A 72,089-nucleotide genomic window follows, 5' to 3' on the forward strand; every position below is an offset into this window, starting at 1 on the left:
ATGGATCTAAGCTGCCTCTTTACTTTAGAAATATTTCCAGATTGTATGTTGTAAAGCATAAATAAGTTTTATTTCTTCCATTAATTCAACACCAGAGAGAATCCTCTGTGTTAGACAGAGTCAATGGAACCAACAACAAATCTCCAAAGTCAAAATATCAAATCCTCTGTTCTACAAACTCTTCATGTTCAACATCTTCTTTTCTTTTTATGAATACCACAAATTCCTTAATCTGACCATTTCTCAAATGCTCTAGCCAACGCCACATTGGGATGACAGATGACAATTCCCTGTTCCTTTATCCTTCCTTCTTGATTTTTTTATTCCTACGGATCCTCAGGCTGCCTTTCGCTCTCTTCTAACAGTTACTGTTATGGTGATCTCTGCCTTACCCAGCAAGTTGCTCCTTAATATACCCAGTCTGTCTAGCTCATAACCCTGTTCACGACACAGCACTGACAGTTTCTACTTCTGATCCTGTAGGAAGAGCAGGGGGAGAGCTTGTGGAGCATACAGTATTTGTAAAGTCTACAGTAGTGTACAGTAATATCCTAGGCCTTCACATTAATTCACCACTCACTCACTGACTCACCCAGAGCAACTTTTCAGTCCTGAAAATTCCACTCATGGTAAGTTCTCTATACTGGAGTACCACGTTTTATCATTTATAACATATTTTTCTTGCATCATTTGTGTGTTTGATATGTTTAGATATATACTATTTTATGAAAATTGCCTAAAATATCTGCTAGAGTAATGTGCTGCATAGGCTTACAATTTAGGAGCAATAGGCTATACTATATAGCTTAGGTGTGTGGTGTAGTAGGCTGTTGCATCTAGGTTTGTGTAAGTGTGCTCGATGATGTCTACACAATGATGAAACCGAATGCATTTCTCAGAAAGTGTCACCATCTTTAAGCAATGTATGACTGCATTTATCCTGGATTCCATGGTCTCTCTCATTTTCTCTTGTTCTTACTTCTTCCACTTCCCTCCTTCTTGGGCTCTCATCTCTCAGTGTTAGCCTCACCCTCAACTAAGCCCTCCATAAGGCGAGCCCCAACAGATCAACACTAACAATAACTTCATCCCTAACAACTCCACCATCTTCTTCATAGTTCAAGTAAAAGTTCTGGAATGGAGTCTCAGTAAGCTAAGCTGAATCACATGCCTGTCAAAAACCATCACTGTAGCTGAGGGTAGAGAACATGCTAATGCCTGGGCAAGTGCAATTCTCAGGGGACTGGGTAGACAGATAGTTGATAAACTATGACTTGACTCCCCAAAGGCAAATCAAAGAAGTGCTAGTAAATGAAGGGAAGTAAATGCTGATGTTTTTAAAATCAATTGCTCACCAATGCTACTGCTGCCTAAAAAGCCACTGGACTAGAAATGAGGCTATCTGGGTCTCTTTTTCTCTGTATTACCAAGTTATTTTGACTTTGTAAAGCTTATCAATCTTTCTTGGCTTTATTTTCCTCACCTAATTGGTGAAGGAACAAGTTTAAAGCTCTAAGTTTCCTCTAATCAGCAAAGTTCAAAGATTTCTATTATATGTCTTGTCAACCCAACTGGGATGCAACTACAAAAATGTGATTTTTTAAAATTCTGATCAAAAGAGAGAACCTAAAATGGACCTGGGAGTCACAGAGCCAGAAAAGTAGAAAGTTATAGAGATAAATTAGTAAGAAGAATAACGGTAAGAAGTGGCATCATGTTTATACCCAGCTGATGAGTGCTAAGCAAAAACTAGGGACATTATGTAGCAGTATAAAAAAAAAGCTAGAGGACATCATGGAAAAGATAGGTTTGTTGAGAAAAACTTCTGGCAGAAAGTCATGTTTAGGCTGAGTCTTAAAGGAAAAGTTGGGGGCTGCCATGTAAGTGGATATGGAAAGACATTTTTGGCAAAGGAAATGGCATGAGCCATGAGGTGTGGAGGTGTATAGGATGACCAGAATTAGATGCCTGTGGGATTGAGGGGCTGGGAAGAGACTGGGCTGGAAAGGCAGGCTAAGAGAAAACTATAGAAGGCCTAACATGTCATGTTGGGAAGCTCAGGCTATATTCTGTAATGGTGGATGAGAAGGCGGGAGAGAGGAAAGACAGCAGGTAACAGGCAAAGAGGTCATGTCAATTACTTGGCATAGAGTGTCCAATATAATATTCACCACTGTCCTGTTGAAATATTTACTATCCTCATTTTGCATATGAGAAAACTGAGGCTGGGATAGAATTGATTAATATGCCTCATCACTGGTATCCTAGAAGTGTGTTGTTGGAATTAGAGCTCTTACCAGACCATCAGCTGAATTCAAAGTGAGTATTTTTTCTAGCCTGCCCTTTATCAATAGCACCTTGCATCTCAGAGGAGTCCTGAAGGGTTTGAATGTAGCTCTCTGTAAACAGGAATATGAATGTGATTGGCTGAAACGTCAGCCCTCTTCTTAGTGTCCCCATAACCCTCCAATGTTTCTAGCAGTTAACTATGGCATTCTTTTCCAATCAGACTAGTAGGAACTATTTTTAACTCATGATAATGTGATGTTTGTGAAACTTGGTTAGTAACTAAGAGAGGAACCCTTGGTGATTTTACAACGTGTCTAACTGCTTACTTCTGCAAACAAGTCACTGAGTGAGGTTTCTGGAAAGAAGGCAGCTGTCTCAGAGAACAAGTATAAGTCCAAATATAGAAATATATTTAAATCAACTAACTTTTGTAATTGAACCAATGGACATAGGCCACCATGTAAGCTTGCTACAAAACATTATTAGAGAAAAAATTTCCCAACTCTTTGTCAAGCTTACAATAGCTTAGATTGTCTAAGAATTAGGAGATTTAAATTTAGACTTAAGAATTAAGGATAAAAATTCTGTCATAGCCCTGAACATAGTATTGACTGACTATCGGTTTCGAAAATTAACCTAACAACTCATTTCTTCTTTTCCTTTGATTAAAAATTAAAATTAGGAGAAAAAATTAAAGGCAACTCATTTTTCCTTGCATAATTTCATCTTGTCACCTTCATTATGCACTGCCAGGCTGTGGAAATACACAGGTTCAGGAAAAATAATGAGTTTCCATCTTTACCATTTCAAAAGGCACAGTGAACAGAGCCTGTCTGAAGTCATTCTTTTAAAAGAGAGCCCTCCACTTAAGGTGGTGATTCTGTTTTTCTCAAAAGAATTGTAATTATCACCACAGTAAAACTTGATGTCCTAGCTCCAACTATGTCATTTTGAAATTGCTGTTCAATTTGAAACATTTTATAAAACCACTGCAAAGTTTGCAATATAGTGAAAGTATAAGAACCTATAAAGAATTATGTAATCGCTATGTCTTGTATACGAAGTGTTGGTTTTGGATTGCTAACAAATGTTCAAACTCCCTTAGGAGAAAAAAAGAAAAAGAAAAACAAATTGTGAGGCCAAGAGGATGAGTGGATTGAGTGTCAGCATTTATGTTCAAGCAACATGGATTGGCTCCAGCCTGAGGTTAACTTAGAATTAAAATGGAACTGGTGGTCTTGCCTTGGCAGACAAGAGGTTATAACAAATCTATGACCACATACATACAGACACCACGGTCGCCAGCCTAACCACACACATGTGGCACACTCAAAGAGCTTCAGTGAGGCAGTCACCAACGAAACTGGGATTCTTTTTTTCCCCTTTCTAGAAGACAGAGAAAACATAATCTCTTCACACAGCAGTTAAAGGAACCTACATCATAGCTAGCAGATTAGATGGTCTTCTACCCAGAATTTAAATTAACATTATTAATAGCTGGAGAGAGTCCATACTTCAGTAGAAAGTAAACTAGCTTCCACCAACTAGTCACTTATTGCCTACCAAAGCAAAAGTGAGTTAAAAAATGCACTATTTTCCTAGATGTTTACAATGAAAACCTCTCCACTTTTCTGGAATCTAATAAATGAGAATCTGTTTTGGGAAGTCAGACTCATTGGCCACACTTCAAGTAATCAAGATTTAAGACTCCACTAATTAAAGACTCAAAGAGGCAAGCCACATGTCGACATTGGTGGATTGCTGAGCATCCCCCAGAAGACAGGAAGAGAAGAAGGAAAGCACATTCTGAATGAGAGGCCATGGTGAGGGGTGGACACAAAACCCATCATGATGGGCTGCCCACATATTCACATGGTAGTTCTCAGTTTATAGTGGGCTTGAGAATCAGTCCTTGAATCCACTGAACAAACATCTGTAACGTGGAGAAGAAAAGGGGCTCCAGGTACACCACAGTAAGTTACACAAACTCCAGCTCATTTGATCTAATAGGCATCAAGATAATTTGAGCATGGGGGCTTCTGAATTATACTCTCTGACTTATGCACAAGCTTTCAGCATTTTGTTATGGTATGATTTTGTGAATATCACTTAACCAGTCAGTCTGTGACCTGTGTTTCCTCGTTTATAAAATGGAGTTAATAATAGAGCCCAGATCATGAAGCTGTTTTAAAGACTAAATAATATATATGAAGCTGTGAAAAAGAGATTGACACTTTAAAGTGGTCAAAAATATCATAATCATCATCACCATCATCATCATTGATATCAACAAAATAAACTATTAATCTAAGTTTTTCCTCTTGTTCACACCCTTTCTCTATTACAAAGTCCTAGAACAGATATTCTTGTTCAACTTCCAGTTGATCCTTTTGTTTTGCTCTGTACTTCTCCTACACCAGTGGAAGTTAGGCCAGTCTTCTCCTACCGTGACAATTTTCTGGACCAAGAAGTTTGTACACTTGAGTTCCTAAGTCAATTTTTAAGCCTGGGGGCTGCCTGCCAGGAGCTTCCTTCTACTTCCTGTAGCCTGAACTCTAAGAGTCTGGGCTTTGCCTTGTTAAACTGTGGTATAAGCTGGAATTCCTCAGGCCTGGAAGCTATACTGGGACCAAGACATTTGTGGCTTACACTGGCTCGGGTATCTGACCAGCTTTGCTACCACTAAGAAAATGTGTGTGTCTATTTACAAACAGTCAAGGGTGGGTGGGTCTTGTACAAGTACAAACTCCAAGTACAAACAAGTACAAACTCTAAATTCATGATTTAGGGAAAAAATACTATATACATTCTGCTGGGGGTGGAGCCAAGGATAATCAGGAAGCCATTACCTATGTAAATTTTTCCAGAATAACCTTATCTTAAAATCATAAACACAACCTCTAATAGAGTAGGTACACAAACAAAATGTTCATTATCTTTTGCTTTTTTCTAGGACAATTGTTATGAAAAACAATCTCATAAACACAAATATCTACATTGATGTATATACTAATTTATTTATGTCTACCACTAATCTATTTTTCTCTTTAGTTAAAATTTTTTCTACTAATTTTCTTAGTTCAAAGGCAACTTAGACATTATTCCAGACCCTTCTACTCAAAGTGTCCACTGACCAGTAGTACCAACTTCATAAGCCTACGTTAGACCTATGGAATCAGAATCCACATTTTTAACAAGCTCTCTAACTCTGATGCACTTTAAAGTTTGAAAAACAAGGGAGGCCAGCAACTCTCATACGTCAAAAAGCTACATAATCACCTGCAACATTTGTTGAAACAGACTTCTGGATCATATCCCTAGAGATTCAGATTTAGCAGATCTGGGGAGAGGCCCAGACTCTGCATTCCTAACAGATGCCGTCCATCTAGGAACTACACCCCAGTAGTGAGGACCCATACTAAACTGCACAGTACGAGGGGAGGCCCCAAAATACCTAAATTTATATATAAAATATTGTGTATTTATTCTTACATGTTTAAACTTCAGTCACATTCAAAGTATTCTCCATTTGGTGCCATACACCTATCCAAACTTTTTTCCACTGCTCGAAACAATTTTTGAACTCACTGGTTTTGATGCCTTTTAGTATTTTTGATGCTTTTTTGATTTTTCTACATTCTTTTAAAAATATTTTATTGATTACACTATTACAATTATCCCATTATTTTCCCCCCTGTATTTCCCTTCATCCTGTGCCTCCCCTCCCACCATCATTTCCCCACTTTAGTTCATGTCCATGAGTCAAACGAATAAGTTCTTTGGCTTCTCCATTTCCCACACTATTCCTATTCTTAACCTCCCCCTGTCTATTTTGTACCTACTGTTTATGCTTCTTAGTCCCTGTATCTTTTCCCCCATTATCCCCACTTCCCCTCCCTGATGATAACCCCCCATGTGATCTCTATTTCTGTGAATCTGTTCCTGTTTTTGTTGTTTGCTTAGTTTGTTTTGTTTAGGTTTGGTTGTTGATAGTTGTGAGTTTGTTGTCATTTTACTGCTCATATTTTTGATATTCTTCTTTTTCTTAGGTAAGTTCCTTTAACATTTCATACAATCAGGGCTTGGTGATGATGAACTCCTTTAACTTGACTTCATTTGGGAAGCACTTTATCTGCCCTTCCATTCTAAATGATAGCTTTGCTGGACAGAGTAATCTTGAATGGGAGTCCTTGCCTTTCATGATTTTGAGTACTTCTTTCCTGTCACTTCTTGCTTATAAGTTTTCTTTTGAGAAATCAGCTGATAATCTTATGAAAACTCCTTTGTGGGTACCTCTCTCCTTTTCTCTTGCTGCTTTTAAGATTCTCTCTTCTTATCTTTAATCTTGGGTAATGAAATTATGAAGTGCCATGGTCTGAGCTTCCTTGGGTCGAAATTCTTTGAGACTCTCTGAGCTTCCTGAACTTCCTGGAAGTCTATTTCCTTGCAAGATTGGAGAGGTTCTCCTTCATTATGTTTTCTAATAAGTTTTCAATTTCTTGCTCTTCCTCTTCTCCTTTTGGCACCCCTATGATTCAAATGTTGGAACATTCAAAGTTGTCCTAGAGGTTCCTAAGCCTCTTCTCATTTTTTTGAATTCTTCTTTCATCATTCTGTTCTTTTTGAATGTTTATTTCTTCTTTCTGCCCCAAACTGTTGATATGAGTCCCAGTTTTCTTCCCTTCACTGTTGGTTTTGTCTATACATTCCTTTACTTCACTTTTCATAGCCTTCACTTTTTTTCTCTATTTTGTGACCATACTCAACCATTTCTGTGAGCATCCTGATTACCAGTGTTTTGAACTCTGCATGTGATAGGTTGGCTATCTCTTTGTCACTTAGTTGTATTTTGTTTTGGAACTTTGAATTGTTCTTTTGTTTGGGCCATTTTTTTTGTCTCCACATGCCTGTTACATAAAAGGGGTGGATCCTTAGGTATTCATCAGGAAAAGGCAACCCAAATTGCTGCATTATGGCACTGTATGTGGGGGAGGGGTCTGAGAGGGAACAATGCCCCTTGCTCACTCAAGTCTAGATTTCAGTGACTTGTCCTGCTACCCAAAGAAAATTGGGCCCTTCTGGTGATTCCCAGGTGGGTGGGTTTGTGTATATTCTAGGACCCTGTGGCTCTCTCCAGTGAACTTGCCTGTGAGGATGGAACTTTCTCCCACTGCTGCAACTCCCACAAGTTTTTTCAATGAGAGGTTTTGAGGCTTTATTTTCCCATGCTGGAACCCTGGGTTGTGTGGTATATCTTGCTCCCCAGTTGTTCCTCCTGGTTTATCTGCATGCAAATGTGGGACCACCTACTCCATCACAGCCCCCTTGACTGCCCTGTTTCTCCAGTAGCCACCTTGCCAAGAGTCCTCTCAACCTTTTCTGCTTGTTTCCAGCCCTCATACTAGTCTGGATGAATGTTTCTTCTTTAACTCCTTGGTTGTTGGATTTCCATACAGTTCTATTTTCTGGGAATTCTGGTTATTTTTGTCTTTAAACTTGTTGTTGTCCTTTGGTTGTGCAAGGAGGCACAGCGTATCTACCTATGCCTTTATCTTGGCCAGAAGTCTTGGTGCATTTTTGTTTCACCTCTCCTACATTGTCAAATGTTTCCCTATGAGGACTTCTTTTCATCTGGGGGAACAAACAACAAAAAAACATCATTTCGAGTGAGATCAGGTAAAGAGGGAGGTCTAGGCACAAAAGTCATGCCATTTTTGGTCAAACACTGCTGAAAACTCAGCACAGTATGGTCAGGTGTGCTCAGAAATCACCCATTGTGAATTGGATAAACACATTGAAAAGAGTGTTCAAAACAATTTCAGTGAAGCTGAACGCAGACTCTCACAGCAATGTCAGTTGGCACACTGATGCAGATGGGTTCCTAGAAAACTCATCTAGCAGGATAAGCTTGTACTACAAGGTGCCCACCCTCCAAAAGATAATTCCTTAGTTTTGGGGGGCTCCCTCCTTGTATCTTATCAATTATGTCAAAATCAAGACCAGACCCCAGTTTCTGAGTTTCCTTCCCAGAGCCCTTTGCGATATGTAATATTTCATTCCACTAAATTCTGTCCTTTTTTCTCCTTTTACATAAATTCCACATTTTCTTCTCCTATGTATAACCTGAAGTATTCTCTTCCATTTATAACAGACAAATCTGTTTCCTTAACCCATTTCAAACCTCTCCCACATCTGACTTTTTAAAATCTTGGCAGAGGACATGTTGCTCAAATAACATTTATTGAATTAACACTTTTCTCCTTACTCCTTTCTCTCTTGTAAGTTCCCCTGTTTTAGCCTCCTTGCTCTGGACAGTGATTGCCTTCCTCAGAATCTGCTCTATTCTCTATTTCTAGCATCCATCCTCCAATCTCTTCCTATCTTTTCTTCCTAGTTTATCTTCTCTTTTTGCACCAGCCACAGTAATAGCTATTTTTCCTGTGCTCTATGTCCAAGCTACCCAGTCCCTCAGTAAATATGAAGTGGTGAGTGGAAGGGAGGAAAAAAGAACCTCACTTCAAGGAAAGTGGTTAAGAAATCTGAGGAAAGTAAACAGAAGTGAAAGCTGAGACATTAAATCACTTTCCTTTTGCACCTTCATTAATACTGGCCATGGAATACTGACACGCATGGTTCAGAATCAGAGAGAGAAAAAGTCAAAATTGAATATAGCCCCACCTATAACATATTCGATATGTCCTCTATTAACTATTTAGAAAGAGTTTAGTTTAAGTTAAACCAAAATAAGGCAGAATTTAAAAATCCTTTGTTGTATGAGATATGTTGGGTGTAGCTCCAAAACTGCCTGAGAAGCTCTAATTGGTTAAGCAAGTGCCACCTTTCTCCCCCAGAGTTCTGGGTTGACACCTCTAAAAATATTTGGACCCCCTTCTCCACCAAAAAAACCACATATGAGTTGAGTTGCCATATTTAACATATAAAAATACAAGACAACCAGTAGAATTTGAACTTCAGATAAATAATGAATAAGTTTTGCTATAAAGTATTAATACAGATGTATTGTGAGTCTTTGGAGTACACTTGTACTAGAAAATGGTTTTTTACTTGAAATTCAAATGTCATGTATTTTTCTAGCTTGTAATTTTAGAAAATTCAAAGCCATGCCACATTTTACCCAAGACAAAAACAGGCAAGTCATGGAGTAGAAGAAGATATTTGAAACAAACACATCTGGCAAAGCATTGATATCTAGCACATATAAAAATCAATAGGATTTTTTAATTTATATCAATCCAAATCAATAGGAAAAAGAAAACAATTTTTTCGATGAGAAAATGATTGGCATGAGCATTTCTCAAAAGATGATATCTAAGTGATCAGGTCAAAAGGTGTTTATTTCGCTGTTCATCAGGGACACAAAAATTAAAACCCCTATAAGATTCCATGTACACCAACAGGATGGACCAAACATATCTAGTGTTGGTGAGATACTGGAGCAAGTAGAACCTTCTTGAAAGAGTATAAATCTGTGCAACTGTTAGAAAGAGTATAAATCTATGCAACTGTTAGAAAGCCACCTGGCAGTATGATTAAAACTGAACACATGCATATCATATGACCCAGCCATTCTACCCCAAGCAGATACGTGTACATTCGTTCATCAAAGACATGTTCACAAATATTCATAAATTATTCATCATAATAGTAAAATTCAAAATAATATCTACCAGGAAAAAATAGGTAAATAAATCTAAAAATATTTAAGCAGTAGACATTATTTAGCATTGAGAATGAACAATTAAAATTAATATGTTACAATATGGATCAGTACAAATGACTGGCTTACACACAGAAAGGCACATACTCTGTAATTCATACATCTGAAGTTTCAAAAACAGGAAAAACTGGCCTTTAGTGCTACAATCAAAATAATGGCTATCCTTGGAGATGGTGACTGGGTGGGGCCATGGGAACTTTGGGGCTGGCCACGTGCTGTTTTTCTTATTTTATTTGAGTGCTAGTTTGTAACTGCCTTGTGAAAGTTATGGGGTTGCATACTTATGATCTGTATCTTTTGCCAAATATAATATTCCTCAATAAGATTTACATTAAAACCTTGGTAGAATAAAAGAAGTCACCACTGAAAAGACTGCTAACCTCTGATCCAAATCATGTTTATGTAAAAGACATCAGTAGCTTTACCATCATAACCCTCATTGCAATAATCAAATGCCCCCATTACATGAGGATGTGCCAGGGCTAAGCTAGATTCGAGATATTTTGTTTATACCACCTCGTTTGACCTTTTTAGTCCTCACAAGAATTCTATTAGATAGTTTTTACTCTTCTGCTATTATAGATGAAGAAGCAGAGGTGGCAGGAGCATAAATAGCTTGTCCAGGGAAACACAGTTTTTAACAGGCAGAGCCAAGTTTTGAAACCAGGATCCGATTCCGAAGCAGGTGCCCTTTTCTCTGCAGGACTAAATCTACAGGTAGAAACAAGAAATTCCCAAAAGGGAGAAGTTAAAATTTCTTCTTTACCTCTGACTTTCTGGGTCCTGAAATAGCACAAAAGCCAAGTGTTCATCAAAACATTCATCTGAATTCTGGATTCATTTTAATTACCTAGAGTTAACTGATAATTTTTACAATCAATTCTCAGTTGAACAAAGGAGAAAAAGTAAATTCCCTTTTAGTGTCCCAGTTATCTCCATAACCAAGTATTTAAGAAAAACAAAAGACTTTAAGCAACAAATCTTCCCATATAGTCCCAGCAAACACACCCACTTCACAAGGTTGTGTTCACACTTCCATAATACAAGTTCTTCTCGTCACTATGTATTAAAATTTAGAATGAGTATGCAAGAATCAGATGGAGAACTTGTTTGAACAGATTTCAGGCCCCGTGCCAAAATAGTTCGTTTCAGCACATGTGAGGTGAGCCTGAGAATTTGCATTCCTAACAAGCCCCCATGTAATACCCCATACTTGGAGTAGGACTGCTTCATGCCAGGAGACACAATGTGGAAGAGATGTCCACAGCTGCTTTGTTTGGAGATTGACTCCTCTTTGTTGCTAATACTTATAGCCACTACCTCAAACTAGGTCCATGTGACAGAGAACTGGCCTCCCATCCCTCATACCCAACCCCTGTCTTTGTCATCATTAGTGTCACTGTCATCTATTCTGTCACAAAGAGATTACCGGCCATGAGGCTTCCCCAGAGCCTTAGCTCTGCCTGTCTTTTGTTCTCCTCTGAATCACAGGGCCTCCAAAATATGCATTTCTCCATGGGATGGGCATGTTTGCTGCATTTTGGGTTGCACTGTACCAGAGTTAAAAAAAAAATAATAGCTTTTAATTTACAAAAATTTCAGAGCTGTAAGAACTAAAGCCATGTTTTAGAATTGCTTTAATTTTGTTTTACTTTTTTCCTAATCTGGGTATCTTGAGAAGAGAACAAACTCACTACACTGTGTTTCAGGTAAAGGATTTTGTAGGGTCTTGAAGCAATCCTCAACACTTTTCCTCTCCACTTCAGAAAGCTCAGTTCCAACACAGTACAGGTCTCTCTCCAATAGTTTTGAAGTGTTCTTTGTAAAGCACCAGCCTTGTTTATGAATGTATGTAATCAGCTTCCTTATGTCAAGTAGTCAATCACATCAAAACCTAGAAAGCTTTGGGCTACAGTAAGCAACACTTCACCTCTGCTTTAATATCCCATAGTCAGTTAGAAATTCAGGGTACTATACGGGGAGAGAAAATGAGGAATCCCTGGACCCTTTATCTTGTTCCTAGTTGGCTGTGCCACTCTTGGGAAGGCCACTTAACTTCCCTTCTTTTTCGATTGTAAAACATAGACTATTTTAAGTGATCCCCAAGGTCCTTCCTTCTCCAAGAGTCTGCGAACCCATGAACCTCCAGGCAAGAACCAAAGAAAACACCCTCCTTTCCAACTTATTCTTGGCACAAGTGGTGATTTTACTTTAGGGAAATAGACCATCATGATGCATGGGTCATAAAGAGATGTCCAGCAAATCATAGGAGAGGGTGGAAAAATCCAAGCTGAAGAAATCAGGTACAATATACCACTGGAGGAGAGAGCATTGTGTTTCTTTTTCTTCCTCTGAAGTCAAAAAAGCAATAAAACCAAAATCCAACAACATCAGCAAGGAATCACTTAGTCTGTTTTCAGATTCTGTTGCTACAGTAGCAAAAGAAAGTAGCCGGCTTCTTCCCAGGGGCTCCTGGGTAGGGAGCATCCATCAAATCACAGAGACACACCCGCTATTCAAACTCAATTTGGCTAAAATGACTTTTTTATGAGAACTCATGAGAAAATGGTTGACTTCCAGCCCTTATGTTATCAGACTTGTTTGACATTGAATTACATGGGCCTGGACTATAAATCTTGACTTCAGCCTCACATGCAAGGCATTTGATGTGTCTGGGAACCTGCTGTAAGAAAGAAATTAGCTGTAAAACAAAGTAAAATGCCTGTTCCCATGGGAAGACTCAGCAGGACTGCTAATAGATCATGTGTTCATTTGGAAGACACTTGTTCTTTGGTCAAACAGCAACTAATATTTTTGCTCTCTACTGCCTTGAACAGGAAATATGGTGCTAAGGGCCGATAGACAGGGCAAGGCATCATATTAATTACACGGTCAGTAAACATTTGCTCGCCCGTGTTTCCTACAGTCTGAATGTTTCCTGGTTGAAGATATGTGATGCTGCTGGCCTCTGTTAACTTTTTTACTCTTGTTTAAATGTTGGGAAAGATGGAGTTCATTTTCAGGGACCCCCAGAATGAAAGGAGGATGGGGACTCAGGGACCTAGGACTGTTGAGAGCAGCCCTTGTACCACAACGGCCACAGCCCACTGCCCTCACAGACACAGCACATCTGGGAACTGGAAGGGAGTGACTCTTACATATGGTGATTTGATTGCATTTGGAAATTCTCTTTCCACTTTGGAAATTCTCTTTCCACTTTGGCAAATGAACATGAAACAGAGGTTCACGTTTATTCTAAAGAAGAGAAAAAGCAAAGCATCCTAAGAAAGATAGATAAGTGGGTATTATGTCAAGTTAGCTACCATCAAAACCCTTCCACTTGGAAATCTCTTCTCTGGGGTAACTGAAAAGGATGGACAAAAACCACAACCCACTTAAAGCTGCTCTTTAAAGTTATTCTCAAAATGTGACCTTGAAACATGCAGCCTGAGCATGCCCTGAGAACATGTTAGAAATGCAGGATCTGAGGCCCCACCACACACCTGTTGGGGTGGGCCAGCAATGTGAGTTGTAACAAATTCTTCAGGTGATTCTGATGCCTACTAAAGTCTGAGGATTTAAACTGCCATGGAACTTGCCATAAAAGGATTCTCATATACCTTCTGCACAGATGTCATCCAGGCCCAAAACCCAAGCCCTGTGATGTGACCTACAAAGCCCTGATGATTTAGTCCAACCTGTAAGCTCCGGTCACAAATGCCACCTACACATACTTCTGTAGGCCTGGTTTATGCCCTCTTAGAGGATTTTGCCAGGAACCTTCTCATGCCTGGCTCCCTAGCTCATTCAATTTCCTGTTCAAATGTCACACTTTTTATAAATAAAGTAGTCCCCTACCACAGGCATCCCTTTAAGGACCTGCCAACATCCCTTTAAGTATATTGTCCTTGTAGCGACTTTCCAAAACAGGAGATGACTATGTCTATGAGTTTGTTTCTAAGTTTATGGCCCATTCTCCCTAAATAAAATGTAAAGCTCAATTAGAACAGACACTAGTTTCTTTGTACCCGCTATTCCGATACATGTCCCCTACATTTCTAAAAAGTCTAGTATTCATGTCCTTTCCTCTCACCCCTTCTCAAACCTATTCTCATTTGTCAGTTATGCCTGAGTAAAGCTGGGGGGTAGCAAGAAAACCTATTCTTATTCATGCTAAGTTATAAATCAGGGCAGATAAAGAGATATAATATTTATATTAAGAAAAATAAAAAAACAATTTAAATTTAAAGCATCATTCAATAAGTACTGTGTAGTCTTTCAGATGCTGGGGAGGGTCAAATGAGGCCCCTGAAATAGCAGTCCTTGGACATCCAAAAGAGGGTCTGTAATGTTTTCTAGTGGTTTAGATGTAGACTCTTAATGGAAAACTTTTTTTCTCCACCATAAGCAGAAGACTACTTTTTCTTTAAGAAATTCTATCTGTTATGAACTCATAAGAAAGTCAAAATGAAAATTGGGTGGCTAAACTAACTTACTCTATATCTAAGTGTGGTATACGGTTTTATATTTTTCTATCTCTGTATCTTTTTTGCATTTTTATTTCTTTCATTAATAGTTGACATACAATACTATTTATTTCAGGTATACAATACAGTGACTAGACATTTACATACCTTACAAAGTGATCACCCCAGTAAGTCTAATACCTATCCAACATCCTACACACTTATTACAATATTACTGAAATAATATATGTATTTTATATGCCCATGACTGTTTTTATATCTGGAAATGTGTACTTCTCAATCCTTTTCTCCTTTACCACTCAACCCTCAAACCCCCTCCTGAAAAGATATATGCACCCCCATGTTCATTGCAACATTATTTACAATGCTTAAGATATGAAAGTAATCTCTCTCTATATTTTATCTTCATATTTCTTTCAAAGCTCAACCTAAGCAGAAACATGAATGTGAAGAGATGTGCATCAAAACAAGCCTCATGGGACCCTGAAGATCCAGATGTTTGTGCACAAATGAAGCAGGTTATTTTATTGGTCTTTCAACAAAACATGCTTCAGTGGCATTACTTTTGTTTCTATGAGGGCTTAAATGCTTCCAAGAGGCATTAGAGTAACTCACTGCCTGCAGAGATGGAAGAATAACACAGATGACAGTGCATTTAGAAAGAGGCAGACAATGCCCGCTATTGCTTCATTACTCTGTCATCAGAGATATCAGTGCTAGGTTGGGCGCTGAGCATCAGCCCATGTAGCCTGATATGAGTTCATGGCGCTGGAATTCAAAACACTGACCAGCTGTGGGAACCCAGTGAGAAGCCTGTCACACTGAATGGTATCCAGATTAGAGCTGTGAGAATTTGGGAAAACCTTCTTGCTAAGTAAGTTTACTTCTTCATCTTCTTTCTTTTTTAAGTTTGCAGTGTCTGCAAGAATCCTGAACCCATAGTCACACAGATGAACAATAAAAAAGGCATCTAAAATATTTTTGAGGCAATCAGGGAAGTTTTAATACTGACTGGATCTTTGATGACCTTTTAATTATATTTTTAAGTATAATGTTTGCATTAGTTTTATGTAGCAAAATATTCATAATTCTTCAGAGATGTGTACTGAGGAATGTAGGGGTAAAATGAAATGACATCTGGAATTTGCTTTAAAATAATTTAGAGTGAAAACGGAGAGAGGGAAAGAGAAAGATTAAACAAGTATCACAAGCCCTCAGTAATTATTGAATCTGGGTTGGCTTAAGAAGCATCAATAACATACCCTCTCTCCTTGTAAAAGTATGTTTGAAAATAAACACAATAAGAGTTTATTATAACATGGGGAAAATAAATTATTCCATACCAAAAGGAAAGTTATTCCTTAACTAGTATAAAATATCTTTTTAGTTTAGGATTTTCTCAAGGCCTGGTCACTGTCAAATAAATTATCTACAAAAAGATGAGAAATTCATGCTTTCAGGTTCTCAGGTCTTAAGGACATCCTTTTGTGATGTGTACATTAGTGGAAGAAGACAGCAGCTTAAGTAAATTGACCAGAAACTGGAATGGCACATTGCTTTATTTGGTACTTAACTGTTAATGACTGTTCTTAGCAGTGGCCATGATGAGAAGAGACCAAGAAGGAGAACTGGTAGTCTCAGGTTCCATGGGATTTTTTTCTCATAAGTCCCTGTGTGACTTTCAGTTAACATCTCTGTATTTTCTATGTTTTTGTTTCCTCACCTACAATATAAAATGGTTGCATGACATGAGAGCTAAAGTGTAAATTTATTTTTCAGGACTTAAAGTATAAATTCCAAATAACTTTAGCAAATCTGCTTCAGTAATATGAGAGATACAAAAGATCAAGTTCTGGATATGAATTGGCAAATCAGTAGACAGCAAATTTATTAAGCTTTTATTGAATTCCCAACACAGGAAACCCAAGTGTAGCAACATTTGCTCTTAAGAAAATCAAATTGGCAAATGAAATAATATTTTAAAAAACATTAAAAAATAGTCTTAGCCACAGAACAATTATATTAAAAGGAAAAATTGCCTGCTCAAATATTTTGTGCATTTGTTTTTCCTAACACAGGAAAGAATGAATACAAAGGACCCTTACTTATGCATCAAGAAAGTTCTAAAATAATTTTTATTTCCTTCACAATTATTGAAGCCATGTACTTCCAACAAAATTAAATTGTTTGAAGTGAGAGGGTTGGGAGGGCAGAGCTGGATTTACAAGACCACCCAAACCATTCATTTGCTTATGTTCTTCTCTGGAAAGTTTAGCAAACGTTGGTGTTACAAATACATGACTGATTTCAGAAAGATACCCTACCTTGAGGCAGAATTTGAGGTACAAAGCTAAAGTCCATTTAATTCTGGGGCTTTGCTTTCTGCAACTTGGTGTCTTCAGATTTCTTTCACTTCTGGCTGTTTTATTGGAAATTTGAGGTCAATAAACCACACATCATCAAGCAGGCAGAGCGCTCTAGATTTCACTGAGACAGTTACTGGTAAATCTTATTATGCAAATAATCTTTTTTAAAAAGCTAGTTGATTATCTTACCCTAAGCTTTATTATTATAAAAATACTTAGGCCTCCTAGGGTCTCAAGTCTCAGTAAATATGTTTCATTTTAGATTAACCTTTGCAATTCAAATCTTGCTATTCCTTTTTCATTAAAACCATCCTATTCATTTTTAAGAACCAGCTACAAAATATTTGGAAATGGTGGCTAAACAAGGTCAGAAAAAGACATATTCCTCTGAGAAATATTGAGAAAAGGAAGGAGAATTTTACTCACTTCAGTGGGCTCTCCTAACTTAGCCGTCATTAATATCTTGGCAAACATAAAAAACACAAAATAACGATACCTATATTTGGCACATATCATTTGCAATGTTGTTGTCAGAAAAATTATCACTTTTTCTTAAAATAATTTCTAAAAAATTTTTCAAATTCTATATTTCCACTTTCTGATCTTCTGAGACAAGTTCTTTTCTCCAGTAAAAAATATATCTCCAATTTTATAATGAACATTACTGAGATTCATTATCCATGCTATTATTTTAAGGTGCTCATTTGAGAATGGGTACAATTCTGTCACAGGTGGACACAGGTAACCAGTTCTTGATGATTGGGACAAAGAATTGAACCAAACACACAGAGTTTATAGCAGATAACATGGGAGCAGGCCAGCTCCAAGCACAGATTGACCTCATGGGCTAGAGGGATTCTATTCTTATAGGGTGGATCCTTCCCAGCTAGTTGTGGTGGGCTTTCATTGCACAGGTACAAGTAGTTGTATTACTTTAAAGCTACTGTGCATGTAGTCTCCCATGATTTTCATTGATAGGCCACCAGAGAAGGGGTCGCACAATATTACTGAATGGAACCCCCTTCCCTTAGAGTCCCTCTGTACTAGGTTCACCTGGCCCACCACCAGGGAATTATAGCTCTCCACATCAGAGATTGGTGAAAAGGAAAGGAATTATTTATTCAAAATGTATACAGACGCAAGAGTAATGACTTAATGTCTTCATTAAAATTCCAGTCTTTTAAAACACCCACCCACACATACACACAGTCCTTCCTTCCTTGCCTTTGCCCAGTCTGGGATACCATATCTCAGGAAAAGAACTAAAAGTCCATGGCTTAGGTAGCCCCCAGTTCTTCCCCGTAATGCTTGCTCTGCTGGCAGGCCTCACTCAGTTCCCAGCACCATCAGCTATGTCACTGGTATCTCCAGTTCTTAATCCAAAACCACATGGCACCTCCTCATGGCCCACCGGCAAGAGTCCTTTCACCCCTTTCTTTCCCATAGTATCTCTCCTGCATTCTTCTGAACTGTTAAGAGAGAGCTCTGCATCACTGCTACATCTTGCTTTCTGGCTTCCTAGGCTGAGTAACAAAACCATGTATTTCTCCTTGTCATGGCTACTGTACCTGGATTTAAATCCCGGAGCCAATCTCCCTCTGAGCCCCATTTCTGACGTCTCCCACAATCAACTACATTTGCCAGCATTCCCATACTTTCCCAGCTTTTATGGGATGCTATAATAACTCTGGGCAGGCATGGCCCTGTGGTGTGGAGCCAATCAACTCCAAGCTCTTACACAGGCTCTGTAACCAGGGAGAGTTGCTTCCCAGGTAGATCCTGGGTGGAAGTCATTCCCATCTCCCTGGCTCAAAACATGGCCACAGCTATTTAACACATCTATGAAACCAGTTAAAGGTTATAGGTATGTTAAATGACCATTCTAGAGGTTATCTGCAAAACTGTTGCTATGCAAAACAACTCTCAGTGGCCCTGCTCTATGTGTCCCATCCCCCAGTCCAGACTTGTAGGGGTGAGGACCTCTAATATTTTTAATATTTCCTGGATACCCTGAGTTCTGGACCCCATTACAAATTCTTCTTTTGGGACCCCCTGGCTGCAACCTCTTAGAAATGTCCCCTTTCAATTCCACGAAGTTTCCATAATTATGCATAATCCCATCTCATTTCTGTTTTGAGGCATTCAAAAGAGTGTTTGAGCTTCAGAAAAATTTTTTGTGCCACTTGATAGAAGGTATTTGTTGATTCTCAGCAGTTTTACCATCAACTGTAAAATAAAGAAATAGGGCTAGCTTGCTGAGTTATCTAGATCAGAGGTCCTCAATATTGAGGCTTTGTCCAAATCACTGAGAGGACTTGTTAGAACACAATTCCATCACCAGAATTTCTGATTTCAAATTTCTGGGTTGGAACCTTAAAAACCAAGTTTCTAACAAGTTCCTGGATGATGCTCATACTGATACTGCTGGTCTGGAGACCACACTTTGAGAACCACTAAGGTAATATATGTGGGCAAAATGTTTAGATAATTACTCCACTCTGTAACTGTGGAGTAACTATAATTACTCCACTCTGTTCTATAGAACATGAAGCCATCTAAACATTTCGGAAACCAAGAGCTTAGTGTAGATCATCCTTGGTATAAACAGAATTACCATAAGTTTGAGCTCATGCAGAAAACTACACAACACTGAAGAAAGAAATCAAGGAAGACACAAACAAATGGAAACATATACCGTGTTCATAGATTGGAAGAATTAACATCATGAAAATGTCCATACTACCCAAAGCAATTTACAGATTCAATCCAATACCTATTAACGTACCAATGGCATATTTCACAGACATAGAACAAGCACTTCAAAGATTTATATGGAACCATAAACAACCCCGAATAGTAGCTGCTATGTTGAGAAAGAAGAACAAAGTAGGAGGGATCACAATACCTGATATCAAACTGTATTAGAAGGCCACTGTAATCAAAACAGCCTGGTACTGGCATAAAAACAGGTACATAGACCAATGGAGCAGAACAGAGAGCCCAGAAATAAAACCAACTCTCTATAGTCAATTAATATTCAACAAAGGGGGCAGTAACATAAAATGGGGTAAAGATAGCCTCTTCAACAAATGGTGTTGGGAGAACTGGACAGCTACATGCAAAAAAATGAAACTCAAGCACCAACTTACACCATACACCAAAATAAATTCAAGGTGAATAAAAGACTTAAATATAAGCTGTGACACCATTAAAGTCCTAGAGGAGAACATTGGCAGGAAAATCTCAGATATTTCACGCTGCAACATTTTTACTGATACATCCCCTAGAGCAAGGGACATAAAGGAAAGAATAAACAAATGGGATCTCATCAAAATAAAAAGCTTCTGCACAGCTAAAGAAAACAGTATCAAGATAAAAAGACAACCAACTGTATGGGAAAACATATTTGCCAATGATACCTCAGACAAAGGTTTAATCTCCAAAATATATAAAGAACTTACATGATATCACTCTAAGAAGACAACTAACCCAATTAAAAAATGGGGAAAGGACTTGAACAGACACTTCTGCAAGGAGGACATACAGAGGATCCAGAGACACATGAAGAGATGCTCAATATCGCTTCCTATCAGAGAGATGCAAATTAAAACCACAATGAAATACCACTTTACACCAGTGAGAATGGCTATCATAAACAAAGCAATGAACAAAAGTGCTGGAGAGAGTGTGGGGAAAAGGGGACTCTGGTCAACTGTTGGTGGGATTGTAGACTGGTACAACTATTATGGAAAACAAAACTATTATGGAATTTTCTCAGAAAACTAAAATTGGACCTGCCCTTTGACCCAGCAATTCCACTGCTAGGATTGTATCCTAAGAACCCTAAAACACCAATCCCAAAGAACATATGCACCCCAATGTTCATAGCAGCACAATTTACAATAGCCAAGAGTTGGAAGAAAACTAGGTGCCCATCAGTGAATGAATGGATCAAAAAACTATGGTACATATACCCAATGGAATTCTATGCAGCAGAGAGAAAGAAGGAGCTCCTACCTTTTGCAACAGCATGGATGGAACTGGAAAGCATTATGCTGAGTGAAATAAGCCAGGTGTTGAAGGACAACTACCATATGATCTCACCTTTAACAGGAAGCTAAACAACACAACAAACAAGCAAGCAAAATATAACCAAAGACACTGAAATAGAGAACAGGCTAAAAGTGGCCAGAAGGGAGGGAATTTCAGGGGAAATAGGGGAGGAATTTAGAGGAACATATATAAAGGATACATGGACAACAACTGAGAGGGGTGGAAATGGGAGGGAGGGGGGAGCACAGGGGGTGGGATGGGATGGGAGTAATAGACAGAATACTGTACTTGAAAAATAATTAAATAAATTTTAAAAAATTAAGTGAAAAAAATAAGTTTGAGCTCAGCTACAGCAGAGTACATCTACTCAAAATTAGGGCAGGTATTGCTTATCAGTCTAAGGAAGCTCATTTGTTCACTATGTAATCCTGGCCATGCAAAGCAAAAACAACAAGAATTTTTGTGGCAGGGTGAAGGGGGATAGTAGTGTATTTGGTTTGCCCCCTCACCACAACTGTCATTGACTGAAAAGGCATCTTTAAAGGTCGGTAGTTTGAGTGTGATCTAAAGTCCCACCGATGTGACCCAAGGAAGTGAGGTTCACAACCTCAGCTACAGCTGTTGACCTCTGTGGATGATCAATTCTGTCTCTATTACCTCTGGGTCCTGGACATTCTTGCTGTCCCAGGCCTCTACTTTCGTCACTGGACCTTTTAGTTGTCCCTCATACTGAGGTGATGATGACATCAAGCATAAAGAAGTCTTTCAATAGTGATTTCCTGTATCTCACTTATCCCAGCTCAGAAAAATCTCACCATTCAAATGAACTGGCGTCACAGAGTGGGTGGAAGAAGGGAGGAATTGGGGAGGGGATCAAGGATGGGGGAGGGGAATCCTTTCAAAAGCTCTCCCTGTGGGAAGAGGAGACAGGAGCAGGAAGAGGAGGAGTCCAAAGGTGGCTATTTTTAAATTGAAAAGCAAAGCCCTTTGGTCCCCTCCACTTTCTCTCAAGCCCCTGTGTTGAACAACTTTGCTGAAGGAATGAATTGCCTGGGCAGTTCACTCTGTCTGCATTTTCTCTGTACTCAAATCGGCCAATGCCATGCTGAGAAATGACCTTTCCTTCAAAATCTGCTACCTCCTTTCACAAAGCTATCTCCATGACAATCAGTGTCACCTCTCAAATGATGTTACTCAGGAGGGAAGAGGAAGGAAAACTCACAATGGTCTGGCGTGGAAGCTGAGTTTGACACACAGGGAACTCTAGACCGTGGGGGAAGGAACAGCATCACCACTGTTTTTGGTCCCGTGATGAAGAAGGAGCAAGTTCACTGAGGAGGTAGATAGCGTTTTAGCAGCTCTCATCCCTGGAGATGGCGGAAGGGAATCCCAATAATGACTGTGCCAAGTGAATTGAAGGAAAGAGAAAATTAGCCCTGGTGCTAATACAGAAATGTCTGGGACAGGACAAAGGCAACTCTCAATTTACCCTCTGGCCTACTTACTCTTGCATAAAAGGGGCGTTATCTGTACCAGGAAAGAGAACTGATGCCTGTGTTAACACTTGTTGCCTCTGTTTTATTTTTAGGCTCTTCCATCATAGAAAGGAGAGCAGGGCCAGTTGGACTTCAGGAGTCAGACCACACTTGGTTTTCTCAGGTTTCCCTGCACACAAAGGGCCTGAATAATTTTCCATCAAGACCTGGCCAGTAGGTACAACCAGGTCTCAGGGTGGCTGCTGAACTTGAATATACAAGCATTGTTTTCTGTCCCCAGTGGGGTCTATATCATCACCCCACTTGATTTTTCCCATCTAGTTTGTGTGGGTTTTTTTTTTCCTGTGGAGGCAATGCTTAAGTAGAAGGGGGAAAAAGAAATGCAATAAAGATGATGTGGACAATCTAAAAAAAATAAATAGTTCTAAGACCCAAGACCTACATAGTCTCTACATAGTGAAAATGTTGATACAATGATAGAATATTAGCACAGGCTTCTGGAGACAAAGCACCTGTGTTTTCTTCATTTTTGTGGAGGAAATGCGGCTGTCACCTGCAACACCTGGGAAGCCTGGGAGTGCCCACAGCTATCAGTCTGCTCAGCTTCATGAAGAGGCCTCCCATTGTGCTGGCCAAGGGGAAGTCCACCAGATGATCCTGAATTCTAGGGAGGGTGGCATAGCCAGAGACACCCAAGCACACTGGTTCCCAAATTTCCCAGTCAGTCCCAGACCCCCTTCAACATTATTTGCAAGGGGTGAACCATTTAACATTTTCTTCACAATTATTTGCTTAAATGAAGTCACAGAAAAATAAAATAAAGTCTTCTGGACCTACATGGAGGTAGAAACATGGAAACTGAGATATGTGAGAAGCTCCAATAGGACATAATAACAACCAACCCTGGACTTGGAGCCTGAGGCCTGCTTTATTCCCCTTTAAAGGGAAATTCACAAGAGTTAGCAGATGGCAATGTGTTAGCAGGGAATGGAGACTGACTACCTAATCAGAACAAATAAAATACATTGAAAAGGAATATTGCCACAGGATCCAAAGTTATTTAACTACGTGTTGGCATCATGAATAATATCAAGAAATACTTAAGGCAGTGTTTGTCAATGTTTTTTTTTCAGCCATGTTCCACTGAGAAAGTGAGCCATATGTCACAACATACACATATACACTCTCCCCCACTCTATCTTTATAAATACCCTTACCAAAATAGAAAGAGTAATGTGCTTTGATACTTTTTGTTCCATTTAATTTTTTAATAGTTTTTGTGACCTACAGGTGTGTTAGCAGCCAGAGTTTTAAAAACTCTGCTTTAAACTTTGGGAAATAGCAGTTATACTTGTTTCCCTAACCCATTCACTGTAGAAATCTCCGCAATCTTTAGTTACCCCGCAACTGCTTGTTCAGTACACTCAATCGACTCTATTAAAATATTCTTCGTCAGCTTCCGTTCTTTCCTGCCAAAAATCATAATCTCTTCTCCTGAGCCAAATTCTTCAATGCTCTTAGCTGTGAGACAATATTAGATGTGCCTAATGTTTTATTGCAAAAGATGCACCACAAATGCAAAATAACTGACTAATCTTGACATAGCTGGACATCTGAAAATTTAAATATTTATTTTCTCATGATTTGGTTCTCACAAATAAAAAGAATACTGTAACCAGAGTAAATTCTTTACTTCTGTTTTTGATGGACACGGAAGAATAGCGATTTCCCCTTTCCTGCCAGGACACCTTAAAGTGCTTACTAGTGAAAGCTTGTCAGTGATGATAAGTGGCATGATTCAACAGCAATGCACACAGCAGACAGATTGGGTTGGAAGGGGCCATTTTTGCAAAGCCATTACTCTGAGCACTGAGCAACATGTGGAGAAATCACACCATTCATCATTGTACCATTGGCCTTGCTAACAGGACTGAAACTAAAGCATATCCTGAAAAGCAGTGACTTTCTTCTGACATAAAATCCTGGGATTAGATCATATCAGTTGTAGTTTTATTACTGAGAGAACAATGTGAGGGAGTTTTATCCAGGGATTCTGGTTATCTGTTTTGTAGAACAATAAATGTAGTGGAATCTTATTTTTAGATTCCTTTGATCATACGCCATTGTTCTTAATTCAAAACTTCAGCCATAAAAGTATGTTATATAAAGGGGAAGACAATGAAATTCATTACAGTCCTGTGTTTTATCTCCAAAATAACTTCAATAACAATAACATACATTTTGAAATTTAACTATGTGCCATGGGCTGTGCTAAATTCTTGCATTTAACTTATTTGATCCCAACGTTAACCTTAAGAGGAGTTGTAATTATCATCACCAGGTTGGAAGAGGAAATCGAGCATCAGGGATATGAAGTGAATTTCCAAAGGTCATGCAACTCATTGTCACAGCCACAGCTGGACTTAAATCCAATGCTTTCAAACTATTTCTGTATTCTGATTCTCCCAAAAGTGACTGAACAAAGACCATTATAATTAGCACAGAAGAATTAACACAGCTCTCATATGAGGACTCAACAAGATGGTAAAATGTTTTAATAAGCACGAACGTATAATGATTAAGTGAAACAGTTTTGTATAAAAACCTCCATTCTCTGTATGTCATCACAGGACCCTCCTCTAGCTTTTGCCCTCACTCTCCACCCCTCCACAAAGAGACATGAACAGGGAAGCTTTTCAATGTTTTAGGAAAGTGGTTCTCAAAGGGTGTTCCTAAGGTGAATAGCATAAATGTCACCTACAAAACATGTTAGAAATGCAAATTTTTATAGGCCACTTGTTTTGATGTAGGCTTGATAATTCTTTAGGTGTGGTAAGGTTCATAGACCAGGAGATCATTGTCATTGTAAAAATACTTTAGTATCCTCGTGGACCCTAAAAAGGGGGGTAGGCCAAGTCATTGGGGTACTAGGGTCAATTAAGAAACAGAGTGAATGCCCTGGCTGGTGAAGCTCAGTGGACTGAGCGAGGGCCTGCGAACCACACGATTGCAGTTTGATTCCCAGTCAGGGCACATGCCTGGGTTGCAGGCCAGTTCCCAGCAGGGGACTCACAAGAGGCAACCATACATTGATATTTCTCTCCTTCTCTCCTTCCCTTCCCCTCTAAAAGATAAATAAATAAAAATTAAAAATAAAAAAATTAAAAAAAGAAACAGAGTGAGATGGGATCAGGAACCTTTATTGTGGTTGCTAAGGGAAGGGACAATAGAGACGGGAAGTACAGGTTTAGGATTAGTTTAAATAATTTCAGCCCTTTCTGGGGCACAAGAACTGTTCCTACTTCTCTTGTACCTGTCCCTGGATGATTAGGGAAGATATATACTAACTAGCCCAGAGTGTGGGTTCTTAATAAATAAAGTGATGTGGTTTGGGTTGTGGATTGAGTCATTTGCATATGTGCTCAAAGTTGAGCTAGCTCTAGAAACTGGCTAGCACCAGAGGAAAAAATTCCTCCAGAGTCAGCAAAATCCCAGATATCAAAGCATCAAAATATAGAAAATATAAGACATGGTTACTACAGCACTCTAGACTTAACGATGCAAAAAACTCTGAGCATTAGGCCAGCAGTCTCTCTTTTCACAAGCCCTCAAAGTGACTCTGGTGCACATTATAGGGTAAGATCCAGAGTTTTAGGAATTACATGCCTATGTTCTACACAGTACAAGGATCAATGAGTATGCAGTCCAGACCTGTATTTTTCTTTATTTCAAAACTTAGCCATTTTAAGTATGGATATTAAATATATGTCTATACACTGTTTGAAGAAACTACCTTAGAAGACATTAAATATACATGAAGACTTCAAATAATACCGTCTACTTTCTTATGACCCTGAAGCAGCTGTGAGTCTAAACTATAATAAAGGCAACCATTTTCAATAATAAATAGCAGAGATACTACAACAACTCTTTTAAAACTTGATGCTTAATCTTTAGAATGATCTGAGAGATAGTTTGGGGGACAAGGGCATTAGATAACCTCTAGAGTTTCATTCTAGAAAACTCCTTATAATGTATTTTTCTGGAATTTTTCATAAACTTCTGAAGACCCACCTTCTATATTTGGTCAACAAGAAAAACTGTGGGTAGTTATAGTATACTGGGAAGATTAAAGAACACAACTTTTTACTCCCAAAACTTTTAAGCCTGTTTCTTGAAAATAGATTGATGCTGAAGAAGGGAAGAGACTGAAGCTTCGTGACCCAGACTCAGCTGTGCTTTTATTAGTCCTATGACCCCAGCAAATGAATAAGCTTCTGTTTTGCTCATCTGTGGTGCCAAGGTGCTGGCTGAGAGGATATTTCAAATCCATTGTGAGTGCCATCTGTATTTTAGAGGCAGAGAGAAACTTCTCAGGAAAAATCCATGAAGATTAAAAAAAAACTTTTTCTCCCACCTTCTAAATCATTCTAGCTGGGATAGTAATCAAATTAACAGGCAGATTAACAGGAGAAAATAAAACATTTTAATGCATGCACACAGGAAATTCACAACAGCATGACATTCCAATGACGGTGAGACAACATTAAGAATATATGACATTTTGGACAAAGGAGAAAAAGTCCAAGATTTCAAAAGTGAGAATGGGAGATTCACAGGCAGTGAAGAGAGTACATGGCAGGTACGTTTTTACTAAGCAACTGAGAAACCATGAGACCCTGAAGTAATCTAACGAATAGGCCCTCTCTGACACCCTCCCTTCCACTATACTCAATTCGAATCTGACTAAATTGAACATTCTAAGATTCCTTCTTGAAACAGGTTTTTCCATCTTAATTTCTTGGGCAGGAAAGAAGGGAGGAGGAGAGGCAAAAGTTCTTTCTGAGACTTTTGTTTCTTAATAACCAACTTAAATCAATATTCAAAAAGGCAAAAATTTAGGTCTCATTCAGATACCTTGAAGGCAATCATGCTTTAACCATAGTCAAAACAGAATAAACTTGCTGCCTACTCTGAGCTCCAAAAATCTTCATTGCAATTACTTCTTCAGATACCCTGGTGTACATGTCTCTCTATAATAGGAGTTCTCAACCTTGGCTACACATCCGAATCATCTGAGGAGATTTTAAGATGTCAGTGTCTGGAACCAACACCCAGGTATTGTTCTTAAGCGTGTGTCTCTTCTATGACCTCTGTGCATCTCAGGCTCTTTTACTCTCTAAAATGTATGCAAATATTCTCCATTCTGGCAGTGGTAAAATGAAGAATGGTAAAGAAGAATTTTCAGGTTGACCCTCCCCTGAAAAAGAATTTTATGATGTGTAGCAATAACAAATATAAAATATTTCTTGTACTAAAATATTCTATCTTCACCCAGATGCAGTTGTCTTTGGTGTCAATCTAAATTGATTCAAGTCCTTTCTCCACAAGTTAAACTAGCCATTATCTGGAGATGACTCCAATAATACTTTTTTTTGTTTGTTTTCAATGAAACACCAGTACTCAGGGGTGGGAAGAGCATTCTGTACTAATTTTAATGTTGTTTTTGATGGTGATAAGGATGGTTCTTGCCCAACACATATACACCCATCAAAAAGGCTAAAATAAAACCACAGTCAAAATTAGGGTTTGGCAAGGATATGGAAGAACAGGATCTCTCATACTCTGCTGGTTGACCCATAAATGGTATGCCAACTTTGGAAAACTATTTGGCAGTATTTGTGAAAGATGAATACACACATGCACACCTGAAAAACTAGCAATTATAACTATAAGATTCATGTATATATCTACCACAGCCTTGTCAGGAATATTCATAGCAGCATTGTTCATAATAACCAAAACTAAGAATAACCAAACTTTCCATGGAAACAGTAAATGAACTGTGGTTAACTTATACATTGAAATACTATAGAGCAATTAGAATGAATGACTTTCAAATCATAGATACAACATGAGTGTACTTCACAAACATGTTAAGTAAATGCAACCAGACACAAAAGACTATAACCTAAAGGTTCCATTTGTATCAACTTAAAAAAAAAAAAAAGGTAACATTAGTCTAGAAGTCAGGATAGCCATTATCTTTGGTGAGAGGGGGATGATAATGTCTTGAGAGGAACATAAAGAAGATCAGGGATCCTGGTAATGATTTTAATCAGAGTGTTGGCTGCATGGGTGTTTAATTTTTGAAAATTTATCAAGCTATATATTTAGGCTGTGTGTCCTTTTCTGTATATAAATTACATTTTAACAAAAAGTTTGTATTTTTAAAAATTGCTTTCTAATATGAGAATGCATCTAATCAGCGTAATCTACTATAGATTCCCTTTTGGTAACTTCAAGTCCATCTAATCTAAGGCTGATGAAAAAGCTGCTATGGAAGACACTACAAAGAAGTAGAGAAATCCTAATCATATTTCTTCCTTTTCTCCAAATTAACTGCACCAAAACAAAAGATTGCTGCCCTTGATACTGAGATATTCACAGCTCATCCACAATATTGTCAGCCAAATTTATGAAAATAGCAGCTTTGATACTGCATTAAGGGTTGTAGAAAATTTTCCTTATAATGTAATGAGTGACTCTATCTTGCAAAGATCCCTTAGTAGGGCATTTCCCATTCAGCATAGCATACTAGTGTGTTACCACCTTCAAAACAGACCAGGAAACAACATCCCAGGCCAGAGTGATATAGTGGAAAAGAAAGCAAACCTGGACCTAATGGAAGCAGCCAGTGTGTCAATGAACACTTTCCATATTTGGCAGCCTTTGAATGTCCCAGCAATTCCATGAATTTGGGGAATGGTTATTTTTCCCATTTCTCAGTTGAGCAAATTAGACCATGGATTTGGCCAGTTACACAGCTGAAGAATGGCATAACTTGGTCCAATGCCCATGCAGTGACCTTCCTTCCAATCCTCTTTCTCTTGTCAGACCTTCTCTGGTGAGCCAAAGTAAAAATAATATCAACTTTGTTGGGGTCACTCTTGAACAAAAGAGATGATTTTTTTACAATATCTCTATGACTAAATGTGGTTCACCTGTCCAAGTCACACTTTTATGTTTTCATTTTAGCACTGAAGAGCTGGGTACCTGGAATTATATCTTCCCTGTCAACTTAAGCAAGGACTTGCCTTTGCCCATGGCATACATGAATTCAGGACCAGTCATTGAGAAAGAGTTCCAATAATTTGGAATATAAACTTCCTGCATAAGAACTGCTCCAAAACCCATCAACTTAAAGTCAACATACCAGAGTCTATTAAAATGATCTACAATGGATGCATTCTATAGAAAGAAGAGAGACCACCAAACAGAAGGTAATGATATCCATGGGAGGAAATATTCAGTTACATCACTGAAATATTAAAGAAGTGGTTCCTCTCCCAACCAGAAACATTACCATCTCCTGGGCATCTGTTAAAACTGCAAGTTATTGGGCCTCATCTCACAGACCAGAAAAAAATTAGAAACTCTGGAAGTGGGGTTTGGCCATCTGTGTTTCAGCAATGCCTTCAGGTAACTCTACTGTAGCTGAAGTTTTAAAATAACTGTGTTGAAATAGAAAAGCATTAGGCAAGATATGAGAACTCCTTAAACCACATGACAACTCAAACTGAGAAAATAGAAGAAAGCAAATTACCCTGACCATTACCCTGAGAAGTGAAGTGCAACAAAACAAAGAAAGAAAAATGTGGGCAATAATTTATAAGGAAGAAGAAATAAATCCCAAAACATGAAAGGCAAGTTTCTTTTTGTTGAAAATAGATTTTTGTTCATATTTATATTATCCTTGGTTGTAAATACTTGATAAAGTGAAAATAAGAATGGAATTATTTGGCAAGGAGATGCCTTGAGGGGTAGCTGCCACGGACATTAGGAACTATGCACTGCTCCTTCTGGCATTGCATTCCAGATATTTTTATTTTATTTTATTTTATTAAGATTTTATTTTATTAAGATTTTATTTATTTATCTTTTAGAGTGGAAGGGAAGGAGAGAAGGAGAGAAATATCAATGTATGGTTGCCTCTTGTGAGTCCCCTCCTGGGAACTGGCCTGCAACCCAGGCATGTACCCTGACTGGGAATCGAACCGAAATCGTGTTGTTCGCAGGCCCACGCTCAATCCACTGAGCTGTGCCAGCCACAGCTATTTTTTTATTTTTTTAATTTTTGTTCAATTACAGTGTCCCCCCTTTTCCCTCATTACTCTCTCCTGCCCTACCCACCCCCACCTTCCGCATTCAATACCCCCAGTTGTCTTTGTTCATGTATCCTTTATACATGTTCCTTGACTTGACCTTTCCCCTTCTTTCCCCCATTATCCCTCTCCAGATTTTTTAAAATTATGCTTTCCTTACACTTCCCTCTTCCTCCCCTTAGTGAGGACTGGGACCTGCCTATAGTATGCCAGATATTTTGGACTCCCTTCTGGGAAGTCCTGAGGTTTAAGACATTAACATTCCAAATCTATCCTTCAGATCCCATAAGTAAAAAAAAAAACACACTATATTTTACTACAGCATTATAAATAATAGCTTTTAACTCAAAGAGTAAACTGCTTCACATGCAGATTCTCTGTTTAGAGAGCTGCAATGCTATCTTTATAAATTCTAACATGAGATCTAATACATGGGAAGCACTCAATACATAAATCCTTATTCAGTAAACATATGTGATTCTCCCAACTACTCTATAAGGGAAGCACAGTAGCTCTCCTCATTTTGAAGGTAGGAAACAGGGTCAGAGAGGATATAAATCTTGGTTAGTGCACCAGAGGAATAGTTAACCTGAGCATCTGTACTCAGGCCTGTGCTCATTACACATGCATCAACACAACAGTGACAGCAATGAAAACCAAATCATTCACAACAATATTGTGGGAAGTAAAAAACAACAGGCTTCAAATGGCCAAAATGGTTTCCGAAGGCCCGTGAGCAGCATGTCCTGCAATCCATATGGGGAGTCTATCTTCCTGACCTCTTACACCAAGGAATTCCTCTGGTTTCTATTTCTAACTTTTCAATTATGTAACCCTGTTTCTGTGATGGGAGACTTGTTAACATGCTCAAGAATTTGTTGCCCTACTCTTGAGTTAAATCATCAATCTCTGGATAAGAAACTTTTCACATCAGTGATCTAAGTCCTGGACAGAATGTTTGGGTGGATAGTGAATAGACCAGTAGGCTAGAACTTCATAAGGACAGCATCACGCATCATCCAGGAGGGAAAAGAAGTGAAGCAAAGCTTGTTCAGGGAATGGTTATCCTGATTTTTAATTTGAAAGGCTTTATAAACATAAACCTCTGTTATGACATAGAGAGAAGTAGATAAACTAGTGGGTCCCCTAATGAGTGAAATGCATTTAGATCTGGTGTGACACCCAACAATTGGCATGTTGAAGTAGCAGCACAGCAGTCTCTAATGCAAAGCCTCCACAGACCACCCTTTTAGACAAACTAAAATGAATAGAATTCTACATAGAGACCCAGACATTAAAACCAAGCCCAGATCCCTGATATGCATGGCAAATATAAAGAAGACATTCGACAGCTCAAATTTCTCAATGTCACCATTTTTATTTGACCATGGGAAAGTGGTTTTCTTTCTTCCTCACTGTATTGGGAGCATAATTTTGTTGTTCTTAGATCAATCTTAGCTTCATCTTCTGACCACTCCATCTACCATAGAGAATAACTCTGCAGTCTCTGTGTTCCAGGCTCCTATACCAGCTAGCCTACAGCCAGTTTTACCCAATGGAAAAATCCTGCAGGAGGTTAGTGAGCAGAAAAAAAGGGAGAGGCCAGGGTAATTCTCCCATCCTTTCCTTTCATGGGCAGTGTCTCAGGCAACAACTGTGCTTTGGTTCCTGCCAGAGAGGCCCATGGGGGGTTTAGCTTTTTTAGGTGGCCTCAGCTCAGGGATACTAACTGCTCCCTTGTACTTGTGTCTCTGGAGATGATAACAGCTTTCTGCTTTTGCTACTCTCTGCATTTCTTCACTAGTTTCTATGTGGCATTTCAGATCTTTCCTCATTTGTTTCCAACTCCCTTCCTTGTTTTAATTTCCTCTGATTTCAGATTAGATCAATTTCTGTTCTTCTGACTGACCTCTAACTGCATCCTGGAGGTGCTTTATGCCATCCAGCTCGAACAGCAGCCTTATGTGTCCCACCACAGCATCCCATGAAGAGGTGGCGGAGTCCTCATCTTGACTTCCAACACACACTGTTCACCGGTTGACTCTGGCTTCCTGGTTGGCCATGTGGTGTCCCCACCTTCTTTCAACACCTCATTGTTATCCACCCCAAAGCTCCGAAATCAGAGACAAAACAGAGCACTGAGTTTTGGCCTGCTTCTCCCACTGTCTCTTTCTGTTCCTCATACCCTCAGAATCTGATCTGTATAGAAATCATCAAATTAATTAAAATTGTGTAAGTACTGAAGCTATTAGATTTTAATAGGGACCTTCATCATTCAACTCAGAGTAAGATTCTAAGGGAAATTTCAGCAGAGGCAAAGGGATAAATATTTTAATACAACAAAAACTTTTTGAAGTACCTCAAATCATAGTTTGGAAGGAATTGCCTATTTTAATAAAGAAGGGTGACCAGTCTAGTGTGGGGCAGGTAGAAAGGGAATTTTGATGGGACAGGGACAGAAGAATAGAGAGAAACTTTCCAGCCACTCAATAGAAGCTAACCTTGATTGAGTGCTTACAGGATACACAACACTGTCCTAAATATTTAAATTCTGACATCATCATGTGATATGTATTACTAATATTTTTAAGTGAAATAGTAGAACAGAGAATAAGAAGTTTAAGTTATTTGCCCAAGATGACATGCTTGGTAAACAGAGGGGCCAAGATTCAGGATAACAATAGAAACTACATGCTCCATCACCTGGTATATGTGAATCACACTAAGGAGAAATAAAGTAAAAAGTAAGAAAAGCTATCACATTACAAATAATAGAACATAAAGCAGCACCTCTCTTTTTTTCTTTTATTCTTTTCCTGGAGTTTTCCTGATTTTGCATTTTGTAGCCTATGGTGTATGTGTTTGTTCTAGGAAAAGCCAATCACTCAATGATGGGGACACTGCAGAGGTGAGTGGCTTTAAAGGGGAGTGAACAACATAATTAGCAACATGGGAGGAATCTGTTGTGTTATCACAGCCTGGCGGTGATTTTTTCAGGCATGATGACTTTGCAAGACTGGAGACAAGCTTCCTCAGGAAGAGGGAGAGTGACAGAAACATTTCCTCTCCCTAGAGACAGGACTGAGCCAAAGTACGGGCATGAGAGAAAGACTTCACCAACACACAGTTTAGCACAGGGCCCTAACAATGGCAACCTAATAATTTAAAGTATAGCTGACCAGTTCTTCTATTCTCAGAACATGAGCAATCATGCATGGAGAAATTTCTGCAACATTTATTTTACATGAAGATACCAAGGAAGTTACCCCTCAAAAAACAGTAGTGATAGTAGAAATAAAGAAAATTACCTAAGAAACGATGCTGTGACTCTAGTTTATGTTCTCTCAAATGGAGATGATGGAGTGTTTCTAGGGAAGATACATTTGTCCAAATCCATCTGGCAAATTGACCACAAACCCAGTTTAACTGGTGTAAGAAAACTTAAAAGTTTTATTAACTCAATACACATAAATGGCTTCAAGAATTATTATATGTATATAAGAACTCAAATGATATCAACAGAACATTCAGGAATTATAGCCTTTCTTAGTAGACTACCAGATGGGTTAATATATAAAGTATTTTACAAATAGATTGGAGAAAAATCTATAACAGCAGATATTTTTAAATGAAAGTATTAAAGATATTTGATGGAAAAGAACCAAGGAAGTTTCATTCATTCATTCATTCATTCATTCAATAAACATTTATTTAAGTCTCTAGCAACATCATATTTCTTCTTCTATGCATAGAAATGCTTTACCTTTTAACTAATTCCAACCCAAAGTTTACATGCAATAAAATGTAATAGTTTAAGTTAAAATTGTGAATAATAAGCAATTAAAAGGAATGTTCTGGTGTGAGGAGTTAAGTGATTTCAGTTTGTATTTCTCCATATTTACACATAGACTTAACAATAGCTTTTAATAAGTATTCTTTTTTTTCAAAAACAATTTCCCAAATTGAGTTATTTTTCTGCCAAGAACTAAAATTTCTAAATCCGTGGAATTTTTAAAATACTTTTTCACAATACATTAAGATATCTAAATCTTCTCGATGTTATGTAATTAGTATTCAGAAGAGGAGGCATATATTTCAAGCACACTTTTCTTCATTGAGTCAAAGAAAGAAAAGTGGATGGCAAGAGAAACAGGACAAAAGGGAAATATACAGTCTTTATTCTTCATTTTTCTTTTGCACAATATTATTTGTGTCTTCAAATCTTAAGCAGTTCCAGACAGAAGTGCATCTATTTATTTTGGCACTGCCAGAGTTATTGTATGAGCCACTTTTGCTTGCTAAGTTTAAGGAACAATAAATAATAATAATGGGAAAGGGCAGTTTGATAACATGACTCAGTGGAAGCTGGGAGGTCATATGGCAGTTGACCCTCAATTGTAAAACTCTCATATCACATCAATTACAGAGCTAGGTGTAGATTAAACAAGACAAAAGACCCTACTTCTTCTTTTTAATAATTTGACGATATTGTAATGCCTCAAAAGAGAAAAGCAGAGTGTTTCTGCCTGTCCATACAGTGGGGGTGGCAGTGCCAAATTTGCCATAAATCTCTGCTGTCAGAAAATTTTTCAGCCAGGATCAATCATAAGAAATTATGTTCGGCTGAAATGTTTTCCCCCGTCACATTACCTTAGCATCCTTCTGATTCATAAACAACTAATTCTACCAACAATGCAGGATTTGGAATGACACTTTCCTGATAAAGAAAATTCCATACTGAGCTAGATTGATTTATCAATTTTCTTACGCTTCTCTCAGGACACAGTCTTATGCAATTCCCAGGGAGAATGCTATTCCTTCAGAATAAAGCATCATTTATTAGTTTGAGCAGTTTTTTTGTAGAGACTATAGGATTTTCCATGTACACTAACATGTCATCTGCAAACAATGACAGTTTTGTTTCCTCCTGTCCGATTTGAATGTCTTTTATTTCCTTTTCTTGCCTGATCACTGAGGCTAAAACTTCCAATATTATATTAAATAGAAATGGTGAATGTGGACAACCTTGTCTTGTTTCTGATCTGAGTGGAAAAGCTTTTAGATTTTGCCCATTGAGTATGATGTTGACTGTAGGTCTTTCATATATGGCCTTTATTCTATTGAGGAATGCTCCCGACTAGAGAACATTGGCAGAAAAATCTCAGATATTCCATGCAGCAATATTTTTACTGATACATCCCCTAGAGCAAGGGACATAAAGGAAAGAATAAACAAATGGGATCTCATCAAAATAAAAAGCTTCTGCACAGCTAAAGAAAACAGTATCAAGATAAAAAGACAACCAACTGTATGGGGAAACATATTTGCCAATGATACCTCAGACAAAGGTTTAATCTCCAAAATATACAAAGAACTCACACGATTTTGCTCTAAGAAGACAACTAACCCAATTAAAAAATGGGGAAAGGACTTGAACAGACACTTCTCCAAGGAGGACATACAGAGGATCCAGAGACACATGAAAAGATGCTCAATATCGATTGCTATCAGAGAGATGCAAATTAAAACCACAATGAGATACCACTTAACACCAGTCAGAATGGCTATCATAAACAAAGCAATAAACAACAAATGTTGGAGAGGGTGTGGGGAAAAGGGAACTCTAGTCAACTGTTGGTGGGATTGTAGACTGGTACAACCATTATGGAAAACAGTGTGGAATTTTCTCAGAAAACTAAAATTGGACCTGCCTTTTAACCCAGCAATTCCACTGCTTGGATTGTATCCTAAGAACCCTAAAACACCAATCCCAAAGAATCTGTGCACCCCAATGTTCACAGAAGCACAATTTACAATAGCCAAGAGTTGGAAGCAAACTAGGCGCCCATTGGTAAATGAATGGATCAAAAAACTATGGTACATATATCCAATGGAATTCTATGCAGCAGAGAGAAAGAAGGAGCTCCTACCTTTTGCAACATCATGGATGGAACTGGAAAGCATTATGCTGAGTGAAATAAGCCAGGTGTTGAAGGACAAATACCATATGATCTCACCTTTAACAGGGAGTTAAACAACAAAACAAACAAGCAAGCAAAACATAACCAAAGACACTGAAACAGAGAACAGGGGGGCAGCGACCAGAGGGGAGAGGGGAGGGAATTTCAGGGGAAATAGGGAAGGGACTTAGAGGAACAAATATAAAGGATACATAGACAACAACTAAGAAGGGTGGAAATGGGAGGGAGGGGGGAGCACAGGGGGTGGGATGGGATGGGAGTAATAGACAGAAAACTGTACTTGAAAAATAATTAAATAAATTTAAAAATAAATAAATAAATAAAACATCAAAAGTTATACGAATTTTACCATCCTCCCTTTAATACATTTGCCTCACCCATCTCTGCAATAGGTTTCTTTAATGAGGTGCTCTAGTGAGGTGCTCTAGTGCACTATAGGTGCTCTATAGTAGGGTGTTAATGAAGATGTTCATTGACCATACTACTAGGGGTTTTGGCCTCTTTCAATAGGTGATAGATGTGATCAGTATTTCTGTACTATGCAAATAGTGATGGGAATGTTTAACTTGAAGAAGGTACTAAGTTAAAGAGACTGCACTTATCTTCTGGCTAAAGCGGGATGAATTAGTCATACCGTTGCTAATAAACACTTAAACATGATCAGTTTTTTTTTAATTCTCACCCAATGACATGCCCATCGATTTTATTTTTTAAAAGATTTTATCTATTTATTTATTTTTATCTTTAGATAAAAAGATTTTATCTATTTATTTTTAGAAGGGAAGGGGAAAGAGAGGGAGAGAAACATGAATGTGTGGTTGCCTCTCACATGCCCCCCACTGGGGACCTGGCCCACAACCCAGGCACATGCCCTGATTGGGAATCCAATGGACGACCCTTTGTTTCACACCCTGCACTCAATCCACTGAGCTACAGCAGCCAGGGGGACTTTAGAGAAGGGAAAGGAAGGGAGAGAAAGAGAGAGGGAGAGAAATATTGAGTGGTTGCTTCTCATACACTCCCCAAGCCCAGGGACCAGAACTTGCAGCCTGGGCATGTGCCCTGATTGGGAAATGAACCTGCATTCCTTCAGTTTACAAGCTGATGCTCTAACTATAACAGGGTGCAGCCCAGAGCAGGGCCCCAAATAGGAATTTGGGATGGGGTCCAGAATTCAAGGTGTCCAGGTAATAGTAGAAAAATATGTATGATGTCCTCCCCCATCTTCCCCTACAGGTTTGAGTTGGAGGAAGGGACACATGGAGCAGGAACATGCAGAGCTGTTTTTTTACAGCAACAGCTTTGCAACTAACATTTGGCATGGTCATGGTCATTTAACATGGTCAATGTGAAAAGTCCGCTAACATATCTATAATCTTTAACTGGTTTCATAGATATATTAAATAGCTGTGGCCATATTTTGAGCCAGAGGGATGGAAGTGACTTCCACCCAAGATGTAAATAGAGGGCAGCTCCCCCTGGTTACAGCACCTGTGTGAAAGCCTGGAGAAGATTGGCTCCACGACATGGGACCACACCTGCCCAGACTTATGATGGCAGCCCAGTAAACCTGCAATAATACAGGAATGCTGGCAAGTGTAGCTGATTATAGAAGGAGCCAAAATGGGGGTGCAGAGGAAGGTTGGAGCAGGGATTTAAACCCAGACTCTGCAGCCACATGAGAGAGAGAGAGCTATCTGACTTTAGCAGAGTGGGGACCCCCACAGCTTTGGTGAGAGTGAGGATCATGTGGCTTTGGGGTGCTCCCGTTTGCCACATGGCTTAGGAAGCAGAAGAGGCTTTGCCTGGAAGAAAGGGGGTGAAAGGACTCTTGCTGGTGGACCATGAGATGGTGACACATGGCTTTGGATTAACTGGAGATCCTGGCAGTGACACAGTTCATGGTGCCAAGAGCCTGAGTAACAGACTTCTACTTCTTTCCCTGAGATACAGTACCCCAGATTAGGGCAGAGGCAGAAGGAAGGACTGTGTGCATCGGTGGTATCCTAGAGGACTTTAATATTTTAATGAAGATATTAGATTACTACTCTAAGTCTATAGCTTTAAATAAACATTTTCTTTCCTTTTCACAAATGTCTGATATTGAGAGATGTCTTTCCTCTGGCAGCGGGCATAGCAAACTTAGTGGCAGGGGCATCCTTTCAGTAATAGTATATTGTAGCCCGCCTTGGGTCTGTTCTGTAACATAACCAATTGAGCCACACTGGCCAGGGCTGAATATGATCAGTTTAAATGAATTTTTAAATCAATGAGATTAAAAATTCATTTTGTCCTTAGATGGTAGGATTCCAAGTATTTTAATTTTGTCATTTTTCCTGGTATAAATTAGGCAAGAGAGAGGCTAGTTTCCCAAAGGCCTTCTTCTACTCTTGTGTTGGATCTGCAATTCCACCTTAAAGATGTTTCTGATTCCTTCAACTCTTCCAGATCATTCTATGCTGGCTTGGGGTTGAGTGATTCAGGACTCTTTCCTGGAGTTTTGGGTATACTACTTAGGTAGAGAGATAGTTTGATTTAGTAATTCATTGGAGTAAAAATTTGTTAGAGCAGGGAAGAGATATTGGAGGGAATTGGAAGTTTGCTGCAAAGGCAGTTGGAATTGAAAGGTTAATTTCTATAAATTAGAGGCATAACACCACAAGTGTTCCCATATACCTAATGCATCCAACAGATCACATTAATTGATTTCCTCTGAGCTAAGCTATGGGCTTAATAGTGACATATGCTATCCACCAAGAATCAAAATGGTGTCAGAAACTGCTGTTTCAACAAAACCATTTCTTCTACCTCCTGGACACACACATTGTATTTCCCAGCCTCCCTTGCAGAAAAAGTGACCATGTGATCAAGTTCTAGACAATGGAATGAAAGCAGAGGTGCTATATAGTATTTCCAGCCTGGCCATAAGAGCCTCCCGAGCAATTCTCCAAATTCCTTTGCCTCTCTTCTGCCATCCAAAAGCATACAATCCAGCCAATTAAGAGACCCTTTGGGGCAATTCGCAATATAAGTACAAGACTTGAATGACAATGTGAAAAGTCCGCTAATCAGAAACACCTACATTGTACAAAAATACAATACAAAAAATAAATTGCATTGTGTTAAGCTATTGAGATTGTGGTGTTGGTGATGTGTATTATGGCAAGCTAGTGTTTCTTACTCTTATCACTCTTCCCACAAAAAAACAAGATTTAGAAAATAGAAAAAAAAGTGTCTACAAAAAGATATTTACAAGTGCCAGTAAGCCAAATCTGGCCTGTGGACACAACAAATAATATATTTCAATGTGAGTACTGCTTTCAAAATTATAAGGTGCTAAACAAATGTCAGTGTTTGCTATTATTATGCCTAACACTCAACTAGGGTGGAAACTACTTCCAAAATTACAAAGATTTGGTTAGTCGCATAGAATTATCTTAGTAATTTCTCTGAGGTAATAGTTATTTCCAAAGCAACCATGGTTTTAATGACCATATAGAAATTAGAGTCTAGTATTAGGAGTGCTCAAAATAGAATTAGTGTGTTCACAGTTGACAATAGGAATTTACCCATTCCAGTTTATGCTTCCTGAAAATTCAGCTCGTTATTTAGAAACAAGATTAAAGATTTAGTATATGACCATTTGATAATCACCAGAGGAATAACTGTTCCAGTCAAGAATCATCAATGGGAGCTTAAACTCATGAGTAAAAGTTTATTGAGAAATAGTGTATCAGACAAAATCACCATTAGACAAAGACCACAGTAATAAATTGTTGCAAGCAAAATCTTTCAATGGGTGCTAAAATCAATGGTGAACATTTGAGGAGAAACAATATACTTGCACAGTCTCCAATACCTCTCTGAAAATATTGATCCGTTACAATAGGAAAACTAGTCACTCTATGTGAAGAAACCCAGCAGACTCCATCTTAACCAAGCAATCAAGTTTAACATCACCATCAATAAGACATTCATGTGATGATGTTCCCTTGATATCATGCACTAAGCAGGAGACAGTGTCAGTTCTTGCCACAAATCAATAACAATCTAATCAGGAAAATAAGGCAGACAAACTGTAACTGAGAGAAAGTCTAAAAATCAAATAACCAGCACTTATTAAAAGTGTTGAGGTCATGAAATACAAGTAAAAAATAAGCAACAATCACAGATTAGAGGAGACTCAGAAGATGAAACAAATAAAAGTAGTATGGTATCTTGGATTAGATCCTGGAACAGAAAAAGAGCATTAGAGTAAAAAACAGATGGAATACTAGTAAGATCTATAGTATAGTTAAGAGTGTTGTACTAATGTAAATTTCCTGATTTTGACAATTGAACTATATTTCTGTATTTTGCTAACATAAGAGGAAGCTGGATACAGGGTATACTGGAACTCCGTATGACTTTTGCAACTTTCTGTAAGATTAAAATTATTTTTTAAAAAGGGAAAACATATTTAAATAGTCTCAAAGTATCTCCCTATGAAATATTTAACTATAAAGGGAAAAACATTAACTTCACAGTGGTGGAAACTGGTAGATACCACTTGAAGTAAGTAACTGAAGATAATATCACTGTTAATGGGACAAGTGGAAATTAAATACATCCTGACATGATGCACTGAAGAGGATTTATCATCTGGCCTGAGATATTCTTCCAAAAACCGTTTAATATAAATGTAATCATGAAGAAGACTCAGAAAAAGTCAAGTTGAGGTTGTACTGATAAATACTATTATAGTCACATGAGGGGAGCATATGGAGTGGCAGCATATCGCCAAAAAAAAAAAAGCTTCGTGGAAGAAAGGACTTCCTGGGCATTGGAGAATGAAGAAATATGACCCAAAAAAGAGGTAGGGTTTGGAGTTCCTAAGCAAGAACAATGCCTTTGGAGAAAAGAAGGGATGGGGATGCCCATGTGAGTTCTCTGAACAAGGAAGGGAGCAGGTCTACTGAATCCATTGTGTGTCTAGGATGTCAGAGCAACATGCATGCACCGTATCTCCTGGAAGATAATGCTGTCAAAGTCTTTATGTAAACTGATGAAGAGCCTTGGTTATTATGTTACTTTATCCATAGAAAAATAAGTAATGAATTGCAAAGGGGGTTTTAAGTAGGTATTAAATATATCAAGTATTTAATTTGTAATAAATTATCAATTTATTGAAAATGATTTAAGAGTAGGAAAACTATAAGCACATTTTCACTTGTGTGAAGTGGGAATGAGAACACTATATTCCTAAAATTAGGAGGGTCATGGAATTAACATGTTTGGAGTGGCATAATAACATATGGATAGGTATAAACAAGAGAGCTATTTCCTTTCTATTATATTAAACAAAACTGCCCAGAAATTATTTTAAAGCCTACTGCCTAGATAACGTCCTAGATTTTCTTATCATCACAACTTACCTTTCCCAACCAGGAGAGAAAATATCAATATTCTCCAGTAAATGAGTGGATTAATAAACATGCTACATCCAAACAACATAATGTTATTCAGTGCTAAAAAGAAATTAGCTATCAAACTATGAAAATAAATGGATGACATTTAAATGCATATTACAAAGTGAAAGAAGACAATCTGCAAAGGCTGTATAATTCCAACATCATGATATTCTAGAAAAATCAAAACTATAAAGATAGGAAAAGATTAGTGGTTGCCAGGTTAAGGAGAAAGGTATGGAAAGACAAAACACAGAGATTTTTAGGGCAATAAAACTACTCTGTATGGTACTAAAATGGTGGATACTTGTCCATATACATTTGTCAAAACTCATAAAATGCACACTGAGAGTGAATCCTAATGGACTCTGAGGTATAATGATGAGTCAGTATAAGTTCATCAGTTGTGATGAGCGTACCACACTGGTGGGGAATGTTGATAATGGGGGCGGAGAGAGGGGGTTATATGAGGAATCTCTGTACCTTACTCTCAATTTTTTTGTGAACCTAAACCTTCTCTAAAAATTAAAGTCTATTAACATGTAAGAGGAACACTTACCCACAAAAGAATGTATTCTCTTTTAAAACATTTGCCTTTTTACCACCAAACACTATTGATTTTTTTGTTATTTAATTATGCTGGATCTTTTGCAAATGCTACACAAGCTTCAAGTTATCCTGAATTTGAAGATTATTTTTGTCATTCTGAAATGGTTCAATTATGAAATGTGTAGTTCTACATAGGAGACAGCGTGGGGCACTTTAAATATATTCATCTCTAGAAACACACTCCAATCACAGCAGTAAGAAAGAATAGTCTTGATAGGAAGCACTTAATATCAGAAGAGAGCTAAATGATTTCTACTTAGCTTTCAACACTCAACATAAAGGACTGACCACCCTGAGAGGCAGCTCCTGCATTGCCAGCACCACCAACACCTTCTGCTGCTTCCCGTGGAGACTGACTACAAGGGACCCCAGGCTGCTGGGTTCCAGGCACTCTTCCAAACTCAGAGCACAAGGTGGAACCGAGCAGGAAGCTCAGCAAAGCTGGAGCGAAAACACCAACACAGCAGGAGACACCATGGCCCATTGCACAATTACATAGCTTCCCTGGGACTTTCTCACTTTGAGGACAGGCTCCATACCAATGAGGTTGAGTAGGAATGACTTCCAGAGTTCAAGTTCATAGGCACTTTAGACTAAGGCTACAGTGGGCCATGACCTGCCCCTTGGGTCTTTCAGCCATGTACCCTAATGAACCCAGGAAGCCTTAATCACTGTGCACACTACCCTTCTCTTCAGTGACCATGACAGAAATCCTCCAACCTGATGACACTTGAACTTGACTGAATCCCAGCCATGTCAGGGACACTCCCAAGCTCTGGGAGTTAAGGTCACTTTCCCAATGAAAATATGGGCCCAAGCCTTCCTGGTTCCAGGGTTTCCCCTTGCTGCTCTGTAACATTAAGGGACAAAGACTGCCTGTTACTGGGCAGGCCAGCTAGGCTAGAAAGACCTGCCTGACAGCCAGGAACCCAGACTTCAAGGGGATCAAAAACACATGCCCCTGGGTATCAGGAAAGGAGGCTGGAATTCCTGTAAGAAACCCAGTGCCCATATGGATGTTGTACATCTAGGTGTCCAGTCTTTTTTTGTTTGTTTGTTTGAGTTTGAGGACCTCCTGAATCCCTAAGCTGAACTCCAGATGGCTCTGAGGACAAAGACAAGATGAAGTCATGTCTCCATGTAGACTCCACAAGACCAGCCTTGATATTCCACATACAGCACTGTGGAAACTCAAAGTCCCTGGGGAAGCAGGTTTATGCCCCAAAGGCCATTTGAACCTACAGCCAACTCTTTTTGGTTCTGTCGTGGGCCTCGCCTCTCCTTGTACAGCCTTGGCAGAGTTTGGCAGGAGCAGCACTGCAACCTGAATGAACACCTGAGCACCACCAAGTTAGTCCCTGGGCACAGGATGGCTGAATGGGCAGGCACAGGCCTGCATGGGCCTCACAGTGACTCTGCTGGAATGGTGTCACCCAAGAGTGAAAATCAGACAGGCATCAGTCTCAGGCCGCTGGGGGCTGTTAGCAGTTCAGAGGGCTACAATTGCCTCCCAAGTGAAGCACATGACCACAGGAAGAAAAGTTTCCAAGTGTTTTTTATAAGGACAAAGCAGCTTTCTGGATCCTGTTTTATTATCATAAACGTCATAAAATAAAATTTTAAAAGTGCTGCTTTTTAAATTTTCATTAAGAATATGAACATTCTTTCTCCTTTGGAACTCTTATGCCTTTGAATAATGGGAGGACTTCCTCGCCATCACTAAAACCAAGGCTATGGAAACAAAAAGGAAGCCATGGCAGCCTCTCTCATCTGTCAGAAGGAGTGTCAGGAATATCGTCTTTAGGCTGAACTTTGCCCTCAAAACTCTACATTCTGAGATTTTATTCCAAAATCGTACTGCATCTCTGGGCATTTTGTAAGAAGACTTAGCTGGACTGAAATTTTTATTCCTGAGGACACCAGGCGTGCATGCTACATTCATTTATTCTTTACACAGATATTTATGTAGTGGCTACTATAATATCAAGACTTAGTCTGAGGCTGAGAGTATAGCAATAAATAAGATACATGAGATCCCTTCACTTAAGGAGCTTACATTTGGATGAGATTAGACTAATAACAAATAAGTAAATGTATTTAAAAAATAAAGGATATTAAAAGCTCTGGCTGGTGTAGCTCAGTGGATTGAGCGCGGGCCTGCGAACCAGAGGATCAGTCAGGGCACATGCCAGGGGTTGTAGTCCAGTTCCCTGCAGGCCAACTCCCAGCAGGGGACACACAAAAGGCAACCATACATTGATGTTTCTCTCCCTCTCTCCTTCCCCTCTAAAGATAAATAAATAAATAAAATCTTTTTTTTAAAAAAAAAAGGATATTATAAGTACTAAGAAGAAACTGAACAAAGTGATAAAATAGAGAGAAACTTGGGAAGGCAACTTTAACTTCAGTGTCCCGTGAGGCTTCTGTGAGGAGGTAACATTTAGCTGAGACTTTGAGTAGGAGGTTGTCATGGGCAGGTTATGTTTGACATGTTTTGAACCACTCACTGGGGAGTTGTTGTATATGAAGTTCAGAAGAGTAGCAGTTAATGCAATGAAAACTAGATGAGATAATGTAGATTGGTTGTGCAGAGTCTTAGGTGAACCTTGAATATTTGTCTGGTGAACTTTAAAAAAAAAATCTCAATGCCTCAGCATTTTCCTAAACCAAATCCATCAGAATCTCTATGATGAAACTAAGCATCTATAATACTTAAAGCTCCCCTGATCATCCCACAGTGCTTCCAAATTTGAGAACCATTGTCATGAATATTCATCTAGAAGAGTAGTCATAACAGAGGATGATTTACCCCCAGGGGATATTTGGCAATAGTATCTGGAGATATTTCAAATTGTCACAACTGGAAGTTTTGAGGGGGTGGGGTGTGATACTGACATTCAGAAGGTAAAGACCAAGGATACAAGACATAAGACATATCCTAGAACGAAGAATTATCTAGCCCAAAATGTCAGAGTGCCACGTTTGAGAAACCCAAATTGTATGAGATGTAGAATAGCAGTTCTTACACTTGAGTGTACATCATAAGCATCCAGAAGGCTCATTAAAATACAGATTTCTGACTCCTACCACCAAGCTTCTGATTAAGTTGTTCTGGAGAGTTGTTCTGTTCATGAAAATATAAATTTCTAATAAGTTTCCAGGTGATGTTGATGCTGATGCTGATAAGCCAAAGGCCACACTTTGAGAAGATTGATTCAGGACATTGGTTCTTATACATGGCTGCATATTAAAATCACTGGGTGGTTTTTAAAAATATTGATGTCTGGGTCCCATCTCTAGAGATGGTGATGTAATTTATCTGAGGCATGGTCCAAATACTGGGACTCATGTGCAGCCAAGGTTGAAACCACTTACACAGGAAAACAGCATGGACAGAAAAAGACAAAAAAGGCCATGGTTGGGCCCCTTTTGCTCAAGGATTAGATAGAAAAGGAGCTGGAAGGGACATGGACAGTAACAAAGGTGGAAAACTAGGAGAGAGTGCTATTGGGAAGCTAAGAGGAAGCTCTTCAAGATAGAGAGAGTAGTCTGCTTAATCTAATATTTTATATTTTTTGAATGCCAGCCCTCAAGATTGGTCCTAGATGTCAGTCTACGATTGGAGTTTAAAAAGTTTCCAAAAATATCTCTTTTGGCACCTGCCTAAGATTTCAGATCTCTTGCTTAACTATATTCAAGGACCCACTGGAAAAACTACCCTTTGACAGTACTGAATATCATTGAATTATATACTATCAGCCCTCGAAGAGATGCTACAGTTATGCTTCCTCATTTTACCGGTGATAAAATAGAGGTCTCAAAAGACCAGTGCCTTGGCCGCAAACATGCAGTCACAGTTTAAGAACTCAGAACTCCTGATTCTCCTCATTATGCCCTTTACACTCTGCAAAGAAAATCTTAGAAGTAAATGTCTGGAACCAGTGACTTAAAATCCAAATATCTCTTCTGTTTGCAAGCTTGGCTCCATTGTTCTGCAGTTTGTACATGTCAAAAATTCTTGCAGGCAGAGCCAGGCCAGGTTGGGGTTCCCCTGCTGACTCCTCCAAGTGGAATGTGTTAGGTAACAAGTCAACACTGGTTTCAGGCAGGTAAAAGCCCACATCCGATGGATCAAGCATCTGGAATCTTTTATTAAGTCATTTGCTTCCTTTGTACCAGGCCCAACTTTTTGACTAGCACTCTGGGCTCCACCCAGTAGACCCTTGCTTTTGCAGTGATCCTTCTGTTAGTGAGGTCACATCACTAACCGACCAAACCCAGCCCAGCATGAGTTCTGTGACAGACACCAATGAGCACAGCAAGTATGATAGGAATCCCTCATATGGCCTTTATTCCACATGTGGAGTATGGAAGGTACCAGTAAGGACTGTTTTTTCTTAATTAGATTCCTTTTCTGGTGAGAGAATAAAGAGAGGGGTTTAGCTTAGCACAGAATGATGGATAGCAGGTACCTCAGTCTCTTCTCATATAAGTTTTGCTTCTAGTGGAATGCTAGGTTTGCAAAGTCCTAAAGAATAAACTACCTGAAAAATTCTAGAGCTTCCCATTTACCATAAACTAAAAATTCATCTGACTTTCTAGTAACCTGAGAATAAATAAAAGTTGGTGGATGCAAAATAACCTCAGAAATTATTTGGACTAGTGTCTTTGCAAAGATCTAACACTTTTCTCTAAATCAACCCAAAACTTACAGACTAAAACAATAATATTCTTCACTCATTATTCTTTTTAAATGTATTTTATTGATTATGCTATTACATTTGTCCAATTTTTTTCTTCCTTTTATCCTCCTCCCTACACTCCTACCACCAGCACCCTGCCCTTAGTTTATGTCCATGAGGCATATATATAAGTTCTTTGGCTTCTACATTTTCTATATTATTCTTAACCTCCCCCTGTCTACTTTATATCTACCAATTATGCTTCTTATTCTGTGTACCTTTTTCCCCATTCTTTCCCTCTCTGTCCCTACTAATAATCCTCCATATGATCTCCATTTCTGTGATATGCTTCTGTTCTAGTTGTTTGCTTAGTTTGTTTTTGTTTTTTTCAGGTTCAGTTGTTGATATTCAGTTTGTGAGTTTTTGTCATTTTACTGTTTGTATTTTTGATCTGCTTCTTTTTCTTAGGTAAGTCCCTTTAACATTTCATATAATAAGGGCTTGGTGATGATGAACTCCTTTAACTTTACCTTATCTGGGAAGCACTTTATCTGCTCTTCCATTCTAAATGATAGCTTCACTGGGTAGAGTAATCTTGGATGTATGTCCTTGCCTTTCATGACTTTGAGTACTTCTTTCCTGCCCTTTCTCACCTGTAAGTTTTCTTTTGAGAAATCAGCTGATAGTCTAATGGGAACTCCTTTGTAGGTAACTGTCTCCTTTCCTCTTGCTGCTTTGAAGATTCTCTCCTTATCGTTAATCTTGGGTAATATAATTATGATGTGCCACAACACAGCAAAGTGGGTTGCCATGACCAAGAGAATACCTAAAGCTCTGCCCCTTACAATGTAATAAGTAAAAGCTGCACCAAAACAAAGAAATTATGGCCCAAATGAAAGAACAGATCAAAACTAAAAAAAAAAAAAAAAAAACTAAGTGATGAAGAGGTAACCAACCTATCAGATGCAGAGGTCAACACACTGGCAATCAGGATGCTCACAGAAATGGCTGAGTATGGCCACAAAATAAAAGAAGTTAAAGGTTATACTAAGTGAAATAAAGAGAACATATACAAAGAACCAATAGTGAAGGGAAGGAAAATGGGACTCAAATCAATGATTTGGAACAGAAGGAAGAAATACACATTCAACTAGAACAGAATGAAGAAACAAGAATTCAAAAAAAATGAGAAGAGGCTGAGGAACCTCTGGGACAACTTTAAACATTCCAACATCTGAATCATAGGGGTACCAGAAGGAGAAGAAGAAGAGCAAGAAATTGAAAACTTATCTGAAAAAAATAATTAAGTAAAACTTCCCCAAACTGGTGAAAGAAATAGACATGTAAGTCCAAGAAGTTCAGAGAATCCAAATTGGACCCAACAAGGAACACACCAAGACACATTATAAATAAATTAGCTCATTATTCTTTAGGTCACCTGACAGTTTAGGTCTGGGATGGCTTTGCTGATGTGTTTGTTCTTTTGGTCAGCCGGTATGTGGTGGATCTGGGCTCATCTCACTCATGTGTCTGGCTACTGTCTGCAGCAGTAGAGATGATTGAGCCAAGTGTCTCTCCTCCTCCAGCAAAGTCCAGGCTTCTTTACTTGGTGGTTTCAGTATTCCAAAGAGCAGCAACAAAAATCCAGTATCAATGCCCAAGTACTTTCGAGTCTCTGCTGTCACCACTCTTGTTACCATCCCATTCGCAAGTCACACAGCTTATTAGAGTCAGAGGCAATTCTATAAGATCATCAACCCTGCCCAGCATGCTTACTTCCCTGTCTTCTAGGATACTTGAATGGCATGAGTTGTTCAGTACTGTTAGCAAAGTAGTTACAACTTTTAACTGCACAATTGTGGAAACAGTGTTTTGGAAAGGGAGCAGGAATAGGTAAATCACACCTTACTTATGTCTTTGATTTTTCAAACAATGAACATGTCAAAAACACCTCACAAATCCAGGCCTCAAACAGAAATAGAACTGATAGCAGAACACATAAAATCAAAAGCTTAACCACATAAAAAGGTAATGAAAAGACTTAAATATTCAATAACTTAAGTAAATTCAGAAATCCACAATGAAGGAAATAAGGTTAGGATGTCAGCATAACTGTGGTGTACAGATTATATTGCTTTAACAAGCTCTGTGGCTTTGATTCCTCCTGTGACCTGTTTATCAGGCAGGCTGATGACAAAGAGCTTTTTTAATACCGCTGAAATATTTAAAAATATTTTCCTATACTTTTGCTCATATGTTCTCTTTTGTTGTTGCTTTTTCCTCCCTCAGTAACCAAGAAAAAAAATCTCTGGAAGTACAAAAGAGTTTCAAGGAATCGAATATTGGGTGCCTATTTTCCTTCCTTTTTTTTTCTATTTTCTTTTCTTGAATTTATTTCTGGAGCTAAAGTAAAATGTAAGCTGTTGGATAAATTTGAATCCTCTTTAAAAATCTCCACAATTAGTTCATTGTGTCAGATGCACATTTGAAATCAAGGGAGATGAACTACATTTATTTCTACTGTAAAATTCAACATATATGTATTTACCAGCTTTGCTTATTCACATCGTAAAACTTATCTTGTTCATTGGAAATACTATAGTTATTTGCCTTCATCTGAAGTGCAAATGCAGCAGTAGCTGACAAATAACAAGCCGAACGCACATAGGCAGTTTGTCAACATCAGGGGCCACCTCACTACTTTTGCACTAGAATTTAAAATCACGGCAAACTGGAAACATGGGATTCCATTTTCACTGGTCTTGTCTGTCATCATACAACCAAATATAGGCTCTGAAAAGTCCTGGGAGTGAAACTCCTGAATCTCATTATCAAGGGGAAGAGGTGGAGTGGATCCAAGGTGACTGCATCCTCAGATTGCCTTACCAAGTATAAGCAAAGACAGAGAGAGGATTCTCTTTCTTTTCATCTAATTCTAAGTCAGTGGAGAATCTCTCCTCCAGTCCACCTCCAAAGTTTCAATGCAAATCTTCTCCCCAACTCCACTCCAAAGACAGTCATTACTCTCATCTCATTCCCTAGAATGAAGGTGAAGCAAAACTCTATGGATTAAGGACTAAGGTTTACAGAGGTGGGGGCAAATGCAGAGCCAGGGCATATAGTTTTATACAGAATAGAAATTTGATATTCTTGAAAGATCCAAGTTCTTTCATACATCTTTTAAATATAGTAGTAGCTTGGTACTCATCATTAATTTGTTCCAGAACTAGTGACAAGTGCCAAAACTGATGAGTACCGAATGAGGTATTTATCTCGCAAGGCAGCATCACAATTCACACAAGTTTTAGCAAGTGCAGAGTCCCAAGCAAGTACAGAGTGCCAAAACATTTTTTTCTTGTCAAAATGTGACAAGTACAGGGTCTGACAAGTGTTGAAGCCAATGGGTACCAAGGTATGACTGTAGTCACAGTTGGGCTCAAGATATAATCATATTTGCAGTACATTATTTGTGATTCCTGAAAATATGCTTCTGTAAGCATAGTCCTAAATCTCCAAGCTATATATACACATATCCACATACATTCACATACATATAATCACATATCACAATGTCTGCAGTGAGCACTCTTGGCTCTGTACCCTAATTCTCTTTAACAGCCTGGTGTACTATCCAGCTGCTATAGGTATTTCACCATTGTCCCAGTTTGGATAATTGCCCTTAGCCAAACCAGGTCCACCTTGCCTGCAATGTTACTCACACTGCTCCTTAGGAGTATGGAGAGGCAACCAATAATTCACTGGAAGTGAGTTTTAAACAAATAATATCAGTTTCCTTTTTGCTTGAAGGTAGAACCAACTATAATGCAGTTCATGAAATGGATGAGGCTAAAGCTCAGCTGCAAGTGAGAACACCCACTTCCTCAATGCCTTTTCCCAGGCCCATCCTCCCTCTCTCATTCCCTTTCTCCTGAGAGTACTTCTTCAATAAGTCATATGCCCCGAATCCCTGTCTTAGGCCCTGCTTCTAAGGAGTCCCATGCAAGATAACACCTCATTACTGATCTTGAAAATTTTCAGCATGGATGCTGTTCTTGGTCTTACTCCACCTCTGTCTTTTATTTTAAAAGCATTTGCTATTGACTATATGCTTGACAAGATTTCTTCTCATCTCTCTGCCTCAGCCTCTGTCACTCACATAGGCAGCAAAGTAGGTTCCTTTTGCTCAAGCTGCCTGACACACTCCTATAGAAACTCAAAACTCATTGCCCTCTTTACAACAATGTATAGATCAGATTACATACTCCCTGCCAGAAAATAAAAGTCTTTAAAAATGATGCTTTGGAGACAATAATCTCCCTTGAACTTGAAACCCACAGACAACTGTCACAGGAATGGCTGGCCCTGGAAAACTTTCCCATAACAAGACCATTTTGTGAAACCAATGAAGCTGACCCAGTCTTTGATAAGCTATCTCTGAAGGGCATAATATGTCAAATATTTCCTTATCATCTTCCCCTGTATACTTTCAGAATACATACAATACTCTTTTCTTCTCTTCTTTCACAAAACTTATTTTCTGCTTTTGTACAGAGGTGTGGCCCCCTTAAGCACACTGGGTGTGGAAAAGCTTTAAATAAAATAAAATGAAAAATCTAAGTAACCATGCCCCATACTACATTATATAACCTCAGCTAAATGTCGATATAGTAAGTAATCTGTTTCTTGGAATTCAATGAATGTGCCCAACACCATGGCTCAATTCTCTGCTAATCCTTTCTCTCTTTCCATCAGACATAGACACAAACGAACTACACGTTATGAATTTTGGTTCATTTTTAACTATAATGATTATACTTCTCATAGCTAATGTTTACTAAACACTCTTCTGTGTGCCAGAACTGTTCTAACTGCTTGGCATGTATGATCTCATGCAAATGCCACAACTACATTATTACGGGGGTACTGTGTGTACCCTATTTACAGATGAGAAAACTTTGGATCTTAGGATTCCATACAGAAACCCTATGCCATACTGATCATTCTTCTCTTATATAATTTGGATGGAAAGTCTCCCTTTAAAAATTCTTTCTGATTAGTAGTGTACTATGCTATTCCTATAGTCAGGTTGTACCTTAATAATATATTATACTGCTAAAGTAGGAACTTTTCATAGTTTTAATAAGGGCTAACTGTACATGAGGTAACTGTACATAAGGGCCCTTTATTTACATGACCTTTAGTCATAAGAACAAAAGCATAAGTATTTTATTACCTTCATAGAGCTGTGGAAACTGAGGCTTGGAGAGGTTACATAACTTTCCCACTGTTAGATTCAGATGTTAGGAGTAGTTCTAATATCTGTGAAACCAGAGCATGAGCACAAGTGAGGGCTATCACCTTTTCTTTCATCTTCAAGGCCATCGCAAGGAGCTGCTGGTGCAACATGTAGACAACTCAGCCACCTGCTCAAGCTTTATCCACACCTCTTATACTGTGAACAGTTGGCACTACTCAGGTCTAAAGGTGCATGCGGTGCTATTCACTCTCGGGAGAATATATGAGGAGAAGTGGCCCCTGCAGGTCCTGTAAAGGACTCCGGACAATTTGGCAGGGAATCCTAATGCAGGCTACCTGGAGCATGGTCTGAAATAGAGTGTAGTTCCAGGTGGGTACCTGCCCCAAACCTCTAGACTTCTTGTCTTATTGAAAAAAATGCAATCAAGGAGAACCAGGGTCTGGCTTGCTATAGAACAGGGCCTACGGCAGGAATCCTGATGGCCCAACTATGAGAATGGAACTTACTCCATAGCTAAGAAATGATTGAGAAAGGTTTTTCACTCTGAACCTTTAGAAGCCCTAACTGTTCAATGGTACTATTCTGCTAAAGCTTAAATTTATCTGGTTTATGTCTTACTTGACTACAAAATGGGATCATAGAGCCATCCCACAGCTTTTCATGATTTAGATAGGAATATCTGTGTTTCTTGGAGGATTACATGAGCAAATAAAGCTGGCCTCTTCAAAGTTTGAAAGGGTAGATGATCAATAGGCAATTCTTGGTAGAATTCTTTCCATACTTAGAATGCCTCTCTCAAGAATTCAAGGCCCAGGCAAATAATTAACAAGATTATACATGCCTGATCAACTGTAGCAGAGAAAAGGGAAGTAGGAAACAGGAGTTGAAGGCATTTACCTGAAGGTAAATTAAGAGAAGAGGAATAAATTAAGAGAAGAAGGTGCTACTGAAGGCTAGCACTTAGCATGATGCTTGGAGCATACTAGGTGCTCAGTGAACATTCCGTAAAGAAATATACAATTGATGCAGCATATATCTGTGAGTAAAATTTAAGTATTTGACTCTTCTCTTTCTTGGAACAGAATTTGTCTCTTCTTGGTAAGATGCATTTAATATATCTTAGCAATGCAATCAATGTCTGCCTGTTTACTCTGTTTTCAATAAAAAAATTCACATCTCTATGTCTTAAAAGAGGCTTGAGTTTTTTTACTAAATCTCCAATATTTCATGGAAATCTCAGATGCAAAATCTTTTACCTTAAAACTTCTTCCTACAACCAAGATTAATCTGGTTGAGGGAGGAAGTTAATTGATCCAGCAAAGCTATCATTTAGGATGAAAGGGCAGTAAAAGTGCTTCCCAGATGAAATCAAATTAAAGGAGTTCATCATCACCAAGCCCTTATTATATGAAATGTTAAAGGGACTTATCTATGAAAAAGAAGATCACAAATACAAACAGAAAAATGACAACAAACTCACAACTATTAACAACCAAACCTAAAAACAAAATAAAAACAAACTAAGCAAACAACTAGAACAGGACTAGAACCACAGAAATGGAGATCACATGGAGGTTATCAACAGGGAGGTGGAGGGGGGAGATGGGGGAAAAGATACAGGTAATAAGTAGCACAAATGGTAGTTACAAAATAGGCAGAGGGAGGTTAAAATAGTATAGGAAATGTAGAAGTCAAAGAACTTATATGTGTGACCCATGGGCATGACTTAAGGGAGTGGGGGGTGGAAAATTAAAAAAATAAAAAGAACAAACTGACAGTAACCAGAGGAGAGGGAGGATGGTGATAACAGGGGAAAGAGGGGAAGGGTCATCAAAGAACATGTATAAAGGACTCGTGGACAAAGCCAAAGTGGGGAAGGATTAAGGGTGGGAGGTGGGGTAGATGGGGTGGGGGAAAATGGAGACAACTGTATTTAAACAACAATTTTTTAAAAGTACAAAAAAATCTGTAATTCTTAACTCTTTTCACCATCATAGACTCCTTTGGGCATTCAATGATGAAAAGTACTACAAAAAATAAATAGGCATATATATGCCAACATTTGCATTCAGAGATGCCACTAACTACTATGAAACTTAACTTCAAGCTTTGTGTCACTGTACATAATTGCTCCTAACTGATATTGAAAACTCTGGGTTAAAAACTGTGGAGATACAATGCCCTGGGAATAACCTTGAGAGACTCACCTTAGCCTTGGGTATATGTAAGCCTGGGTTTTTCTTAAGACTCATCCTGGTTCATCCAACTCTTTGCCTTCTAGCTCAACTATTCTTCATCCTCACTACAAAGGACTACATAGCACATATTGCCAATGCCCCATCTATATCCCACTGATACTTGTCATTTCCATGGTAACTTCCAACTCCAGCATCTGGATTTCTTTGTCTGAGGACCCTTTCTGGATGCTGAAGCTCACTCTCCCCACATGCACGGCTAGCTAGAAATACCAGGGAATTAATGTCTAATACTGAAAGAGCAGTCCTCAGTGACTGACAGTACATTTCTTTCTTGATGATACACCATTTGTTGATTTTTTTCCCTTTCTTGTCTCACTTCTCCAGGTCCTTACTGATGTTTCCTAAAATTACCCACTCACAAATAAAAAATACTTTCATTCAAATTCTTATTTAAGGATCAGATTCTGGGAGCTCCAACCAGAGACAGACTTGCCTGCTCCTAGGGCTGAAATGTGTACAGGCACAGAGGCTTTAGTCTTTAATTCCTACCAGACTACTCAGGTAGAAGCTTTTTAGCTAACTGTGATTTAAGGAGAAAAGAGTGAAGAGGGGGAAAGAAGGAATAAGGTATTAAAGAAACAGAAGGAAGAAAAACAAGGAGGAGATCATGGTGGTTGAAGAGGAGAAAGGAAAAAGGAAAGAGAGAGAACAGGGAAGGGGAGAGGGAAAGAAGAAACAAGAAGAGGAATGAGGAGGAGCAGAAGGAGGGAAAAAAGATTCACAGAATTGTTTGGTTTATACTTTTCTCAGGTGATAGCTCTCCCAAGCCAACACTTGCAGCAGAAACTCTAGGGCACCTGGTGTATAAGTCAAGGCAGGAACAGAGTGGTCTATCTAAGGCATGAGTTAAAACTGACTCCTTGATTGAGAACAACCTTAGTTGTGTGAGCATGGCTTGCACTGCAGTGGACATGCTAGACTACAGGTCAGAAGACTTGGTGTTTTCTTTTGACTCTCCCAATAACATTCTGGATAGGTCTGTCCAAGTCAGTTCATCTTCCTAGGTCTCACTTTCTTATTTTTTAAGTACATTAAAAATAATATATACCTTGCTTACTTCAAAGGAGAGGGTCAGTAAAATAAAGGCATAGAGTAGAAACTTGAAAAGTGTGAAAGACTATTCAAGGGGCAGCAAACTCAGTAACATCCAGGCAAATGAAGCAGGAACCATATGGAGAACTAGAAAGGCCACTTCCCATCCATGTGAATATATCTGCTTATGACAAGTAGACAACTGTCAACAGAAATTCTGGTACTTCCAAAAAGCCAAAAATCTAAACATTTATACAAAATCTTCTGACTACTATGTGTTAACTAGTTCAAATTTTGAAAAACATAACTAATAGCAGCACTGCATCGGTCAAACAATACATGATCACAGGCTTCATTCCTCCCTCTGCAATCAGGTGTGATCTCTGATCTCTACAAATGAAGGCAACAATGGACTCAAGCTACCTTAAGGCCTGTTTTTATTACAAATTAAAATTGCTAGCCTACAAATTAAAATTTTCTTCCAACTAGACCATGCACTGACATAGAGTCATCCATATCTCCCTCATTTGGTTTACTAAGAGGCCAGAACACCCAAGCTCAGGAATTTGGGGCAGGAATATTCCCTACCCCAAAAGGCCCATTTTGAGGGGTCCCTTATACAGCCAGGCCCTTAAAGTCCAAATCATTTTCTTTTTCACAGCACTGCCCAACCAAACAAAAGTTTGCAGAGACTATAATTACACCAGTTCCAAATTATCCATTTTGGGGTCATCTGTGTTTATATCAAGGAAGTGTGAATGGCGTCACCTACCCTAAACAGAGAAGACCGTTGTGACCCTGGGGAAAAGCAAACATTCTTTCCATGAATATTTAACTAAAAGTCATTACTTATCAGTATGTGGATCTTTGGGTCCTGTCCAGTGTGGCTCAGTCGGTTGCAGTGTCATCCTGTAAACCAAAAGGTTACAGGTTTGATTCTGATCAGGGCACATGCCTGGGTTGCGGGTTTTGTCCTAGGTTGGGACACATATGTGAGGCAACCAATTGATGTTTCTCTCTCACACCGATGTTTTTCTCCTTCTCTCTGTCCTTGCCTTTCTTTTTTCCTAAAATCAATAAGCATGTCCTCGGGTGAGAACTAAAAGGAAGGAAGGAGGGAAGAAAGGAGGGAAGGAAGGAAGGAAGGAAGGAAGGAAGGAAGGAAGGAAGGAAGGAAGGAAGGAAGGAAGGATGGATCTTTGGGAGTTAAAATGAAGCTCTAATGGTAGTGAGAGCTTCATTATATTTTAAAAAAAGAAAAAGTAAAAGAAAGATAGCATCCAATCATATCTTCAAACCATATACTTTATACAAACATTTGAAGAATGTGCATGCATTTGAGGAATGTTCAAAGGTTTTCCTATGCATACCAAATGTCCCTGGAAGAGTCCTCTTTAATGACTTGCATGGGTTGATTTATTATATGTAGTAAATATATCACATTATATAAATACGTGTGTATACCCATATACAAGCACAGGGAGTTAACATAGCTGATTGAGAGCTCACATTCCAGTTTACATCAGTGGTCCTGAACCATGCCTGTTACCTTGGTGTATGATAGTGCACATTTCACTCTCAAAAATGTCTTTCCAGCTTAGACAATGAACTCCACAGTCCCACCAGATATGTCATTCTAGTTCTCTGTATGATTCTACACTTCTTCAGCTATGAGAGACTGATATGAAACTCCACTTTCTTGGGTCTAATTCTTCATCTGTAAAGTGAAGATGGTAAGAACTACCTCTCAAGACTGCTGTAAATATAGAGTGCTAATAAGTTTTAACTGTCTAACCTGCTGCTAGCTATTCTCATTTAAAGATATGTCATCCAGGAAAATTTGTCACGGGATTGAATGATTGTCACCACAAATTACTTCATCCATCTTTGGATATTTTAGATGAAATACCATTGACCCCAGAAATAACTCCATTACAGCTTACATGATACAACATAGTCCCATTCACTGATAGATACGATACATGCTATAGTGTCCCTCAAAGACTGGGCTGCCAGGATCTCAGGAGGCGGGGCAAACCTGCCTCAGGTCCCAAGGAATAGAAGACAGGGAGATAATGCCCTCCAAGGTATGCTCAGATTCTTTAAAGACTCAAAGCTGGGGTCTGCTTGGCTCCTCTGCTTCTCTTCTGCCCCATCTCTTGCAGCTGCGAGGGGTCAGTCTGTGCCTGACGTATGGTCAGCATGGACTGTGCATTGGCCACACAACTGTGAAGTTTTTGTCCTGCCCCAAACACAGTTCACTTTCCTGGGGATTTTCCCTGCTCCACATTTTTCAGACAAGATCCGATGCATTCAGGGTGGTTCGGCTGTAGACTCAGCGCTACATTTTTTCAAAGTGAAGCTCCCATTTCTCCTCCAACAGTGGAGGACCAAACTTAAATGTAGTTTCGATGATGGCAATAACAAATTTATGAGGACCCAGTCCTTGCCATCTGTCTGAGAATTGTATCAGACCTCTTATTGCTCAGGGCGAATATCATTTCACCAGCCATCTAAACAAAAGAAAGTGAGCCCATCGGTTTTCTGTGAAGGACAGATCAGATGAAGATTGAAACTGTCTGACTCCCCAGCACACCGGCAGAGGTAAAATGTATCACTTGGTATTTGCATAATTCAGTGAGATTCCCCATTTAAAACCTGACAAGGACAACTGAAACAGAGTGTTGATTAGAAACTAGATGGCAGATTTATACATTTTAAATTATCAGTCAGCAATAATTCTGAAATTGTAGGAAGAATTATTCGGTATTAGCTGGTATGGATCTTGTATGTATGGATATGTAAATACAATAGTTAACATGTATTAAAGATATCCCATGTGCCAGGAATTATGACATGCACTGTGCTGCATTTAATTCTCTTATTCACTTAGTGAACGGTACCTATTTTACAGGTGAGGTTTTAAGGCTTAGAGCGAGGAAGCAATTTTTTCAAGGTCATACAACTATAAAGCTCCAATTATGATCTACAAATGTGATTTTAGAATCTATGGTTTAACCACTACCCTACCAGGGCCCCATGAATATGCAAAGTCAGTCCAGAAGGTATCCAGCTGTATAATATGAAAAACAGATATTTACTAAAAATGATACAAGAAATGTTTTACATAGGACAATGACAGCTCAGTCCCCTTCAAAGTAGGCCTGGGGACCTCACACAATTCTCCCAGTCATCGTCAGCTGCCCCATTGTATTTTCCTGAATATCACTGACAGTCTGAAATCTCTTGCCTTTCAAAGGTGATTTTAGTTTTGGGGAAAGCCAGAAACCACAGAGCACCAAATCTGGGTTGTAAGGGGACGGAATCACCTGGGTGATTTTATGTTTTGCAAAAAATCTTTGCAGGAGGTGTGGTGTGTGAGTGGGTGCATTGTAGTGATGAAGCTGAGAATCACCAGTTGCCTAGAGCTGCATCCTTCTGAATCATCCAAATAGTTTCCACAGAGAAATGTTCAATCTCAATGCAGATTTGTTGCTCTACTCACTCAGTCATTTTGGATGCAGTGGCCATACAGTACACATGCTCACGCAGTGGTGTCTACCATGCCCACAGACTAGTATAGTGAAATCGTCACTGTTCATGCATGTGCATTCCAGTCCATTCTCCTTGGCTGTAGGTTACACTGATGTTATGTAAAACATTCTCACTGTATTAACAAAGTTTGGGCTTTTTCTAAACAGAACTCATATATGAACATACATAAAGTGATTTTCCATACCTTGTCTTGATGAGAACTGGCCTGTGGCAAATCACCTGCCCCCTCAAAAGAAGTAATGGGAATCCTTGCTGGTCACAAGAAGAGAAGCCCACAAAGTATGGAGGGTAAAGAGAGCTGTAACACACCAGAGTAAAGCAAACAAATAATCCCCTGAAGTATCAACCCACTGGACTAACACAGGAATTGAGCTGTGGGGTAGAAATGAAAGAGCCAACCCCATGATTAATTTTAATCTTTATAATAACAACTGTTATCACTACTGAGTGCATAATGTGTGTCAGAAACTACCCTAACCATTTGGGCATGAAGTTATTCATTTAATTTTCAATAATGCCTCTTATGCTCATTTTGCAGATGAAAAAACTGAAGCATTGCGCTGTTAAGTAACTGGTCCAAGACCACTGAAATAATAGGCAACAAAGTTGGCATTTGAATTCAGGAAATCTAGCTTAGGAAAACAAGCTCATAACCTTTCTGTACAGTTATGCTCAAAGCTTTCATTTTCTTGGGGAATATATATTTTTGGTTGAAATTTTGCACAAAATCCAAAAGGAAATACAGATCAGAATCCAGATTATGAGTGCTTTTGGTTATAAATAACTATTTTTCTCTCAGGACACAAGAAACTCTCTACAACACTGGGTAAGAACAAGCTTTATAGCCCATGGTAGCCAAATTGCTATCTCTGAGATTATAAGAGTCATGAAGTGCTGCCAATATGATGTCAATGAATCATATTCTCAGTCTACTTTCCAGTTGCCATCTGGAGCTCAAGTGAAGTCAAATGGGTGGTATCTCATCATTGCATATTGATACAGCTCTTCTGAAAACTGGGAACATTACCAGAGGCATAATAACCCTCATAAATAATCTATCAGCTTAAGGACATTAAATGTAAAGAAAGAGTGACCTCTGACCTCCATTCCCTTTAATGGTTTTTCATTATGCTCACAAATGGAGGCAAATTCATAATGGGGGAATCAATTCTGCCACTTGGAAATAATTAAGACACATACATCAAACAACAGCTTTTTTTATTCTTTCTAATTAAGTGATCTATCCCAGAGGAGTGCTGAATTGGTCAGTGCAAATATAAATTACACTAAGCATGAGTGTTTTAAGATCAATGTAGAAGTCTCAGTGCTTCCCCTGCATTCTGGCTGTACTTTCCAGACATTAAACCACTGTTCCGACTATGCCATTAAGAAACTAAAAAGCTGAATTCAGTTTGCAAGAAGACTCAGAATTCCCCACAGGTGGCCATACTCTCTGCCTGTCCTGTGGATGGATGAAAAAAGCACAGTGACAAGGCTGACATTGTGGGAAAACTCCTTTGCATTCCATCTGCAGCTCTACCCCACCTCCTCTGACTTCAAGATATCAGCAGACATAATATCTGGCTTAGAGATTAGTGGCTCAAATTTTGAAGGACATGTTTACACATTTTGCTAAGCTGCCTTATCCTTCCTGAGATATCATCTTTGATGTGAAGAATTTATCAAAGGCCCATGGATAGTTTTTTGCCATTGTCTAAGGCCTCAGCCATCAGTAAAATAGAACTTCTGGCCGTTAGGAGGCCAAACCCAGTTTGTCAAAAACCTTTGTCTAATTTCTAAATCAACACTGAAATTACACACACTATTGACTAATTAAATTCACCATGTTTCTCCTATGAAACTAAAGCAGACTGAAAAGCAAACTAAATATTTACAACACATTTTATGTTATCTTTGCTAATAGTGTATACAATTAAATATTATTTCCTTTAATATGACTTTGGAAGATTCTTACAATCAACAAATGATCTATACCTTCAAAAATCATTAGAGAAGTGTACAAGAGCATCTTATTATATCCATGAACAAAAAGCAAATAAAAGAACACCAAATTAAAGGTGAGGAAGTCTATTTGAACCCTGGCTCTGTCACTTTTACTTATGTGCCTATATATCCACAAAGGGAGGGACTTCTCCCACTCATATGCTGCACAATATCTATGACAGTGCCTGGCATAAAAACAGGTATTCAATAAGTATATAATTATAAGTATGTGCCTAAATAAATGAGTCAAAGAATGTCTTGATCTGTGGAAATCACACCTCTTAACAAGCTTTGAAGATTGTTGTCTTAGGTTGAATTTTCCAGAGCAGACCTGAGGAGAGGGTATGTGTATAAGTAACTCATTAAGAAAGCTCTTTAAAGAGAAATTGCTAAGTGAGTGGGAGAAGCAGGCAGGGAAGAAGAAGCAACAAGCAAGCAAGCAATGTCAGGTGACATCCTGGCCTCAGCCTGATCCCTGATCCCATGGGGAGCTCTGGAGCATAGATCATGTCTCAGAGTTTGTCACTCTTCAGGAAGAAGAGCTAAGCTTTCAGCCTCCTTTACCCATCAGTTTGATGGTATGTGTTGCTTTGAGAGGTGTAAGGGGGCAAGACTCGGAAGATCAAGGTGCAAAAAATGAAGCACATAGAATGTACTGAGGGTGAGCATATGAAACCACTAAAAGTGTTCCAAGGGAGTATGCTCAGTGTCCTGTAAAAGTTTTGTATAATTGGCTTGCAAGATTGCGTGCTTCTGTGAACCAAAACTGAGGTATGAGACATCTGGTGTTTTAACTTTGCAAAGGACGTTCTCTCACACTTTTACATTTCATTTTCAAAACACCACTGTGTGGTAGATGGAACATGAATATTATTATTCATTTATTAAAATTAAGGAATATTGGACCCAGATGAGAAAAAATGACTTATTTCTGGTGAAACTAAATTAGCAACAACAAAAAAGATTATCCATTATAGGACAGTAACTAGGGGAGAGATGAGTTGTTTGCTCAAAGTTATAGGCACTGGGAGAGGGGCATATTTGGATGCTTGCTATAGGCCTTGGAGAATAAGTGTGATATGATTTTGTGGCATAGAGAGGAGAAACACTCTAGATGGAAGAAGACCAGAAGGGAAATGACAGAATAACTATCACAGTAGCAAAGAGAGGCCTCATGGAAATGGAGTAATTAGAGACAATGAGCCAATAATATGGGCCCTCAAAAATACCAGTCACAGTAATTGAGATTTTAGAAACTACTACCACTGTCAGCCTGCTCTCTATTTCAGTGTCTTTGGTTATATTTTGCTTGCTTGTTTGCTTTGTTGTTTAGCTTCCTGTTAGAAGTGAGATCATATGGTATTTGTCCTTCAACACCGTGACCGGAGGGGAGAGGGGAGGGAATGTCAGGGGAAATAAGGGAGGGATTTNACTACTACCAGACAAAAATGAAACAGAAGAAGCAAATAAGTCACTGAGAATGGAGTCCAAATATGATGAAAATCTTCCATATTCTGAAGGTTCAGAGTGAATTGTCAATTTTCATGTGTGAGTTGATGAAGATCCGTCAATGGGGAAGACAATGTAGATATGAGAGCTATGGGAGAACGCCAGTAGTAACCCAGCTGATGAATGTGAAAGCTGAAGCAAAGGGACAATCTGACAAAGAACATCTAGCACTTTGGACAGACAAAGAAATTTCTAGATTCATAAGCTGAACAGTCTCTCAAAAAACTCACATTGTTTTCACCTTCTTTCTTGGCCGTATTTGCCTTAGGCTCAGAATGACTTGTCGGAAACCTAAAGTGGCAGGTTGCAGAGCACTTCCATTCGAGGCCACAATGAGAAGCAAGGTTTTCTGTCACCTCTCCCTGCAGATATTCCCTTCCCCTCACCACAGACCTGGACATGAACTCATCCATCCCTGTGAACAAAGAACAGCTGATAATGGCTATTGTGGACATTTGACAAATCTGTAAGATTATATGCCATTACCTAGAAGCACATTTTACACCTTACAAAGTTTTAAAAAACAAATTAAATGGGAAAATATAGGTGAGCCTGCTTTAGAGATTGCAATGGAAAATGTACTTGTTTTATTTGTGTTTTAGAGGTAATATCTCACCTACAAAACACTTTAAAATTACCTATTTTATTTTTAATATATTTATTTTTGTATCCTCTTCTTGATGGCTAATATTTCATCTTGTACACCTCCCTATACTATCAAATTGTGTATAAGCACTACATGAACAGCCATTATATGAATATACAATAATTTAATTATCATTCTTCTTACATAGAGAAAAAGAAATTGCTGCTAGTGAAACTATGACACCTAGACTCTATATTGAATACTTATTTAAAAGAACTATTTTATACATATTTTACATAGGACAATACAAACAGTAACCAAATTTAAGTTCAAACATGCAATGACAATCTAATTACTTCTTACTGCCATATGACTGACAATTTTGAGATACATCAAATTATAACAACCATCCTAACTCCAATAATGTTAATATGCAAAATTATATTAACTTTAGTATCAATGAAATACAGCTTCGACAATCTGAAATGTAGTCCTTAATGTAATATGGTCGTCTTAGAGATTACTGAAAAGGGAAAAGAGTCACCAAATGTGCTGTTTATTGGGTTGTCTATGAATCATCTGTAACCATTACTTATAAGAACAGTGATTCATAGCAATATTTGCTAAGCTCTTACACTCAATAAATTAAAAATGATCATTGTTCTCATTAGGAAGACAAATCCTTCAAAGAGAAGCTGTTGACACAAGCCTAGATTGTTTCATATTAGCACACAAACAAGTTTATGATCATCTGTTCACACTATTTTAACTAGTTACATACATAGAAAAAAACTGTCATGAATTTCCAGTTGAAACATTTCTGTTGACAGTCTAAGCCTCTGGCTGAAGAAAGTTTGAGTCACCAAGACAATGTGAGCTGTTCCTTCATAGTAAAGATGTACCCAAATATTGCACGACTAGCTTAAAGTTACTTCTTTTAATTAAATACCCAAGTCTTTTTGTCTTCAAATTCATGTTCATCCTACCTAACCTTGTGTTGGAATATGGTAATTATTCAATTAAAAAGACTTTTAATCAGTATCCTGTTTGAAATCAAAAACAGTGAATTCTAGGATAATTGGCATCCAGCCTTGTTTCTCTTTCCTTTATGAGACACTCAGCATCCTGTCTCAGGCTTATACACACGACTTTGATACTTTTCATAGCCAAAATTGAGAAGGTTCAATGGGTCTAAGTGTCTCATTTCAAGTCAAAGCTTTATAATAATAATAAGGGGGAGGAATCATCACACTGTATTCCCAAATTCAAAAGCATTTCAGTCATTTTGAGATTAAATTAAAAATAGATAAGCCTTAAGTATACTTTAGCAGAGTGAATCTATTACATACACCTTCAAAACACATTTTTCTTAAAATGAAAAAAAACATAATAAATTATTATTTTCAAGTACCTTTTCATATATAGCCCAGATCAATGGTATGGAGGGAGGACTCAGAAAAGGCTACTCGATATGGGTGGGCATTAAGAAGAGTGTTGTATACATCCAACTTCACAATCCAAGGCAGAAAAAGTGAGTCTTAGCAGGGAACCATCTCCTTCACTTATAGGCTTGGAATATTCCCAAACATATGTTAATTAAATTTACTAATGGTGTGTATCAGTGGATCCTGGAGGGGAAAAAGATTTCTATAGAAGAGAGCTGCCTAGCAAGAGCTGGCGCCTTCCATGGCAAGATCAACCAATCCATGGTTAGGGGACAGGAGGAGAGTCATTCCTCAGTCCTCCCATCTCTTCCTCATGTCTTCCATGGATCAACCCAAGTAGATTCAGAGGAGGTCCATAGGAGTCAGAGTAAGGTGAATAATATGGCAATGGATCCAAAAGGGCAGATGAAAAATATCCAGTGAGCTGTGGAATGTCACCTTCTGCCTTAGGCAAAAGTGAGATAAATGCTTTGCCTTTAAATCTTTTGATGATAGTCTCTTCCTAGCCTGTAGCTGATCTATGACAATCACCAGAAGTTCACCATCGTCCTATGCTGCTTCCCCACCTGCCCATCACCCCCATATAGTCTCCACACAGGTTTGTCTTCCTTGAATCTTAGTCCCTATGTCAGATGGGCACAGGTTTCACACTTCCACTTCACATCTTTCTACATCCTAATTCTTCAAGGAAAGCCACTCCTTGTGAGGTAGTAAGTCAGCCAATGTAATAAAATAATTCCATGCAAATACCTAGTGCCACTAATTGAATATAATCATGGATACTGGAGCTGGAAGAGCTATTAGAAGTTATTTCCGGCTCTGTCAGAATATTTGATATAATAATGTGAATTTTTTATATAGAAGGAAACAAAACCTGACAATGTAAGGTAACACACAAAATGCATTTTTTTCTAATAAAGGCCTTCAGAAAATGCAGTGTATCCCAAAGTGTCGAAATTAGGTGGCATTCACATAACATCAAGAACATAAATCATATAGTAAAAAGGTGATTCTTTTCACACATACAACAATTTATTGTATCAGGAAGAAAGACTTGGTTTAAATTAGGACATCTTAAACCTTTTTTACACACCTGTCACACCCTTTTTAACAAAGAGAAGCAAGCATTCACCACAACCTTCAAGTTTGTGCAATGGTTAGTAGTTTTAATTTGATAATGTTTTACTTCTCTTGAATTTGCATTTTGTGTCATGTGATTTATTTTATAATGAATGATAATGGCCTTCAATTTATGTTAATGACATTATAGTTTTCTTTTTCACACAATTTTAAGTTTAAAGTTGATTTAAAGAAAAATATAGGTAAACAGTAGTATGGTTTCTCTAGGTTATATAAAAATAAGTGTTAAGTAGAGCAACGTAGTTAGGGATATGTTTTTATTTCAGAGTAGTGTTTTTATTTATAATCCTATAATAATTTACATATACATGAATCATAGATATTTATGTGTGTGTTGTATGTACACATAAATGTTTGTGTATGCACATGCACACACATAACAGAATCCTAACATTGCCCCCAATATCTTCCAGTATACATGTTCTATATAATTCTTTCCCCTTGAGTGCAGGCAAAATTTGAAAATATTATAGAATATAATTTCCATAATTGTATTACATTATATAGTAAAGGGGATTTTGCAGATATATTTAAGGTCACTTGACTGTGAGTTAATCAAAAAGAAGATTGGGTAGGTTTTACCTAATCAGTTGAGCCAATTGAAAAAACAAAAAACAGCAACAGGTGTTTTCCTGTTGGGCTACAAGCAAGCAGCCATGTTGCAGAAGGAGAGAACCACAAACCCGAGAGCAGCATGTAGATGCCAAGAGTGGTCTACAGCCAAGATAGCAAGAACACATCATAAACCCAAGTCCTACTGCCACAAGAAATAGACCCTACCAACAACCAGTGAGGTTGGAAGAGGAACCTGAGTCTCAGATGAAATCAGTCCCAGCTGACACTTTCATTTTAGCTTGATAAGGTCCTAAGCATAGAGCACAGTTAACTCACACCCAGACTTCTGACCCACAGAAACTGTGAAATAATAAATTTCTGTTGTTTGAAGCTGCTAAATGTATTGAATACCATAATTTGTTACATAGTAGTAGGAAATATATTCACGGTCTTTCCAGACAGTTTTCAGCTATGTAATATGAAAAACAGAGACATTTATTGAAAAGGATACAAGATACAAGAAATATTTTACATAAAACAATGACACCTCAGTCCCCTTCAAAGTAGGCCTGGGGACCTCACACAATTCTCCCAGACATCATCAGCTACCTCATCGTATTTTCCTGAATATCATTGACAGTCTGAAATCTCTTCCCTTTCAAAAGTGATTTTAGTTTTGGGAAAAGGCAGAAGCCACAGGGCACCAAATCTGGCTTGTAAGGGAGCTGAGTCACCTGGGTGATTTTATGTTTTACAAAAAACTCTGCACAAGACATGATGCATGAGCGGGTGCTTTGTGGTGATAAAGCTGCCAATCACCTATTGCCCAGAGCTGCAGCCTTCTGAATCATCCAAATAGTTTCCACAGAGGAATGTTCAATCTCAATGCAGATTTGTTGTTCTACTCACTGTCATTTTGAATGTAGTGGCCATACAGTACACATGCTCACTCAACAACCTCTACAACCCCTGCAGACTAGTACAGTGAAGTCATCATTGTTCACACATGGGCATTCCAGTCCATTCTCCTTGGCTGCAGGTTACATCGATGTCAGGTAAACTGCTCTTGTTATATTAACAATGGTTGGACTTTTCTGGGCAGACCTTGTATCTCTCTCTCTCTCTCTCTCTCTCTCTCTCTCTCTATATATATATATATATATATATATATATATATACATACATACACAAATGTATACACACACACACACATATATACGCTCAAATCCTTATATTGTAAAAGAGAGTTTGGGAGAATTAATTGCGGGAAAGCCTTACAGGAGTCTTCAGATTATACAGAAATCATAGCATTATGTATGCTATATCATTATACAACTGCCTAGAAAAATATTCATTGTTCACATGCTAAATAGAAATTATTCAACTTTCAAAGAATTATCTGTATTCTTTCAGACCAGTAATTGTCACACTTGACTGTGCATACAAATCCCTGGAATATGTTATGAAAACACAGACTGTGATTCAGTGCCAGTCATTTGGGGCCTGAAATTTTGCATTGCTACCAAGCTCACAGGTGATGCCATACTGTGTAGTAATTTCCAAATTGGTCTCCTTTTTCCTAATAATAGGGCTTTATCTAAGCCACCAAAAGTGGTTTCCTAACTAGCTTTAGAGAATCATCAAGTGATACAATTTCCTTGCCATTATCCAACATAGCCAAAGCCCTTCTATTTGTGGTCCATTCAAAAAGTGGGAAGGCATTGGAATAACCAGGAATGAATTGAGCAGTGACTTCTCTGACACAGGACAGGTCACCATGAGACCAGAAGTTTTGTTGAAATGTATGCTCAGGTTTTGCAGCTGAGTTTAAACTCTATTCAAACTTCCGAGACTATGAAATTAGGCTGGAAGTCTCTGCATTTATTATAAGATGTCTGGTATTTCCTGTTTCCATTCAGGCTGACAGTTTGACAGCATTGCCTCTCTCGTGGTTTTTGGTACTTCCACCTACCATCCCAGTTAGAGACAAAAGAGGAAAGCAGCACCCAAAGGAACAATGTGCAAAACGTAGGAAATTTTATTCATGCAACCTCTAAAGAGGTTTTGTTTGGTTTTCCCTGCAGTGGTAGAAGACAAGTAATTTCTTCAATGACATAAAATTGTGTGCCTGATTTAGTTTCCCTCCCCTCTCACCTTCTAATATATTGAAATGAGTTCTAAATCTTGAGACTTGAAGGGAATTTTTAGATATTACCTGCCTGGCTATTTGTAATAAACCAACTACCATTTTATGTAAACGTGCTTACAGATTTGCCTGAATTTTGGGATAAACTGATAGTATCTCCAAAAGAGATTGGATAGTTTTACTGATTAGTGAGCAAGTATTCTTGCGCATGTTGATTGAGGAGAAGCAGAAATGATCTGAAGGAGGAAGAAATCTGGCAAAGTCAGGAAAGAAGAAAAAGTTGAAAATAGGGAATACAAAGATAACGGATTTCTCAGGCAGCCAAACAAACCTTTGATTCTAGAAGCTGATTCAAGTAGTAGAGATTTTTACAGGCCAAAGGAGAAAACATAGTAAAGGTTATCTTCAGAGAAGTATGAATCCACACCCTATTCTGAAAATTACCACATATTTCATTGCCAACACCTAAATTATCCACATTGCTTGCCTGTGAAGTATTTGGCATTATACTTATGGAGAATGTCCTTCTTGAATGTGTGGATTTTGCAGCAAGAGATTGCAGACAAGCTAAGAGATTAAAATAAGCTGCTTTCAATATTTGGCAATAGATACAGAGTGGAGTTCCCTTGTTACTCATCAACTTTGGATGGCAGCAGCCTGAAATTGGATACCAGGGTCCTCTAACCCATGCACCTCTTCCAAGCACCTTCCCCAGATTTGAGATCAAAGCTTTGGCAGCCTCAAACCAAAACAGGGCTATTCCTTCATGCCACTTTTTGAAAGGTCTCCTCTTTTGTTCTGAATTGGCTTTGGTACTATGTACCATGTTCACTGTCAATGCCCAGTTTCCAGGAGTGGCTTAGGGCAACAGATCCCAGAAGGTCCTAATACTGAGGGATGCGTGGCAAGAAAAGTGGGGATAATCCCACCTGTAGTTCAGGAATAGAAATAAATACACACCAAAACACACTTACACACTATACAAAGGATTCATAAAGGCATCTATACTTCAAATATACATATATCTTCATATACATATTTATGAATGTGTGTTCACTCTATAAGCCATTTAAGATAGACATGACTGGAGGCTGAAGTGATTCTCAGAGGAAATGGCTGTAGTACCAGGAAGGGCCAGGCACTGAAGCAAGAAAACCAAAGTACAGGGTGTCACTCCAGAGCATTTGGGATGACAGAACTCCCACTCTAGATGGAGGGTCTGACCTTAAGACCAATAGTACAAACACTTGGCCATAATTTTATGTGATAATTATATCCATTTGCAAAAATTAAAGTTCCATTGACAGTGTCTAACTCGCAGTTCCCTGATCAGGGTGCCCTATAACGCGACCATTTGGCACACATTCAGGCTGCCATGCACCCTGTCCTCCTCCCTAGGGGAAACTCCCTCTGCCAGCATCACATTGGCTAGCACAACATGAACTCCCTGAATCTCCATGCCTGCCTGCTTCCCCCAGAGGGCAGAAGTAAGGAGAAACAAAAGCACTTAGACAAGCCACAGTCTCTGCCTCTAAATACTTTTGCTTCTACATCTCTGATTAACCTCAGTATAAAACCAACAAGCTACTGCTGTGAAAAGTCAGCATACCTTGGTTAGCAATTTGAAATCCCATTGAAACTTCATAAAGACGGCCATAAAGCAGGGCTGTCAAACTTATTTCCCTAGGGGGCCACATCAGCCTCGTGGTTGCCTTCAAAAGGCCAAATGTAAGACTTCCACCAAGATGGAGGCATAGGTGGAAACACTGTGCCTTCTCCCACAACCAAGTTTGGATACAACAAAAGTTTTGGAGAACTAACACACACCCAGAGGCTAGAAAACCGAATTATACGGAAGTCCGACAGCTACAAACCGTTCAACGGGGACGGTAAGAGAGGCAAAGCCAGCAGTGGAGCAGGGTCAGGAAGGACAGACCTAGGAGCGCAGGCAGCCCGGACCTAGTCGGGGTGCGGGACAGACTGACCAAGGTCGCACATTCGCGCGCAGTGAGACGGACCACGCGGGCCCCAGGGGGCGAACCCAGTGGTGGAGGGCTGACAGCGGTGGCACACTCACGTGCAGTGGAATGAAACTCGTGGGCCTGGTGACAGTGGTGGCTGCGGTGCTGGTGGGGGTCGCGGCGGTGGCGGGCGCCGGAGGGAAGCCATTGTCCCTCTTTGACCCCGCCCCCACATACCACGTCACAACCCAGCGACTGAGTTACCCTGCTCTGGTGAAAACCTAGGGCTCCGTTCCTGCTACTTAACAGGCATGAACAACCCAAAGGATGGCTCAAGAAGAACTCAAAGTCCCAGAGCTGATAACTCTAAGTGACCAACAGATTGCCAGGCTCTCAGAAGCCCAATTTAAAACACTATTTATCAGGATGCTCACAGAATTGGTAGAGTACAGTCACAAATTGGAGGAACATATGAAGGCTAAACTAATTGAAATGAAGGGAGATGTCCAGGAAACCAATAGCGATGGAAAGGAAAATGGGACTCAAATCAATGGAATGGACCAGAAGGAAGAACGAAACATCCGACCAGAAAGGAATGAAGAAATGAGAATTCAACAAAATGAGGAGAGGCTTAGGAACCTCCAGGACAACTTTAAACGTTCCAACATCCAGATTATAGGGGTACCAGAAGGGGGAAAGAAACAGCCACGAGTGGAAAACGTATTTGAACAAATAATAAAGGAGAACTTCCCCAGTCTGGCAAAGGAAATAGACTTCCAGGAAATCCAGGAAGCTCAGAGAGTCCCAAAGAAGTTGGACCCAAGAAGGAACACACCAAGGCACATCATAATTACATTAGCCAAGACTAAAATGAAGGAGAGAATCCTAGAAGCAGCAAGGGATAAGGGGACAGTCACCTACAAAGGAGTACCCATCAGACTGTCAGCGGATTTCTCAAAAGAGACCTTACAGGCAAGAAGGGGCTGGAAAGAAGTATTCCAAGTCATGAAATCCAAAGACCTACAGCCAAGATTGCTTTATCCAGCAAAACTTTCATTTAGAATGGAAGGACAGATAAAGTGCTTCTCAGATAAGGTCAAGTTCAAGGAGTTCATCATCACCAAGCCCTTATTATATGAAATGCTAAAGGGACTTATATAAGAAAAAGAAGATGAAAAATATGAACAGTGAAAGGACAGCAAACACACAGCTATTAACAACCACACCTAAAACAAAAGCAAACCAAGAGGACAGCTAGATCAGGAGTGGAACCATAGAAATGAAGAACACATGGAGGGTTAGAAACAGGGGGGTGGGAGGGGGAGAAG

The sequence above is a fragment of the Sturnira hondurensis genome, unplaced genomic scaffold (assembly GCF_014824575.4).
Source record: "Sturnira hondurensis isolate 20B ecotype Veracruz unplaced genomic scaffold, ASM1482457v3 Scaffold0007401, whole genome shotgun sequence".
In the NCBI taxonomy this organism is placed as follows: Eukaryota; Metazoa; Chordata; class Mammalia; order Chiroptera; family Phyllostomidae; genus Sturnira; species Sturnira hondurensis.